This window comes from Phyllostomus discolor, chromosome 12 (genome assembly GCF_004126475.2).
Source record: "Phyllostomus discolor isolate MPI-MPIP mPhyDis1 chromosome 12, mPhyDis1.pri.v3, whole genome shotgun sequence".
NCBI lineage: Eukaryota > Metazoa > Chordata > Mammalia > Chiroptera > Phyllostomidae > Phyllostomus > Phyllostomus discolor.
Window position 1 is genome coordinate 357,764 of NC_040914.2, and position 72,089 is coordinate 429,852.

The 72,089-nt window shown below is 37.8% G+C and overlaps 1 protein-coding gene and 1 pseudogene across 2 annotated transcripts; one reads left to right on the forward strand and one right to left on the reverse strand.

Moving 5' to 3' along the window:
• Nucleotides 1-350: 350 nt before the first annotated feature.
• LOC114511092 (zinc finger protein 82 homolog) lies at nt 351-47,585 on the reverse strand. 2 transcript variants are annotated; one of them, XM_028529741.2, is made up of 5 exons: nt 47,487-47,585; nt 30,594-30,679; nt 29,121-29,247; nt 27,973-28,065; nt 351-4,874 (listed from the first exon to the last, which is right to left on the reverse strand). In XM_028529741.2, exons 2-5 carry the CDS (start codon nt 30,600-30,602, stop codon nt 3,517-3,519), a joined length of 1,587 nt encoding a protein of 528 aa, XP_028385542.1. In that variant the 5' UTR covers nt 30,603-30,679; nt 47,487-47,585; the 3' UTR covers nt 351-3,516. The 2 variants fall into 2 exon arrangements, with proteins under 2 accessions (XP_028385542.1, XP_035869266.1); XM_036013373.1 differs by lacking the exon at nt 47,487-47,585 and adding an exon at nt 33,279-33,329.
• On the forward strand, nt 18,476-20,143 carry LOC114511232 (annotated as a pseudogene).
• Nucleotides 47,586-72,089: the final 24,504 nt, after the last annotated feature.

Genomic DNA, 72,089 nt, shown 5'->3' on the forward strand with positions numbered 1-72,089 from the left:
CATCACACCAGTCAGGGCTTAAATGGGGTCTTTTGATGAAAATATATTTTTTAATTTAATATAATAAAACACCATTTTTTCCCCCTTATGGTTGGTGCTTTCAGTGTTCTGTTTAAGAAGGCATTGCTCCTTTCAGGCTAGAGAGATAGTCTGTTTTCTTCTAAAGCCTGTATCTTTTATACTTTGATCACTAATGTATCTGGAATTTGAGTGTAATGTGAGGTAAGAGCCAAGATTCATTTGTCAATATGGACATGCAACTGACTCAGCACTAATTATTGAAAAGACCACCATTTCCCAACAACACTGAAAAATTTTTGTCAAGAGTCTAATGACCACATACATATAGGTCTATTGCAGGGCTCTTTATTTCGTTTCATAAGTCTATCTTGGTTCATTCTTGCACCAATAACATACTTCCTTAATGACCAATGTACAACTTACTTCATTGGTCTATCTGTTTATTCTTGTACCAATAACATACTTCCTTAATGACCAATGTACAACTTACCACATTAACAAATTCAAGAAAAACATTATATCAATGTGCCAGATGGCATCTGACAATATTCAGCAGGTGTTTCTGATTAAAAAAAAAAAAAAAGGGACAAAGGAAACAACTGAGTCATATAAAGTCTACTTACCTCAACTTCTAGAGTAAACATTACACTGAGATTTTCATTAAATTGGGGAAAACAATTAGATGCCTGTTATTATCACTAACTCTAAATCTTGTTGTGGAAATTTATTATGATAAGATTAATAATAACTGTAAATATTCAGAAAAGAACACAATTATATCTATTTGCAGTTGACATAACTGATTGCCTAGAAAACAGTCTAGTAGAAAATGGGTTTAAAATATTATTGGGTAATAATGAACACTATGATTGTATCCATATTTTAAACTTTAATGACAATATCACCATAAATACAGATATAAGCCAGGTCTAGGATAAGGTAAGTTTATCATTTATAATACTAGGTGAAGGATTACTAATGAAAAATTATTTTTAAGAATTCCACAATTCTTATATGAATATTCTTTTTTAAAAAATGGCAAAAAACCCCCACAAGTAATAGCACATTATAGTGTTTATCAATAAAGAGATGTAAAAGATGCTCAACTCACTATTAACCAGGAACATATTAAGGCACAAGCCAGAAGTCAAGTTATAAGGAAATAATTTCATGATGTTAAAGGGGTTGTAAATTAGCACCATAGTGATATTCACCACTTCTGCAGGAGTACTTAATGAGGTTGCAAGTAAATATAACCTGTTACTGAGCAATCCCACTTTTTGATAGAGAAACTCTTGTTTATGCGTACTGACAAACACAAATATTCAGTAAGATATTTTTCAGTGAGAAATTGTATGTAACTAAAAATTGCCAATAAAGGACCTAAATACTTACAATGTACTTATCTAAATAACAGGGCTAGAGGTTTTTTATTCTATTGAAAGGCACCATTAAAAAAATTCTTTTTCAAAGAATTAGCTAATTGGATAGCATGTTGACTTGCTTTCCTCACTATAAAAATAACCATACACCTGTCATAAAGCTGACATCTCCATCCTTGAAGCCACCATTTTTGGTTAAATAGGTATTGGGAATGGGAGTGCTATACTGAAGTCTGACATACATTGTGTTAGATAAAATGAAACATTTTTGATAGTCTTTTGATAAACACTTAATGTGAATTTTCCCCCAAGAAATATAGTATACAGAGATTCCATGCTTATTTGACCACAAAATCATTTTCAAGTACCACTAAATACTATTGTTTTGTGGAACATACTTTCAGAAATTTTGAGCCACTGTACTATTTTCAGAAGACCTCTAACATAAAAATGGAACCATGGAGGAGAAACACAATGACCTATTAGTAAAAGTTAATTTTATTATAGCATTTATAATACTCTTTTTGGCATTATATTTTTGTATACACATTGTATATACTGTTTACAAATTTAAACATTTGAAATCCTGAGTGGAAAACATGTATTATTCTAGACAGTGAATGATGTATTCAATAACATCTGCCCAATCTGCCCATTCTCAGCAAAATGGACTTGTAGGTGCAAGTTTTAATGTATGTTTGACTACAGGAACATTACAGAAGTTTGGCTCAAAATGAAGTGTGTGGCAACATTCAGTTTTATTTATGTAAAGTTTTTAAAGATTGACTTTTTATATCTATTGTCCATTCCTTTTTAATGCTGATGAAGATAAGATAAACAATAAAAAGAGAATCTATATGATATCGGGGCTGGATTATGTCACTTTTCCAATATTGTTACACTGTTTGTTAGCAAACCTAAAATCTGGACATCTGATTGAATCACAACAGATAGCTTCTGGAGGCTATCTAGATACTCTGAGCCTCTGGATACTCCTGGTAGATCATTTTGTTTTATAATCATTTTAATAGACTACTGAGTTTAACTTACTAAACTCATTTGGGAATGCTTACATTTATTTTAATTGACACTGGTCCAGATATTATTTTTAGGGGTTATCCTCATTGATTCAGATACTGCATTATAGAATGATCTGGCAAAATTTTGTTAGTGATTATCCTTCTTTAAAACATTTTACTGCCTGCAAAACTATTGATTCTGGTTTTCAAACAACCAAGATCACAACTACATTTACATTTCTTCCTTTGTTTATAGACCTGTTCAGGATTTTTATAGTATCTGGAGTGAATTTTGGTCATTTAAGTTTAAAACAACCACCATTAATTACATTGTTTCTCATGATTTTGGGGGACAGGAATTTGGGCAGGGGCTCAGTTGGACAATCCTTCTGTTTTATATAGCATTAACTGAGGTCATTCAATGGCATTCTGCTTGTGGCTGATCTGGAGGATCCAAAACTATTTCACTCAACTGTCTGGTGTTTTGGTGGGCATGTCTGGAAGACTGGGTACCTCTTCCTCTCTATATATTCTCAGAACCTCTCTATGTTGTCTCTTCAGCAGAGTAGCCAGATTTTTTTTTAACATAAGAATTCAGGATCTGAACTTGAAAGAGTATCTCAAGAGAAGTAAAATGTACCAGTAAACTCTGGGTCCACAAATGGCACAGTAGTACTTCTACTGTATCCTACTGGTCAAAGTCAAAGTCTGCCCAGATTAAAGAGGAAAAAATGTAAATTCCATCGCTTCATGGGATAAATATTACTGAATTTGCAGCAATTTTACTGCCAGAGTTTTAATTTTATAAATGAATAAATTATAACACAGAGCAGTTAAGCATCTTGCTCAATATAACACAAGTAGAAAGTGATAAGATAGAGATAAGTGTCTTTCCGATATTTGTTATATTAATAAGATTAATTTTGAGAATGAATGTGACATTTATCAGGTTTGAATGATGGTAGAAGACAATAAATTGCCACATTCTTTTAATTATATAAAACTTCTTATACCAAGTCAGTTGCATGTAGGAAGCATTAATTACTATTGTACATTCATAGAGTGTTCTAGAACACAGGACTGAAAAGACTTTCTTATAGTTTCACATTATGAATTTTCAGATGATGGGTAAGGTGTGAATGTTGTCTAAAGGACTTTTTACATTCCTTGCACTCATACGGTTTCTCACCAGAATGAATTCTCAGATGTTGAATAAGGGATGAATTAAGCCTAAAGGCCTTCCTACATTCCTTACATTCAAAGGGTTTTTCACCAGTATGAATGCTCTGATGTAAAGTAAGCTTTTGGCGCAATCTAAAGGACTTCCCACATTCCTTACATGTATAGGGTTTCTCACCAATATGAATACTCTGATGTTGTGTAAGTTGTGAGAGTAGCCTAAAGGCTTTCCCACATTCCTTACAGTCATAGGGTTTAACACCAATGTGAATACTCTGATGTGAAATGAGTTGTGAATAACGACTAAACGCTTTCCAACATTCTTTACATTCATAAGGTTTCTCACCAGTATGAATTCTGTGATGAAGAATAAGATGATAACCACGACTAAAGGTCTTTCCACATTCCTTACATTCATAGGGTTTCTCACCAGTATGAATTCTCTGGTGGAGTGTTAGTTGTTGTCGCACTCTGAAGGCTTTCCCACATTCCTTACATTCATAAGGTTTCTCACCAGTATGAAGTTTGTGATGTACTCTAAGGCCAAAGCCACACAAAAAGGCCTTCCCACACTCTTTACATTCATAGAGTTTGTCAGCAACATTAAGCTTCTGATGTCGAGTAAGGTGTGCATACTGTCTAAAGGCCTTTCCACATTCTATACACAAATAGGGTTTTTCACCAGTATGAATCCTCTGATGGAGAGTAAGTTGTCCACGTACTCTGAAGGCCTTCCCACATTCCTTACACTGATAGGGCTTCTCACCAATATGAATTTTCTGATGTACTCTAAGGTCTGGGCCACATATGAAAGATTCTCCACATTCCTTACATTCATAAAGTTTTTCAACAGAATGAAGTCTCTGATGTCGAGTAAGATGGGCAGTCTGTCTAAAGGCCATCCCACATTCCTTACATTCATAGGGTTTTTCACCAGTATGAATTCTGTAATGAAAGGTAAGTTGTTGGCGTACTTTGAAAGCCTTCCCACATTCTTTACATTCATAAGGTTTCTCAGTAAAATGAATCCTCTGATGTGGAGTAAGAGATGTGTGTTTTTGGTAGGAGGACATTTTTTGAGATGCAACTTTCACTTGACCAACATATTCTACTTGTCCTTCAAATTTTCTTTTGGACTCCCAATTACTTTTTAAAATAAGGTTGTTAAGGCCATGGTTGTTCATTTTTTCCATCATCTTCCACTGGAATAAGTTTACTTCATTACTGTCATTTTCTAAGGATAATCTCTTAGTCTCACACTTCGTCCCCAGATCTGAAAGAAAACAAGAGAGCAAACATGTAGTTCCTTTTTCTAAAAGTAGTAAAATTTCCAAAGTAAAAATAAGAGATAACCAAAGTAATGCCCGGTGAATTTCTAGAATTACAAAATTTCAGGGGGAAAAAAGCGTAAGAAAAGAGCAGGAAAAATAAGTGTTGTAACAAAGTAAAACTGAAGATTAAGTATAGGCATACCTCATTTTATTGTGCTTCACAGTTTTTTTGTTCATGGGTTGGCTTTTTACAAATTGAAGGTTTGTGGCAACACTGCATTGAGCAAGCCTATCTGTGCCATTTTTCCAACAGTATTTTCTCACTTCATGTCTCTCTTTCAGATGCTGGTAGTTCTTTGAATATTTTAAACTTTTCCATTATTATTATATTTATTTTATTGATATGTGATCAGTAGTCTTTAATGTTATCCTCCACCAGCAAAAAGATTATGACACGCTAGGAACAAATTTAAAGGACACATGGACAAAAACTAGGGGGAGGGTGGTAATGGGAGGGAAGTGGGGAGGGATGGATGGATGGGCTGGAATGGGAGTAAAATGGAGAACACTGTACTTGAACAATGATTAAAATAAAAAAAAAGATTATGACATGCTAAATGCTCAGATGATGGTTTGTGTATTTTTTAACACTAAAGCAATTTTTAATTAAGGTATGCACACCTTTTTAATATATAATGTTATTGTACACTTAATAGACTACAGTATAGTGTACATATTACTTAATATACTCTGGAAACTAAAAAAAGTGTGAATTTCTTTATTATGATATTCACTTTATTGCAGTGGTCTGAAACCAAACACACAATATCTCTAAGGTATGCCTGTAAACATTTTAAATCAGTGGTTCTCAAATTAGATATGGATCTGAATCATCAGGGAACTTACTACAAATATTGAGGTTTAGACACCACATAAATCTCTTGGATCAGATTCTACAGTCCTGGGCAGTCCTATTTTAATATTCTCCACACGATTCTGATGATGAAAGAAAAATTCATACTCAACTGTTTTTCAACAATTTCTCTGTATTTTTATTATAAAATCAAACTCACAGTGGTTAAAATGCCTCTGCTTATAACACATTATCTCAACACTGTCCTCTTTACTACTCCTTGAAAAGGTCTAATTCAGATCATAGAACATGTCCCAGCTTACTTCCATCTCCTAGCACTTTATCAGATTACTCTATCTCCCACAAATCTTTGAATCAGGATTTTGCAGGGCTGGTTCATTTTCATCTTAGATCAAAAGTCACTTCTTTTAATGCTTCCTCTACTGACAGTATCCAAATTTATGTTGTTAGTATATATTGTGTTGTTATATATGTATATAACATACAATATACAAGGTCTGCCAGAAAGTATCCAGCCATGTAATATGAAAAATAGATTTATAGAAGAAGATATAAGATACAAGAAACATTGTACAGAGGACAATGACAACTCAGTCCCTTCAAAGTAGGCACCTTGGGACCTCATACAGTTCTCGCAGCATCTCTTCCACTGTTCAAAATGCTCTGCAAAATCCTTTGTTGGAATTACCATAAGCTGCCATTATATTTTCCTGAATCTCATCAACAATCTGAAATCTCTTCCCTTTCAAAGATGATTTCAGTTTTGGGAAAAGCCAGAAGTTACAAAGTGCCAAATCTGGGCTGTAGTGGGGCTAAGTCACCTGGGTGATTAGATTTTTCACCAAAAAACTCTGCACAAGACGTGATGCATGAGCAGCAAGCTGTCATGATGAAGCTGCCAGTCACCAATTGCCCATAGCTGCAGTTGTTTTCATTGTATTGCATCTCTCAACCAACAAAGAACACTTAGGTAGTACTCATTAATTGTTTGGCCTGGAGGAGCATACTTGTGATGGACACCACCTTCCCAATCACAAAACATAGTTAACGTGGTCTTGATCTTGCTGCAATGATGTTGCAGCTTCTTCAGGCATGGAAAACCAGGAGACTTCCATTGGGATGACTGGGCCTTCGTTCCAGGATCTTACCCATAGACCCACCATTTACCTCTAATTATGACCTTCTTGAGGAAATATGGTTCATTGGTAGCCATTTAAATCAAGTCATTAGCAAATGCAGCACAATGTTCCTTCTGCTCTGGTAGCAGAAACTACAGTACAAATTTTGCCATGATACGTTTCATGCCAAAATCCTGCATCAATATCTCAGACACAGATTTTGGAATCACCACACCAGCTTCTAGTTCTTGCACTATCAGTCACCGTTTTTTGTTGACTGCAGCCTGTACACGCTCAACATTCTCAGGTATTCTGCTTACTGCAGGTCTTCCAGAACATGGATCACTTTCAACAGAGTCTCAACCATCTTTGAAGTGTTTCTGTCACACTTATTGGTGCTACACTCATTACATTGTACCTGAAAGCTTTCTGAATAATCTGAATAGTATCTGCAGAGGAACGTTTAAGCGTAACACACAATTTGATGCAGATTCACAACTCACTCAGTCATTTTGAATGCAACAGCCACACAGTACACATGCTAACTCAAGAGTGTCTACTGTTCCCACTGACTAGCACAGTGAGGTCATCACTGTTCATGCATCTGTGTTCCAGTCCACTCACCTTGGCTGCCAAGTTACATCAATGTTGTGCAAACCGTTCTCATTACATTAACAATGGCTAGACTTTTTCCAAACAGACCTCGTATACTATGTTCTAACATCATTAAAATATCCATACAACAGGAAGCAATCTACAAAGGCAATGCATTTCCTTTCAAGATACCAATGGTGTATTTCAAAGAACTACAGCAAGTATTCCAAAGATTTATATGGAACCACCAAAATCCCAAATAGCCACAACAATCTTCAGAGAAAACAAAGTTGGAGGAATCACACTGTATGATAGCAAATTATACTAGAAGGGCATAATAAACAAAATAACATGGTACTGACATAAATAGAAACATACAGACAAATGTAACAAAATAGAAAGCCCAGAAAGAAACTGACACCTTTATGGTCAATTAACATTTTGTAAAAGAGGCAAAAACATACAATGAGGTAAAGACAGTCTTTAATAACTAATGCTGGAAAAATTGTACATATGTGTTGAGGACCACTCTGTGTGGTTTCTGAGACTGCAACCCCGAGAGAGCAGGCTCTGAAAGGGGCTAGTAAGTTTCCCTGGAAAACCAGGTAAAAACACAGGTAGCAAGCATGACTCGACTCTAACACCTAGGGTTCCCATGGAAATCAGGCCTGAAATGTACATTGTATCCTTGCAAGCTTGCTCTGCTTTGTTTTGTATAGCCCTGGTGATATAAACCAGATGTTTAAGTTCAAGGCATAAGGAGTAAACTCCTTGTCTCATGAAACACATCTTAAAGATCCTCTGGCATCAGCATGACGAACAGACCCTGACCTATGACAAATCTCTGTGCTCCTTCAATTGTTATTATAGATAATACCTGTTTTTGTATGACTATAGCCTTTTTAACATTGATTGATGAACTATGCATGTATTCTGTGTACACCTACAAATACCATTCCCAATAAAAGCCATTTGGGAGAACAGCTCAGGGCATTCTCCACTAGAGGGAATTGCCACCCCCTTTCCTGCCAGAACAGCAAGATTGTGTCCAGGACGCCTTACTTGCTATGCTCAGCAGACAGAAAGATTCTGTTGCCTGCATCCCCCCACACATATCCATGCTAAAAAAATGAAACAAGACAACCTTACACCATACAGTAGAATAAACACAAAAGGGATGAAACACTTATAAATATAAGACTTTAATCCATAAACATCCTATCATTAAACATAGGTAGTAAAATCTCAAACATTATTCATAGCAATATTTTTTTCTGATATATCTTCTTGTGCAATGGAAACAAAAGGAAAAATAAACAAATGGGACTACAAAAACTAAAATATTTTTGCACAAAAAATCACCAACAAAATAAACAGACAACCCACTGAATGGGAGAATATGTTCATCAATGATACATCTGATAAGGGATTAATATCCAAAGTTTTTAAAGAACTTATACAATTCAGCAAACAACAAATAATTCAATTAAAAAAATGGGCAATGGGGCTGAATAGACGCTTCTCCAAAAAGGATATACAGATGGCCAACAGACATATGAGAAAATGTTCAATGTCATTAATCATCAGAGAATTGCAAATTAAACCAGAATGAGATATCACTCACATCTGTCAGAATGGCCATCACCAATAAATCAACAAAGAACATGTGCTAGCAGACCCAAAATGGAGGAGGCATATGTGGAAGCTACACTAAATTCCTCCCAGGACCAAACTGGAATTACAACCAAGTTAAACACAAAATATCCTGACTAATCAACTGTACACTGGCTGGATAGAAGCATTATAACCAAGGATATACACAAGGAACCACTTCACTACAATAAGACTGGTAGGGAGTACAGAGGCATGGGAGGGCTGGCTGTGTTCCCACAGGAGACAGCTGAAATTCTGGAGGGATATTTCAGCAGTCAGGGTTGTTCCCTCTGAAAGTATGGGGTCAGAACCCCAAGCTGGGCTCCCCAGCATAGAGCACCAAAACTAGGAGAGGAATCAAAATAACATCCAGCTGTGAAAAGCAGCAGGGTTTAGGTCTACCAGGGAGAGACAGTTAGAGACACCAAGAGACTCTTAAAGGGCCAATGCACAAAATTTCATTTGCAGCCATTTACCCTGGGTTCTGGCAGAGGGAAGGCAGAGAGGACTAGTCTCATGTGAGGAGTGACTGGGGTTGGGGGCTTGGGATGGAGCTAAAGCATCAACAGCTAGGGTCTCTGTGTTAAATCATTCCCCATATTGCAGAAACCATCTTTCTTGGGTAGAGCACTCCCTTTCAAGTGGCATCAGCCTAAGAGTAATCAATAACCCCTCACTCTACCCAGTGGAGCCTAAATCAGGCTACTGAGTACTGCTGGAGCTTATATCAGTGATTAAGATGAACAGCAAAGGTGGATCTCTGGGAGCTCTGAGACTTTAACTGATCCTCCCCTGGACCAGGTGCTGGTAAAAGCTAGCCTTGGTGTGCAGTCTAGTTCTTTCTATACACACCCAGGCCCAGCACAGGGAGCCACAACTTGTGGATCACTGAAAGTTCCAAGCAGGTTTCCCAGAGTCAGTCACAGGCAGGGACAACACTGGCCGGCACTAGAGTCTTTGCAGATCTAACTAGTCCATTAAAACAAATACAAAGAATCAGCCAAAATGGGAAGACAAAGAAACACACCCTAAATGAAAGAACAATCAAATTCTCCAGAAGAACTAAATGAAATGAAGGCAAGCAAATGATCGGATAAGGAGTTTAGAGTAATGATTATAATGATACTCAATAGCATGAAAAAACACAGAAATCATAAAAAGGACCAGTCCAAAATAATGTACATCTGAAATAAATTCATACACTGGAAGAAACAAATAATAGGTTAGAGGAAGCAGAAGATCAAATCAGTGATTTAGTGTAGGGGACCGGTTTGTTTCAGTCTGGCAAATGTGACTCAGCTCTGCATGGAAAACCTACGGAAGTGAAGTGGGCAGGAGCCAGACCTTCAAACCAAGGGTTTCCCGTGGGAATCAGGCCTAGAAAATGCATACTGATTGTTATGGCTTGCTCTTGCTAAAACTCTATCACCCTGGTCTAAAACAACAAATGTGCATTATCTATCTTCAAGGTAATTTTCAAAGTCTGTGTGAATTCACCCAAGAACCGAGCTAATCAGCTTGCCGCCATTCCCCTTTGGATGTTATTTTCATTTCCTTGATTGTACCTAGAATGTAGACAACAATATTCTATGTAATAGATAATAAAGCTCTTTTCGATGTAAGCCCTAAGAAAACAATAAAAGCCTGTCTAAGCAAGGGTCGGCGCACTCTCTTTCCCTTGGAGAGAGTAGCCATGCCATTCCCTTTTTCTCCACAGGATTGCTGTCACCTGTGTATTTTCTCTTTCAGCCACAACAAGGTGGAACTCTGCTGGCCAGAGTCCACCACAATCTAGAAAACAAGGTAGGAAAAAAAGCCAAACAAAGCAGCAAAAAAAAAAAAAAAAGAATTTTAAAAGAATGAGGACAGCTTAAGAAAGCTTTGGGACAATATGAAGTGTAACAACATCTGCATCATGGGAATGCCAGAAGAGAAGAGAGTGAGCAAGAGATTGAAAACCTATTCAAAGAAATAATTACCAAAAACTTCCCTAATCTGGTGAAGAAAAAAGACCCAGAAGTCCAGGAAGCACAGAGTCCCAAACAATGGACCCAAAGAGGCCTACACCAAGACACATTATGATTAAAGTGGGAAAGCTTAAAGACAAGGAGACAATCCTAAACACTGCAAGAGAGAAACACTTATTTACCTACAAGGGAGCTCCCATTAGACTGTCATATGATTTCTCAAAGAAACATTTTAAGCCAGAAGCGATTGGCATGAAATATTCAAGGTGATGAAAAGCAAGGACCTACATACAATCAAGGCTACTTTATCCAGCAAGGCTATGATTTAAAATTGAGGGAGAAATAAAGAGCTTTCCAGACAAGAAAAAGCTAAAGGAGTTTGTTAACACCAAACCAGTACTGCAACAAATGTTAAAGGGATTACTTTAAGAAGAAGAAAACGAAACAGAGGGAAATAGTTAAAAATAATATGGCAATAAATACATGCCTATCAATAATCACCTTAAATGTAAATGAATTAAATGCTCTAGCCAAAAGACATTGGGTAGCTGAGTAGATAAGAAAAGTATATATATGTGTGTGTGTGTGTGTGTGTGTGTGTGTACACACACACTGTCTCTGAGAGGCCCTCCTCAGATCAAAAGGTACAACAAACTTATGTAAATATTTATGCACCCAATAAAGGAGCACCTAAATATATAAAGCAAATCTTGATGGACATAAAGGAAGAGATCAACAGAAATATAGTCACAGTAGGGGATTTCAATGTCCTGTTGACTTCAATTGATAGATCTTCTAGACAAAAGCAACAAGGAGACAGCAGCCTAGAGCAAATGGATTGAATTGATAACTTCAGAGCATTTCACCCCAAAGCAGCAGAATATACATACTTTTCAAGTGCACTTGGAATGTTTTCTAGGGTAGACCACATGTTAGGTAACAAAACAAGTCTCGATAAATAAAAGAAGACTAAAATTATTCAGGCATCTTCTCTGCCCACAATGCTATGAACCTACAAACCAATCAGAAGATGAAAACTGAAAACTACAAAAAGCCATGGAAGCTAAATAATGTTATTAAACAATGAATGGGTTAATGATGGGATCAAGGAAGAAATAAAAAAATACCTGGAAACAAATGAAATTGAAAACACAACAACCCAAAATCTGTGGCATATAGGGAAAGCAATCCTAAGAGGATAGTTCATAGCATTGCAGGACTATCTCAAACACAAACCAAAAAAGCTGAAAAATAGCTCTGGCTGGTGTGGCTCAGTACATTGAGCACCCACCTGCGAAGCAAAGGGTAGCTGGTTGGATTCCCAGTCAGGGCATATGCCTGAGTTGTTGGCCAGGTCCCCACTGGGGGACATACAAGAGGCAACTACACATTGATGTTTCTCTCCCTCTCTTTCTCCCTCCCTTCCCCTCTATCTAAAAATAAATAAAATCTCTTTAAAAAGCTTAAATAAACAATTTAACTTTATGCTTAAGGGAACTTGAAAAAGAATAACAAACAAAGCTCAGAGAGTAGAAAAAAGGAAATAATAAAGATCAAGCAGAAATAGAAGAAATGGAGTCTAAAAAAACAATACAAAAGATCAATGAATCCAAGAGTTGGTTCTTTGAAGAGATAAACAAGACTGACAAACCTTTAATCACACTTTTCAAGGAAAAGAGGGACCCAAATAAATAAAATCAGAAATTAAAGAAATAATGACTGCAGCCAAAGAAATAACAAGAAATTGCACTAAAATATTATGATAACTATATATCGACAAATTGAACAACTTGGATGAAATGCATAAATTTCTAGAAACATACAATCATCCAAAAATAAATCAATAATAGATTATACCTAGTGCAATCAAAATGCAGTAATCAAAAAACTCCCCACAAACAAAAGTCCTGGACTGGGTGGCCTCACAGGTGAATTTTACCAAACATTCCAAGAACTAACATCTTTCCTTCAAAAACTATTTCAAAAAATTCAAGAGGATGTAAAACTCCCAAGCGCATTTTAAGAGGGCAGCATTATCCTAATTCCAAAACCAGATAAAGACACTACAAAGAAAATTATAGGCCAATTATCTCTGAAGAATATAGATGCTAAAATTCTCTATAAAATATTATCAAACTGAATATAGCAATGCATCAAAAAGATCACACATCACAATTTAGTGAAATTTATTCCAGGAATGCAAGGTTGGTACAACATTCACAAGTCAATAAATGTGATTCATCACATAAACAAAATAAATGATAAAAACCACATGATCACATCGATACAAAAAAATCATTTTATAAAATCCAGCACCCATTTATGATAAAAAAAATGTCAACAAAGTGGGAATAGAGGGAACATACCTAAACATAACATAATAAAGGCTATGTTTGACAAACCCACTGCCAACATAATACTCAACAGGCATAAACTACAAGTGTTCCCCTTAAGACTGTGAAAAAGACAGGGATGTCCATTTTCATCTTTCTTATTAATCATAGTACTGGAAGTCCTAGCTATTATGATCAGATAAGAAGGAGAAATAAAATATAACCATCTTGGAAAGGAGTAAGTAAAACTGTCTTTATTGCAGATGACATGATATGGTACATAGAGAACCTCAAAGATTCCACCAATAAACTACAAGAACAGATAAATGAATTCAGCAAAGTAGCAAGATACAAAATTAATATCCAGAAATCAGTTGCATTTTATATGCCAGAATGAACTATCATAAAGTGAAATTAAGAAAACAATTCCATTCCCAATTGCTTCAAAAAGAATAAAACACCTAGGAATAAATCTAACCAAGGAAGTAAAAGACCTGTCCTCAGAAAATTGTAAGACACTGAAAAACTAATCTGAAGAAGATACAAGTCAGTGGAAGCACATACTGTGTTCATGCTTAGGAGGAATTAACATGACTAAAATGTCCATGCTACCCAAAGCAATCAACAAAATTGCTATCAAGATTCCAATGACTTATTTCACAGAACAGGAAAAATATTTCAAAAATTTATATGGAACTACAAAAGGCCCTACACAGCAACAACAATCCCCAGAAAGAAGAATAAAATTGGAGGAATCATGTAATAATATCAAACTGTACTATAAGGCCATAATAATCAAAACAGTATCGTAATGGCATAAACACAGATACCTCTATCAATGGAACAGGATAAAGAGCCCAAAAATAAACCCACATTTTATAATCAATTAATATCTAACAGAGGAAATAAATGAGCACATTAGGCTAAAGATAGTTTACTCAATAATAGTGTTGTGAGAGTTCCAGCCAAGATGGAAACATAGGTCGGTACACTTTGCCTCCTTACACAACCAAAAGATGGACAACAACAAAGTTAAAAACAAAAAAAACAACCAGAACTGACAAAAAAAAAAATCAAACTGTATGGAAGTCTGACAACCAAGGAGTAACAGAAGAAACATTCATTCAGATTGGTAGGAGGATTGGAGATAGGCAGCTGCAGCAGAGAGGCTTCATGGCAAGGCAGCAGTGGGAGGATTAGGTGGGCAAAGCGGGGGCTGGTGAAATGGGTAGTCCCACATTTGAATGTGTATAAACCAGGAGGAACACTGGGAATGAGACAGACCACCCAATGTAGGGTTCCAGCACAAGAAAATAAAGCCTCAAAACTTGGGCTGTAAAAACCTATGAGGGCTGCTGTGATGGGAGAAACTCCCAGTCTCACAGGAGAGTTCTTTGGAAGGTGGGGCTAGAGCAGAGCAAGCAAGCAACATTGGCCCCTCTCTGACCCATCCCCCACAGATAGTGCCACAGGGCAGCAAAGAAGGTTGCCCTGCCCTGGAGAATACCTAAAGCCCTGCCCCTTACAACATAACAGGTACACCGAGACAAAGAAATACAGCTCAAACAAAAGAACAGATCAAAACTTCGGAAAAAGAGCTAAGTGGCAAGGAGATAGATAGCCAACCTATCTGATGCAGAATTCAAAACATGGGTAATCAGGATGTTCACAGAACTGATTGAGCTCAGTCACAAAGTGAAGGATGAAATGAAGGCTCCCCAAAATGAAATAAAGCAAAATATACAGGGAACCAACAGTGAAGGGAAGGAAATTGGGACTCAGATCAACAGTTTGGAACAAAAGGGAGAAATAAGTATTCAACTGGAACAGAATGAAAAAACAAGAATTCAAAAAAATGAAGAGAGGTTTAGGAACTTATGGGACAACTTTAAGTGCTCTAACATCCAAGTCATAGGGGTGCCAGAAGGAGAAGAAGAGCAAGAAGTTGAAAATTTATTTGAATACATAATAAAGGGAAACTTCCACAATCTGGTGAAGGAAATAGAATTCCAGGAAGTCCAGGAAGCCCAAAAAGTCGCAAAGGAATTGGACCCAAGGAGGAACACACCAAGGCACATCATCATTAAGTGACCCAAGATTAAAGATAAAGAGAAAATCTTAGAAGCATCAAGATAAAAAGAGACAGTTATCTACCAAGGTGTGCCCCTAAGACTATCATCTGATTTCTCAAAAGAGACCTTGCAGCCAAGAAGGAGCCAGCAAGAAGTACTCAAAGTCATGAAAGGCAAGGACCTACATCCAAGATTACTCTATCCAGCAAATCTATCACTTAGATTGGAAGGGCAGATAAAGTGTTTCCCAGATAAGGTCAAGTTAAAGGAATTCATCATCATCAAGCCCTTATATGAAATGTTAAAGGGACTTATCTAAGAAATAGAAAAGGATCAAAAACTATGAACAGTAAAATGACAACAAACTCATAACTATCAATAACTGAACCTAAAAAACAAAAACTAAGCAAACAACTAGAACAGGAACAAAACCAGAGAAATGGAGATCATATAGAGAGTTTCCAGTGGGGAGGGGAAGGGGATGAATGGGGCAGGGAAAGGTACAGGGAACAAGAAGCATAATTGGTAGGCATAAAATAGGTGTGGAAAGGTCAAGAATATTACAGTAAACAAAGAATCCAAAGAACTTATATATACAACCCATGGACATGAACTAAGGAAGGGGGAATGCTGTAGGGTGGGGGTTGCATGGTGGAGGGGGAATAAATGGGAGAAAGAAAGAAAAAAGAAAATCACAATAAGATCACCTCACACCTGTCAGAATGGCTACCATCAATAAATCAACAAACAACAAATGCTGGCAAGGATGTGGAGAAAGGGGAACCCTTTTGCACTGTTGGTGTGAATACAGATTGGTGCAGCCACTGTGGAAAGAAGTATGGAGGTAACTCAAAAAATTTAAAAATGGACCTGCCTTGATCTCACTTCTGGGATTACATCCAAAAAAATCCAAACCCCTAATTCAAAAGAACATAAGCACCCTGAAGTTCATTACAGCATTAATTGGAATCACCAATACATGGAAGCAGCCCAAGTTTCATCAGCAGATGAGTGGATAAAATAACTATGGGGCATTTACACAATAAAATAGTGCTCAGCCATAAAATAGAAAATTTTACCCTTTGCAATAGCTTGGATGGATCTGGAAAACATTATGCTAAGTGAAATAAGCCCATCAGAAAAAGACAAATACCATAAGATCTCACTGAACCAACAAGCAGCATAGAGACAGACTCATCGTTGGAAGAGCAGGATATAGAGCAATGGGCAGTGGGAAAGGCAGTGGAGGATCAAACAAAGCAGTAAAAGCACTCCAGGACATGGACAACAGTGTGGTGATCACGTGAGGTGGGGGTTTAAGTGGGATAAATGGTAATGGAAAAACAATTTTTTTTAATTAAAAAGGAAAGAACAAGTGCTGGTGAGACATGAAAAAAAGGGAATCCTTGTGCATTGCTGATGAGAATGTAGATTGGTGCAGCCACTGTGGAAAAGAGCATGGAATTTCCTCAAAAAATTAAAAATGAAGCTTATTTATGACTAGCAATTCCACTTTTGGGAACATATCTGAAGAAACCCAAAATACTAATTTAAAAGAATACATGCACTCCTATGTTCATTGCAGCAGTACTTAACTACAGCCAAGATTTGGAATCAGCCCAAGTCCCCATTAGGCGATGAGTAGATAGGAAAGATGTGCTACATTTAAACGATGGAATACTACTCTGCCACGAAAAAGAAAATCTTCCATTTTGCAACAGCATGGATGGGCCTGGAGAGTATTATGCCAAGAGAAATAAACCAGTCAGGGAAAGACAAATACCATATGATTTTACCTATATATGGACTATAAAGAACAAAATAAACAAATAAAATAAGAACAGACTAACAGATACAGAAAACAAACTGACAGCTATCAGTGAGGTAGGAGGTGGGGTTGGGTAAGAAAAGTAAAAATATTAAGCAAAAACAAAACTCATAGACAGAGTCACCAGTAAGGTGATTATAGGAGGAAAAGGGATTGGGGGCAGGGAGAAGAGGGTAAAGAGGTAATAAATGGGGACAGAATGAGGCTTGACTTTGGATGGTAAACATACAATACAATATACAGATGAGGTATTATAGAACTGTACTCTTTAAAACTGTATAATTTATTAACCAATGTAATTCCAAGTAATTCAATAAAAATTGAAAAATAGGAACTAATATATGAATTTTAAAGTATAACTGTTTCAGATGGTATAATTGTGTAATTAAAAAACTTGAGGTTTAAATAATATAAATAGTAACAGAATTAAGAAACATAATAAGATATAAAATGAAGATACAAAAATTAATAACCTCTATATATACATTTAACAATAAAATATAATGGAGAGAAAATGATCCCAGAAATGATAGTAATGAAAATAGTAAACTTTAAATTCACAAATAACATTAAAAAAATACCCTGAAGCCTTTGGCAATAGATTTTCCAAATCACACACCAATTCACAAAAGAGAGATTACTCTGCATAAGGTGAGAATGGCCTACCAAGGGTGTTCATTCTGTGAAACTGAGCAAGTGTGCACAAATTGCTAACAATAGGTAAATACTGTGGTCAAAATGCCAGGGTATATTGAATCTCCAGATTGTTTTCCTAAGGCCTGATAGCAACTACTTTGTCTGCCTCCAAACTAGGCAATAGAAATGGGAGCTAGGGCATGAGACACAGGCCAGTCAGTGTCTGGTCACATCCTGGAGACATAGCCACAGACAACAGGTCCAGCTGACAAGGCACTCCTGACTTACAACAGTTAGTCCAGTTTAACTCTTTTTCCTGAAAGAATCTAATTTAATTAAATGTGTAAACTCATGCATAACTATGAGAAGAGAATGATTCTACAAAAATGACTGAACACCTGAAAAACTGGTCATAAATATACATTGCCAAAAATCAAGTGTGGGTGCCCATTTAGCTGCCCCCACAACCTTGCTTGCCATTCCTGCACTCGCCTTCTTTCTCCTCACCTCCCAATGCCAGTAGGACCCATGTGCCACTGCCTCTGGGACCCTGTGTCATCGCCTGCCCAGCACGATTCCCCACAAAAAGGGAGGTGATAGATAAAACCACCCCTAATCATTAGAAGATTTGGAATCTCCTTGAAAATTGGTATTGTTGGATTAACAAATGTTGGGAAATCTACCTTCTTCAATGTATTTACAATAGTCAGGCTCCAACAGAAAACTTCCCATTCTGCACTATTGATCCCAAAAAGAGCAGAGTACCTGTGTCACATAAAAGGTTTGATTTTTCTTTGTCAGTACCACAAACCAGCAAGCAAAATTCCTGCCTTTCTAAATGTAGTGGGTATTGCTGGTCTTGTAAAAGGAGCTCACAATGGACATGGCCTGGGAAATGCCCTTTTATCTCATGTAAGTGGCTAAAATGGAATCTTTCATTTAATATGTGCTTTTAAAAGTGATATCACACAACATGTTGAAGGAAATATAGATTCCATTTGACATATAGAAACAAGACAAGAAGAGTGTCAGCTTAAAGATGAGGAAATATTTGGACTGATTACAGATAAACTAGAAAAAGTGGCTCTGAGAGGAGGAGATGAAAAACTAAAACCTGAATATGGCATAAATGCAAAGTCATATCCTGAGCTTATATCAAAAGAAACCTGTTTGCTTCTATCATGATTGGAATGACAAAGAGACTGAAGTACTGAATAAACACTTATTTCTGGCTTCAAAACCAATGGTCTACTCTGTTAATCTTTCTGAAAAACATTACATTAGAAAGAAAAACAAATGGTTGAAAAAATTAAAGAGTGGGTGGACAAGTATGTAACCCAGGTGCCTTGGTCATTCCTTTTAGTGGGACCTTAGAACTCAAGTTGCAAGAATTGAGCATTGAGAAGAGACAGGAGTATCTGAAACCAAACATGACTAAAAGTGCTTTGCAAAGATCATTAAGGCTGGCTTACCAACACTCTAACTAGAATACTTTTTCACTGCAGGCCCAAATGAAATGTGTACATGGATTATCAGGAAAGGGACAAAAGCTCCTCAAGCTGCAGTAAAGATTGGCACAGATTTTGAAAAAGGATTCATTATGGCCGAAGTAATAAAATACAAGTATTTCAAAGAGAAAGGTTCTGAAAATGCAGTCCAGGCTGCTGGAAAGTACAGACATCAAGGCAGAAACTACTGTTGAAGATGGAGATATTATATTCTCCAAATTTAATACACCTCAGCAACCAAAAAAATAACTAAGTTTTAGTTATTACTCAGCTAAACATACAATTTCCAAAGAACATATGACTTTTTAAAAAATTAAATTTTCTGAAAACTGGAGAGATAAACAAAGTTGGGGGATGGGAATCTTCTACAAATGTGAGAATTAATTACATTTGAATTAAAATATTGTGTACCTCCAATGAAATGCAAGTTCACTAATGTGAACAGCTTTGCTTTTTACATGATTAAGACCCCACTCCAAATAACAGAAGCTTTTCAGGAACCATGCTACCCTCATAATACTTCATTAATCTCCACATGTACGCCAAGCCTGACACAACTGACAGTGAGTACAATGTGGCTTGCTCCTTTTGAAACTACAAGTAAGTATGTTTTATAGTACTCCAGACGTCTACACTCAATAAAATATTTGACAAAAAAAAATACATGTGGCAGTGACAATAGTAAAAATGGAGGAAAACAACAATCAAGTATCCTGTGCTCATAATGTTCCACTTTAAAAAAAATTAAAACTAGAAATAACTGTGGATAATGTATGTGGTACAGACAAAAAAATTAAATACAAGGCAAATTGACACACATTTTAATATTGAGAGTATAAATAATACTTTTACAGTAACTCACTTTTATTCATTAATAAGACTAAATACCAGTCCCAATTCTGTTGGATAAAAAAATTTCTGGTCTATTAAAGACTGCTGATGAGAATACAGAAAATATAAATCCTTTTTTAAAAAAATGTTTTTATTGATTGATTTTTAGAGGAAGAGAAAGAGAGAAGCAACAATCAGCTGCTCCACCCATCTATACATTCATTGGCTGATTCTTGTATGTGCTCTGACCAGGGATAGAAACTGCTACACTGGTGTATTAGGTTGATGCTCTGACCAATGGGACTACTCGGCCAAGGCTACACCCTTTCTTTAATCAGGTAAAAATACATAAATATGAAAAATCATAAGTGCAATTTCCTCCTTTACAGAGAACTGTAATTAAATAGAAAATGTCATGTAAATTACCTGAAGTTATTACTTAGTCTGATGGGCATTTTTTTAAACAGCCTTGCTTTTGTGGACTGAAAAGGAGCAATATAATAAATCTAACCAGCCTTGGCTGGTGTGGCTCAGTGGATTGAGTGCCAGCCTGCGAACCAAAGGGTGGCCAGTTTGATTCCCAGTCAGGGTACATGCCCATGTCGCAGGCCAGGTCCCCAGTAGAGGGCATGCAAAAGGCAACCACACATTGATGTTTCTCTCCCTCTCTCTCTCCCTCTCTTTCTCCCTCCCTTCCCCTCTCTCCAAAAATAAATAAATAAAATCTTAAAAAAAAAAGAAAGCTAAGAACATGCAACTAAGAATACTACACCCAGCAAAGCTATCATTTATATTTGAAGACCAAGTGAAGAGTTTCCCCCAACTCCCACCCCCCCAAAAAAGGCTAAAATAAAGAAGTTCATTACCACCAAGCCAGCACTGTAAGAAATCTTACAGAGCCTTCTTTAAGAAGAAGAAACAGAAAGAAAAATATAAGAACAATACAAAGATGGCAATAAATAAGTACCTATCTATATTAACCTTAAATTTAGGATTTAAGGTTAGATGGATTAAATGTCCCAATCAAAAGACATATGGTAGCCAAAGGGATTAAAAAAATGACCAATATATATGCTGTCTACAAGGACCCACCTCAGAACAAAAGACCTCCAAAAGCTGAGAGTAAAGGTATGGAGGAAAATATTCCACACAAGGCCACTGTAATCAAAACAGCCTAGTACTGGCATATGAAAGGCTTACACAGATCAATGGAACAGAATAGAAAGCCCAGAAATAAACCCATCCCTTTATGGCCAATTGATATTTCACAAAGGAGGTAAGAGCATACAATGGAGCAAAGACAGTCTCTTCAATAAATGGTGTTGCAAAAACTGGACTGGTACATGCAAAAATGAAACTAGACCACCAACTTACACTATACACAAGGATAAACTCAAAATAGATAAAAAACTTAAATGTAAGTTACAAAACCATAAAAATTCTAGAAGAAAACAAAGGCAGTAAAATCTCAGATATGTCACATAGCAGTATTTTTGCTGAATTATCTACTAGGGCAAGAAGAAAACAAACAAATGGGACTATATCAAATAAAAAAGCTTCTGCACAGCTAAAGAAACCATCAGCAAGATGAAAAGGGAAACCACTGTATGGGAGAACACATTCGCCAATGATACATCTCATAAGGGTTTAATATCCCAAATATACAAAGAACTAATACAGTGCAACACCAGTAAGACAAATAATTCAATTACAATAAAAAATGGGCCAAGGACCTGAATAGACACTTCTCCACAGAAGACATACAGATGACCAATGGACATATGAGAAAATGCTCAACATCACTAGTCATCAGAGAGATGCAAATTAAAACCACAATGAGATAGTGCCTCACACCTCTCAGAATGGCCACCATCAATAAGTCAACAAACAAGTGTTCATGAGGATATGGATTAAAGGGAACTCTAGAGCACTGTTGGTAGGAATGCAAACTGACAACCACTGTGAAAAGGAGTATGGAGTATCCTCAAAAAATTAAAAATGAAACTTCCTTTTGACTTAGTAGTCCCACTTCTGGGACTATATTCTAAGAATCCTAAAACGCTAACACAAAAAAATACATGCACCCCTACATTCAGAGGAGCTATTTACAATAGCCATGATCTGGAAACAGCCTAAGTACCCATCTGTAGATGAGCAGATAATAAAGCTGTGGCACATTTATACAATGGAATACTATGCAGCAGTAAACAAGAAGGAACTCTTACCTTTTGTGACATCATGGATGGACCTGGAGAATATTATGTTAAATGAAATAAGCAAGTGAAAGACAAATACCACGTGATCTCACTTATATGTGGAATCTAATGAACAAAATAAACTAATGAATAAAATAGAAAGAGAAGCATAGATAAAAGGAACATATAGGCAGGTGTTGGGGGGGGGACTACAAGAGAGATGGTGAAGAGATTAGTCAAAGAACATATATGCATGACCCATGGACATGGAAACAATATGGGGATTAACTGAGGGAGGGGAAGGCATGGGACTGAGTGGAGGTGGGCAAAGGCAGAAAAAGAGGGGAAAACTGTAACAGCATAAACAAACAAAAAAAGGTATGGGATACAGATTTGGTTTTAAGATCTGTTATATACATTTCAATTCTGGGGACAGTGTACAAAGATCTGAAAATAACAAAACCTGACATTCAAGAACTGTACTTCTGAGAACAAATTTTAATCACATCCTGTATAAGGCCACATCAAACAATTCTCACATTATAGTCATGATCATCCTTCTTATTGCACTCAGAAAATAGCAACAATAGAAGAATATGCTGTCCTCTCTCCACCACACTAACCTACCTGCATTCATAAATTTTTTTCTTTTATTCTCTTGTTTCCTAGATCCTCTCTCTGTCTTTCATCCCCACCTCAAGGACACTGCACTTACAATTATTGTCTCTCTATTGTATCAATTTTTCCCACCTATAGGGTCATTCCCATGAACACACAAACATGCTCTAAAATTTCCTATCATAAAAGACATTACTTCTGACCCATATTTCCCAGCTATTCTTCATACATAATTCCTGAAAAGAGGTGTCTTGCACTCATTCTTATCACTGCCTCACCTACCCTTCTCTCAGGAAGTCATTCCAGTCATGTTTTCACCATGACACCACTAAAATCAATCTTGATAAGGTCACCAGCATTCTCCATCTTGCCAAAACCTGGGGTCAATTCTCAGTCCTCATTCTCTATTTTTCCCATTTTGAAACATTTTCTTTTGTTTTTAATTTATATCAGTGGCTGTTCCTTGTCCATTTCCTTTGCTGCCCCCTCTTTCAAAAATCTAAATGTAGGAGTGCATCATAAATCAATACTTGGTCTGCTACTTATGGTTATCTGCTTTCTTCTACCTGTGTGCCTTCCTTAGGCACATGAATTTAAATTCCAATTGTAAAAACACCAGTTGTACATCAGCCCATAATCTCTCCCTGAGCTCCATATATACATATTCAGCTGCCTACTCAACATCTCAAACTGGAGGAATAATAGACATTTCAAACTTAAAATATCCAAAACAAGAAACTCTTATGTGTCTATCTTCTAACCTGTTCTTCCTTTTGTCCCCGCCCTGTAAACTGTGCTTTTATTCACCCAACTGTTCAAGCTAATACTATCATCTCTTCCTTTGATATCACTCTTTCCCACTTACTCCATTTATAATCCCATCCAGATATTCTTTTTTCTTACTGCTTTCACATGTATCTTGAATCTAACAGCTTCTTTTTTTAATCATCTGTATATTGTATTGTGTATTTACCATCCCAAGTCGTCTCCTTTCCTCACCACCTCTAACACCTCCTTTAAAAATTTTTTTTAATTTATTGACTTTAGAGAGTGAGAGTGACAGAAAGAGAAGCATCAATTTTTGTTATTCCACTTATTTACAAATTCGTTGGTTGATTCTTGTATGTGCCCTGACTGGGCATCGAACCCACATCCTTGGTATATCTGGACAACACTCTAACCAAACTGAGCTACCTGGCCAGGGCTTTTTTTTTTTAATTAACAGCTTCTTACTACCTCCTATTATTGCTTTCTTATCCAAACCACCATTACTTCTAGTCTGAACAGCTGAAAGTGCTTCTGAAATGGGCCTTCCTGCTTTGTCAACCAAAGGGATCATTTTATTTATTTTTTAATATATTTTATTGATTATGTTATTACAGTTGTCCCATTTTCCTCCTCTTTATTTCCCTCTGCCCGACACCACCCCTCCCACTTGCATTCCCTCCCACACAGTTCATGTCCATGGGTTGTACATATAAGTTCTTTGGCCTCTCCATTTCCCATAATATTCTTAACCTCCCCCTGTCTACTTTGTACCTATTTTTGTACTTATTCTTGGTAATTATTCCCCTATTCTGCCCTTCCCTGCTCCCTACTGATAACCCTCCATGTGGTGTCCATTTCTCTGGTTCTGTTCCTGTTCTAGGTGTTTGCTTAGTTTTTGTTTTGGGGTTTTTTTTAGGTTTGGTTGTTGATAGCTGTGAGTTTATTGTCATTTTACTGTTCATATTTTTGATCTTCTTCTTTTTCTCTGATAAGTCCCAAAGGGATCATTTTAGAACATAAAACATACTACAGCTTTCAATTTCTCTTAATGATTATATTATCTGGCCTTTGCCTAATTCTGATCTCATCTCTTGTTACCTTCCCTTCCCCTCCCCACCCCTCTTTCTAACCATAATAGTTTTCTTGTTAGCCCTCAAACATATGTAGCTAACTTCTTCCTTAACCCTTTTCTGTCCTCTTAGAATGTTCTTCCTTTAGAGAGTCACATGGCTTGAGTCTTACTTCATGTACTTCCTCATATATTACCTACTCAAAAAAGCCTTTCCTGCCTTGGCTAGTGTGGCTCAGTGGATTGAGCATTGGCCTGTGAACCAAAGGGTTGCTGCTTCAATTCCCAGTCTAGGGCACATGCCTGGGTTACAGGCCAGGTCTCTAGTAGGAGACATGCGACAGGCAACCACACACTGATGTTTCTCTCCCTTTTCCCCTCCCTTCACCTATCTTTAAAAGTAAATAAATAAAATCTTTAAAAAAAGCCTTTCCTCATTTGTATACTTTCCTGTATACATTTCATAATTCAATAAAACTTACTTAAAGGGAAAAAAAAATGGAAGAAGAAAAAAAGTGAATGTTTTTGAGATGTCTATCTTTGAGTCAACAATTATTATTTTGGCTAAAGATTTCCCAACTAAACTGATATTATCATAATCACTTGGAACCTCTGTATTTCATTCCTTTTTTAGCATTAATAGTTGTAAATGTCATTTAAATACTAAATGTGAATAAAAAAATAAGTTAGGATTGGGAAAAAATGTTTTTTTCCTTTGGTAGAAAGTAAGCCAGAAGATATATTATAAACAGTGGGGGGACTTAAAAGGCCCTATTGTTACAAAATAAGAAATGTTATCCTAAAATGAGATCCCTCAGCCAGCCAAAATGACAACATATATATGTCTCTATTTAAAAGAATTTAAGGATATTTTTTAAACAAGAGTTTCAAAGAGAGATGAAAATAGAGGTAGAAGCTACACCAAGGGATCATTCTCCCTACAGTCTACCACATTCATGTTTCTTCCTGATGTGAAAGGGTGTGTGTGCGCATGTGTATGATATATATATGTGCACATATATATGTATATATACATGCATATCACATATATACACACATACATGTATATATGTATATGCATACATATATAAGGAGGACTCAAGCAACCCAAAAAATTTATTTATAAAAAATTGTGTATTTATTCCTACATGTTTAAACTTCAGTCATCTTCCAAGTACTCTCCATTTGATGCAATACACCTATTGGGACTTTTTTCCACTGTTCAAAACAGTTTTTGAACTCATGATTTTGATGCCTTTTAGTGCTTCTGCTGTTTTTTTGTTTCACCTCTTCCACACTGGCAACATATTTCCCTTTGAGGTCTTATTTTTATTCAGGGAAACAAAAAAAACATTGCTCAGGGCTTGATTGGGTGAATAGGGAGGGCAGGGCATTGGCATCATGCTGATTTTTGGTCAAAAACTGCTGAACACTCGGCATGGTGTGAGCAGGTGCACTTGTAAATCACCCTTCATGAAATGGGCAAACACATTGAGTCTTCAAAAAATTCACTGAAGGTGAATGCAACCTCTCACAACAACCTATCTAGGATACAGATGGGTTCCTAGAACACTCACCTAGTGGGGGGGAAACCTGTACTACAAGGTGCCTGCCCTCCAGAAGATAATTCCCGTTTTTTGGGGTCTCTGCTTATACATGCACAAATAAGAAAAATACACTGTGATCCATGGATCTATCTTCTAAAGTGTTAACCTAAAAATAAAAGGCTAATGTAAGAAGCAACTACCATTTATTTAAGAAATAAAAGAACAGCTATTTTGGATGCATTGATTCAGGCAGAAACCTAAATAGTGTGAAAGAAAGGGATATTTATGAGAGGGGGAAGAGAACAAATACATCAGTAGAAGGAAGGAATTTCTATTGGTTCACATAAGCTGAAATAGTCATGCTCAATATAAAGTACATCCTTAATTTTCAGTCATAATGTCTGTTTCTTTGTTAACTTTGCAAACAGTTGTTTGGAATATAAGGCTGCTTTAGCCCCAGTCCAAAGGTGATTTTGCCCAGCATTAACATTCCAAAGGTTTGAGGAGTAAGATGTCCAAAGCAGCTCTCTGGATGGCAGCTCTGACACAATTTTGAAGTTGGCTCTGTTTATATTATTTTATGTATGAGTAAATTCATATAAAACTTTCATTGCTGATAAAACATATAGTATTGCAATGTCAAGTATATTCTTCTCTATAGTATTTTATTTTCCATTTAAAAATTTATGAGAAAAGTTAAGGAAAAAAAATGTCCCTCACCTTAACTAAAATGGCTTTCCCATCCTACACCATTCTCTATTCCCTTACTCTGCTTACTTTCCTTTTCCTTTTTTAAACTCCTTACCTCTGGGTATGCTTAGACAGGAAGGGAGAGAGAAACATCAGTTGGTTGTCTCCCCACACACACCCAACTGGGGATGAAACCCACAACCTTTTGGTGTACGGGATGATGCTCCAACCAACTGGGCCACCTGGCCAGGGTTACTCTGCTTACTTTTCTTCATAGCACTTTCTTATTACCTGACATTATATTTTCTATTTATTTACAGTTACTATGCTTCTCTTATTACAAGACAAATTCAATGGAAACAGGGGCTCAATTAGTTTTGTACTATTGTATCAATAGTGTCTAACAGAGGGCACCACTCAGAGGTTGGTCAGTCCGTCTGTCTATCTATCTATAAATGCGAGAAAAGAAAGCAACTGAATCAAATTATAGATAGAATGGTTGTAAATAGAAAACAAAGAGAGCACCTCTCTATGCCTAATCCTCTTTTATCAAAGGGGAGGAAAATTGGAGAGAACAACATCAACAAAAAAAGTGGTAAATGAGATAAAGAAATAGTTCTATTAGTAACCCCAGCTAAGATGTTAATTTGCTCCCCAGGTCTCAGACCTTTTCTCTTCAGGCCATGGACTTTTAAAAAGAGGGCTTTCTAGACAACATCAAAAGGGTATGCCTCTTCCCTAAGTAGTTGAACAGATTCCTCTGGTGATGGCTTCCTCTGCCTGATTGGTTCTTACTCACCTGAATATAATGTTCTTTCTTTCCTCACAACTTTCCAAGGCTCTTTTCCTTGTTCCAATAAGGAAATCACATCTGGCTTAGCAATGAAGCATCCTAATTAGAAAAAAAAATGTAAAGTGACATAAAAATAAAAACTAAATTCAAAATGACTTTGATTTAGTCTTGGTTAAATTTGACTATCAGTCAAACGGTAATTGATAAAGACTTTAGAACAAAAAAGGACAAGACAGTTTAAAAATATACACATTAAGGCTACATAATAAACAGAAGAAAAAGATCTTATTTTAGTTTATATTCCATACAAGTACTTCTTCTTGAGTCTATAATAGTTGAGGGCACAGAATGCCCAGGCTCAAATCCCATCTCTGCCACATTCCAGTTGGACAAGTTACCTGCTTTATTTTCCTCATCAGAAAATAGGGATAATAATAGTATCTCTTTTACATGGTTGTTTTGAAAGTTAAATTAATTTATATCTATATCTAAACATTGTCTACAATATATATACTAAATGCTATATGTATTTTATTAGCTATTATTTATTGTTATTGCTATTTTGCCAAAAGAAAAACAAGAAGCTTCCTGGCACATTTATTATTCTTAGGATATTCATACAATATTAAGTGCAAAGTTCTTGAATATTTAACTTTCAGTCATAAAAGTAGATAAAAGTGAATCTGTTAATACAAAAGCAATATATTTTCTTGATTTGTAAAAAAATGTAATTGATCCAACTTACCACTACAAAAATTATCTATTCTTTTGATAACCTGAGAAAAACCAAGAATCGAAGTGTAGCTATTTTCCTGAAAGGTATACCAACAAATAACAACATACTTATACCAATTCTAAGTTCAAACACAAAGTGAAACCTGATTTCTTTGACACTGATAAGGCTATAAATTGCCCAGATTTCAAATCCAGCTCTTTCATGATTAAAAAAGGCCTGAAGCCACTTAAGGATGGGAAAGATGAAACACTTAGTGAAGGTCCTCACTTCCAAACAAGTAAAGCTCAAACCATTCCCTTGAGAACAGTGGGCAGAAACTTGGATGATTTCTTGAAAAATACCACTGAAATTTTCAGAGAAGAAAGCTGGCAATACAGAGAACAGAGTCTATACTACTACTACAGGCAGATAACCTTACCCAATGACACCAAGTTGCTGTAGTTTTCTAACATCACGTCTCTGTACAAGTCCCTGTGTTGCAAGTCTAGGTATTCCCACTCTTCCTGAGAGAAGACTATGAACACATCATTGAATGTCACTGATTCCTGAAATAACAAACCATATAACACAATTAAAGTTAAAGAAAATTTGTTTTAAGATGAAGGAGAAAGGATGGAAGAAATATTGGAGGAAATGGACCAAGCAAGCAAAGAGGCTTGAGCTGGAAGCCTAATGAGTTAGAAAATGATTGTGCCGGAAAAAGCAGGCCTGTGTGTTTTTGAAGGATCTTGTTGCTACAGATACAACTTCCTATATACTCTGGCATATCGCAACTATTCAAACATGTCTGGGGAAAAAAAACAGTTTTTCAGTTAAATGAAATATTGTATATAAGCCTTCTGCCTACTATATGTCCCACTCACAAATTTTTAAGAATGTTTTTAAGAATTTTTAAGAATTTTTTGAGTCGTTCTACTTTTTCTCCCTAAGAACAGACTTTAAAAAAAAAGTTACTCTATAATACTTGTTAGGAAAGGATCTAAACACAATTAACTCATTTCTTCCAAGTTCATTGCTGAATCTGATCATATCATAAGCATTTTGCCACTAATGACAGATTCTTCAATAAACAAAACAAAATTGGCTGTATAGTAGTCTGTGCAATAGATATATGAGACTACATTCTTCCCTATTTAAATATTTTTGGTCTATACAAAATATTCAATGTCCTCAGTTTTGAGGGTCTACAACTATTTATGTTATCTACAGGATCTTCTTACCTCCTATCATTTTTCATCCCTCATTGTATGCATTCTTTGATCCTGAGTTAGAGGATCCTGACATAGATTCTGGATACTGGTCATCCAGAATCACAAAGACGTATTTCTAGATAAGCACATCTTGTTCAGCTACAAACTGAATCCTATTCCTGGTACACAAATCTTAGGGATTCCTAGAGAAGATTCCTAATCTCCACATGTAAAACTCAACCACATTCCTACCCAGTCATAAATGCCTCACAAAATATGAGATCTCACCATATACTGAGGCTAAGGCCAACCAACAGCAAATTTTATCTCATAAACATGGAAAACTCAAAGTACGGTAAAGTTCAATTTTCCCATGAGTAGTCAAATGTGCCCATCCTCTCAGAAACTCACTAGACATGGTCAAACATCCTGTTCAAAGGATTTCATTTCCATTCCATTGCATCTCTTAGTAAGAGAATGAGCACACACAGGTGATGGAGAATGTTTGTTCAATGAATACATGAACAATGACTGGAAAAAAGAGGACTCATACAATAGACATTGCACTAATTAGCCTCATCCCTCACTGGATTTAAAGGAACTAGAACATTCTTAGATAGGTAGGAAGTTTCTGAATAAGGAAATGTTCACAGGACCTTAACACAACAGTATAGCCAGAAGAGAAAAAAAAAGTAACTTACATGGGCCATAGTTTAGAAATTCAAGAACTGGTCAGTACTCCTTGGAGTTTACTTGCCTGGAGAACCAGAGTTCACAGAAGTCAGAGCTAGGGAGAGGAATAGGAGGCCATGAGATCAGCCTCAGAATTCTCTAAATGACTTGTTAATATGTCTTTTCCCCTTTAACTTGCCCACCATAAACACACATACACAAGGATTTGAGGGAGTTTGAACAAATCTAATCCCTACATGTAATTCCAAGGGTGTAAGGGATCACATCCTCTAAAGCAGAATCTCTTTCAAAGCCTTTCATGCCTGCTTTCCTTCATTTAATACAAAATGAAATTCTAAGATAGAAGTATGTTTACTACTTGTTGCTGAGTGAAGAATGTAACAACAGCTGTGGGTAGTGTGATCTTGTATGGTAGGGCATATGTATGTATCTGCATAATAATCCCTAAAAGCTAACTTTAGAAAATATTCAAGATATGCAGAGTTTTTAGAAAAAAATGGACACCATGACTACATTTGTAAAGTACACATATATTAGCATAAAGAGGCACTAATAGGCATCAACAGATGAGACAAATCTGCAAAAAAATTGCCTATTTCCACATTGTAATCTTTTTATTAATTAATTTTAGAGAAAAAAAGGAAGGGGGGGGACAGAGAAAGGAAAAGAAACATCAATTTGTCACTCTATCTATATATTCATTGGTTGATTCTTGTATGTGCCCTGACAGGGGATTGAACCTTCCGCCTTTGTGCTTCAGGACGATGCTCTAATGAACTGAGCTACCTGGCCAGGGCTGCCACACTATAATCTTAATTTATTTTTTGCTTACATTATTTTTTATATGGCCGTATATACTCTTAAAATGTATTTTTACAATTTTGCAGCAAATAGGAAACTTTTCTTCAAATAGGTGAAAAAGACTCACATTTTAAAAGTCCCTTGAATTTGGAGGAAAAAAAACCTATGTTTTTATTTCAGCTCCCAATATGTGAACCAACTAATAATTTTTAGGTTTATTCATTTATGTTGGAGTTTTGCCTAGAAAAGAATATTTGAACATCCCCAGCTAATGTCTTATTGTCACTGCTCTTGTCTCAAAACTTTCTGATCTTGCTTCTGAACCATCAGTTTTAGCCATTATACCTTCCAAAGAGCTACTGAATCTTCTTGTTCTGTTGGTCTCACTTTGTATCAAAAATTCTCTAAAATTTTCTTCTCACATTATGAGAAGAAAAACTGTGAGGCATAAAGCTTATCATATAAAATCCATTAACTTCCAAAGAAATCCCATAGATTTATTTTTTGAGCTTTTGGGGGTTTTTTTGGTAGAGATATTATTACTTTTTAAAAAAATTTTCAGTTAGAGTTGACATTCAGTATTATTTTATATTAGTTTCAGGTATACAGCATACTGGTTAGATATTATGTATTTTAATAAGTTGTCCCCCAATAAGTCTAGTACCCACCTGGCACCACACATAGTTATTACATAATTGACTACATTCCCTATGCTGTACTTAACATCCTATGATTATTCTGTGACTGCCAATTGTACTTCTTAATCCCTTCATCTTTTTCACCCAGACCCCAACATGGGTTTTGTATTATCTGGTCAAAATCTGACAGTATATACCAAAATCAGATGATATCTCCTTTTTAGGGACTCCCATGCCATGCCATCTGAGATTTTTTAATTTGTTTTGGTTTGGATTTTTTTTTCCCCAAGAAGCCAGTACACTGACTGATGCTTGTTCAAGTCCTCAAGTCCTACAAGCTTCTTGGTCTTACTTCCTTTGGGGAAAGGAAGCCCAGACAAGGCAATGCAGGCTATAGATAGTGCCCCCCAGACATAGCACCCTGTCAGTATAGTCAGCTCAGGATGCTGGTGGTTCCCCTCACCCTTCAAATGTACCAAGAGGTCACTGTACTCCTGCTAGAGTTTCTGTTTATCAGCCACTGGATTCTCCAAGCAGTCCCAGCCAACTGAGCGGAAGGAGCAAATCAGAGTCTGGGAAATCCTCAGGTCCTGAGCTAAAGTCACTTCCCCTTTCCCCTGACTTCTTCAATGACCTTTATCTTAGTGGTTTATCTACCTTGATAAATATTTAGTAAGCAACTTAAGGATAGTAATCATGTCATTTTAGTCACTGTATTTACCCCAAGTACTAGCACAGGATCTGGTATATTGTATGTTATACATGTCTAATAATTCAACCTAGAAATTCCATTTCTAGGAATTTACCCTTAGGAAATGTTTGTAAAAGTACACAGAGATATGTAAGGAAGTTCATCAAAGAATAATTTATAACCAGAAGTCAGAATACCAAATATAGGCAACAAATCTAAATAATGTTCCTCTATATGATGGCATATTACACAATGTTAATAATGATGACACTGGTTCATATTAATGAAAGAAATACATCAAAAATAAACTGCCAAGTACAACAACAGGCAGACTAAAACTATGCACAATGCTGGGAGGAACACAGGCTTAAAGAACACAGGCTTTGTTGTCAGGATCCAGGACATGAATCTAAGCTCCGACAATTACCAACTAGGATTTTGGACATTTTACTTAATTTTCAATGCCTCTGTTTCCACCTACATAAACTATGGGAAGAATAATGGTATCTATCTTATAGGGATGTTGTGGATATTAAGTAATATAATACACATAAAATACATATAGCCCTGGCCAGGTACATCAGATGGTTAGAGTATCATCCTGATATGCCAAGGTTGTGAGCTGGATCCCTGGTCAAGGCACGTACAAGAATCAACCACTGAAAGAGAAACAAAAACAAACAAAGAAAAAAGAATCAACCACTGAATACATAAATAAGTAGAACAAATCAGTGTTTCTTTCTCTCTCTCTCCCTTCCTCTCTAAAATCAATAAATAAAATTTTTTAAAATAAACTACATGTAATGCTTAAAATGGTTTATTAGTAGTACTTAGTAATATAAAAAACATTACATGGCCTTTATTTATTAAAGATAATAATTTTTAATTTATAGGTTTACAAATTTTTTGTTATCTTTAATAACTTTGTATAGTAATCTTAATACTAGGATACCCATCTCTTTTTTCTTATACTAAACTTGTTGAGATTTTCAAGACTGCTCTTTTTTAACACAATAACTTTTAGAACAGGGCTTGGAATGTCATTTTTCTTAATAATATTAGCAAAAAAACACACAAAAATCAAGAAACAAAGCAAGGCCTCCCTTGTTCTCCATCCCTCGAAGCTCCAAGAGACACCATTTGGCATCATTAAACTTAAGAAACTTGATTTGATAAGGTGTCATGCTGAACACAAAAACATTTGACCAAGTTCTTCTGTATAACATGTCTGAATATTTATCACTACTACCACTTTTTTCCTGTAATAAATATGTACTTAGAAGTAACCCTGAACCAATAAAAAAAATCTCTAATTCTGAAGGGATATCTTACTTGCAAATCTGTTGCCCTAAGGTATAAATTCTTGAAAGACGTTTCAAATAAGAGGGGAACGGTTGCACTCCTTTTTACTCTCTACAGGCATAGAAATATAAATTTTATGACTTCATTGGATTCTTTTCTCTAAGTGTTGGACGGTCTTTATCTCCTTAAATAATCATTTTTGTGATTCTATTTTGCAAAGTTAACATGTACAGAGGTGCACAGAAAAATATTTATAAAAACAAACATCAAAATATTAATATTCATTAACTCTGGATGGTGGGGCTATGGGTAATTTAATTGTTCTTCTTTATTAGTTCTTAGGTCTTTGCGATTTCCTTTATAAAATAAACCTGCACTAATTTTACCATCAGAAACAAACATTAGGAGTCTTAAGATGGTGGCGAGGTAGGTGGGAGTGGAGTCTACTTCTCCCTGCACATGGGTAAAACACCTAGCCCATCTACTGAGGAAGAAAGTGAACAGCCAACAGTACCCCAGCATTTATGAAGATAGGAGACAAAAAATTGCAGAGGACACTGAAAAAACAGATGGTAAGGATGTAACAAGGTGCAGCAAAGAGGGGGTCCCCAAATAGGGATTTGTAATGGGGTCCAGAATTCAAGGTGTCCAGGAAATATTAGAAAAATATATACAGGATGTTCTCACCCCCACAGGTCTGAGTTGGGGGAATGTGACACATGGAACAGGGCCATTAAGAGCTATTTTTGTATAGCAACAGCTTTGCAGCTAACCTCTGGCATAGTCACATTTAACATATCTCTAACCTTTAACTGGTTTCATGGATATGTTAAATAGCTGTGGCTATGCTTTGAGCCAGGGGACAGAAATGACTTAAACCCAAGAAGTAACTGGGAGGCAGCTCCCCATGGTTACAATGCCTGCATGACAGCTTGGAGAAGACTGGCTCCATGCCATGGGGCCACACCTGCCCAGGCTTACAATGGTAGCCCAGTAAAGCTGGAAGAATACGGGAATGCTGGCAGGAGTAACTGATTATAGGGGGAGTCGGAAATGGGGCTGCAGAGAAAGACTGGCACAGGGATTTAAACCCAGGCGTGGCAGTCATGCCGGAGAACCATGCGGGTTTGGCAGAATGGAGATCCCAAGGTTTTGGGGTGCTCCCTTTTGCCATGTGGCTTAGGAAGCAGGAGCGACTTTACCTAGAAGAAAAGGGGTGGAAGGACTCTTGCTGGTGGGCCATGAGAAGGTGCCACATGGCTTTGGATTAATTGGAGATCGTGGAAGCGACACAGCTAATGGTGCCAGGAGCCTGAATCACAGACTTCTTCTTTTCCTGAGATTCCGTATCCCAAATTAGGGCACAGGGAGAAGGAAGGACTGCATGCGTCTGTGGGTATTCTAAAGGGACTTTAGTATTTTAATGAAGACATTAAGTCACTACTCTAAGTCTGTATAGCTTTTAAATAAATAATTCCTTTCCTTTTCACAAATCTCTGGCATTGAAAGATGTCTTTCTTCTGATGGTGGGCATGGTGAACCTAGTGGGAGGTCCTTTTGGTAATAGTGTATCATACACCCCCCTTGGGTCTGTTCTGTAACAAGGAGAGTACTTCTGGACAATAAGGTCCCTGGGAACAGGGGGAACAGGGCAGCTGCAACCCCAGGACCAGCGCCCACAGGGTCTGCCACAGGGTTCTTGGGAGAGAGCCGGGTCAACAGCTCCCTCCCCTGCCAAACAAGGTTTGAGCAGCACCAGGAGAGACCTGGTTGCTTGAAGTCACAGAGAGGGGAATAAGAACTAAGTAGCAAACACACAGGGGCTATGAGCACCCACAGAGTCTGCCAGCTGGGGAGAGTTGAGAGTTGGGCTGTGATGGGTTGACCAGGATAGTCCCTGGTCTGGCTGGAGAACTGGGCTGTGTGAGAGGCCAGGCCTCTGTATGGAGTGGCAGGCTTAAGAAGGAAGTATTTCTCAAAAATGAAAAAGTGAAAAAAGAGGCACTCCACAGCTGTTTGGGGAAGTCTGCAGTAGCTGCTCCCACCTTCTCCCCACCTAGCAGCACAACACTCCCCAGGTAGTGTGGAAGACCCTGCGCATACTCCCGTAGCCCTGGGAAGAGTTCTGGCCAGAACCTGAGGGACCAGAAGGGGCCCGGCTGAGCGGCACACCCGCAGCTCTGGGGAGAGAGAGCACTGCAGAAGGCCCCCAAGCCCACAAAGAAGGATCCAAGCTCACATCCAAAGCCCAGGTGAGAGTGTACACACGAACTTGAGTGACCAGAGGCTGCAGGGGAACTGGGATGGAGGCTGACATTGTGCTGATCAGGAAGGGAGAAAAGCAAAACCAATCCCCCCTCAGCCTGCTGCAGCCGGGAAGACCAACAAAACTGGCTTGGTCAGTTTGAAGAGACTAGGAGGCTTTCCTTTTTTTTTTTTTTTTTTTGCTGAGGTTGACAAACTCTTTTGTTTTTTATTGATTTCTTCTAAATATATTTTATTGATTATACTGTTACAGTTGTCCCATTTTCCACCCTTCACTCCCCTCCACCCTGCACACACCCTCCCACCCACATTCACCCCCCCTTTAGTTCATGTCCATGGGTCATACACATAAGTTCTACATTTCCTATACTATTCTTACCCTCCCCCTGTCTATTTTCTACCTACCATCTATGCTACTTATTTTCTGTACCTTTTCCCCCTCTGTTCCTCCCCCTACCCTGTTAATAATCCTCCATGTGATCTCCATTTCTGTGGTTCTGTTCCAGTTCTAGTTGTTTGCTTAGATTGCTTTTGTTTTTGTTTTAGGTATGGTTGTTAATAACTATGAATGTGCTGTCATTTTACTGTTCATATTTTTATCTTCTTGTCTTAGATAAATCCTTTTAACATTTCATATAATAAGGGCTTGGTGATGATGAATTCCTTGAACTTGACCTTATCTGAGAAGCACTTTATCTGCTCTTCCCTTCTAAATGAAAGCTTTGTTGGATAGTCATCTTTAATGTAGTTTCTTGCCTTTCATGACTTGGAATACTTCTTTCCAGCCCCTTCTTGCTGCAAGGTCTCTTTTGAGAAATCAGCTGACAGTCTGATGGGAACTCCTTTGTAAGTGACTGTCTCCTTTTCTCTTCCTGCTTCTAGGATTCTCTCCTTGTCTTTTTTCTTGGGTAATGTAATTCTGACATGCCCTGGTGTGTTCCTCCTTGGGTCCACCTTCTTTGGGACTCTCTGAGCTCCCTGGACTTCCTGGAAGTCTATTTCCTTTGCCAGATTGGAGAAGTTCTCCTGCATTATTCATTCAAATAAGTTTTCAAGTTGTTGCTCTTCCTCTTCTTCTTCTGGTACCCCTGTGATTCAGATGTTGTTTAAAGATGTTCTGGAGGTGCCTAAGCCTCTCCTCATTTTTTTGACTTTGTGTTTCTTCTTTCTTTTCTAGTTGTATGTTTTCTTTCTTCTGGTCCACACTGTTGATGTGAATCCCAGTTTCCTTCCCATCACTATTGGTTCCCTGTACATTCTCCTTTACTTCACTTAGCATAGCCTTCATTTTTTCATCTAATTTGCTACCAAATTCAACCAATTCTGGGACCATCCTGACCACCAGTGCTTTGAACTGTGCATCTGATAGGTTGGCTATCTCTTCATCGCTTAGTTGTATTTTTTCTGAGGCTTTGATCTGTTCTTTCATTTGGGCCATTTTTTTTTTTTGTCTTGACCCGCCTGTCATGTACTAAGGAGCAGAACCTTAGGTATTCACTGGGACAGGGTAACACATCACTGTGTTGTGACTCTATGTGGGGAAGGGGTCCGAGAGGGAAAAATGGCACTTGCTCCACTCTCTGCCAGATTTCATTCACTTCCCCCACTACCCCAAATCAAATTGGGCCCTTCTGGTGCTGATTCCCATGTGGGTGAGCTTGTGTATGTTCTAGGACTCTGTTGGTCTCTCCAATGAACTCTTCTGTGAGACTGGGAGTTTCTCCCACTGCCACCTCAACCCCCACAGGTGTTTTCAATCAGAGGTCTGAGGCTTTATTTCCCTGCACTGGGACCCTGGGTTGTGTGGTCTGTGGCGCTCCCCAATTGTGTTCTCTCAGTTTATCTGCACACGAATGTGGGAACACCAAATCCACCAGCCACAGCTTTGCTGGGTCTGCCAGCTACTGCCTTGCCCGCCTCGCTCCACAATCTGCTGCCTCACTGGGTCTGCCAGCCACCACCGCCCCGCCCACCCCAGTCCTCAGCTGCCACCTTCCTGCTAGTCCTCCCAACCCGGCTGCCTGTCTCTGCCCCTATAACCTGTCTGGATGAATGTTTCTTTAAATCCTTGGTTGTCGGACCTCCATACAGTTTGATTTTCTGTTAGTTATGGTTGTTTTTTCTTTTTAAATTGTTGTTGTCCTTCCTTTTCTTGTGTGAGGAGGCACAGTGCATCTACCTACGCTTCCATCTTAGCCAGAAGTCTCCCCATCCCACTTTTTTTAAGTAATTCTGTACTTTTTTTATTTCTTCTTTTATTTTTTAACTCCTTCTTCTTCTCTTTCCTACTTTCTTGTTTTATTCCTTCTTCCTTTATTTCCCTTTTTATCTCTTCTTCCTTCCTTCTTTTTTTTTTAATTCCCACAAGTTAGACAAGAAAACCTGGAATTGTGAAAAGACCAGGGTTAGACCCAAAGAGGGGGTATCCCAACAGCTGAGACAGGGAGACAAATTTCACTTTGATACTGCAGAGAACTTGCATGTTATTGCATATTTGTATTATTATTTTTTTCATTCTTATATCTTTTATTTTATTACTATCTTTCTATTTCTCTTCTTTCTGTTTAGTCTTCTTCACTTGGTTGGTTAAATTGCATTGTTTGACTGGTTTCCCTTGATATCTCTTTCATAGTGTATTGTTAATTTATTATCTTTCACTTCACCTGTGTTTCATTAGGACATTACTCTAGGTATTCCCATTCTGGTTATCCAGATCACATAGATTCTATCATATGATTGTTGTTCCATTACTATTGTAAATAATAGCTGTTTCATACTATTGTAAATACTACACAACACCCCTCCCAGACCTTAGCCCACTTCACGGTTTCCTGAACTTTATTACAGTGGTGGGTACTCTATTCTCTCACACACTACACGTATTTTCTATCCTTTACTTTCACTTTACCTCATAATCTGACCTCCCACAAGCTCACTGCTTTCTAGATCCAACTCACAATCCTTCCCCCCAACAAGAGTCTTATCTTCTTTCCACCATTTCTAAAAAATGGCTAGTTGGGTAAAATATCATGGTTAACACTATACATATCCAAAGGGTCTCCTATCTCTTCTCTATGGGTTTGTACTGTAAATATCATAGAATACACTCTTGCTGTCTTAAACCATTTTACCTTCCCCCTCCAACTGATCACAAAAAAGAGTAGGTGGAAGCTATGAACACCAGGATACCTGCTGGAAGAGGAAACCCACCAACAGAGGAACCACCAACAGATGACAACAGGAGAAAGTGAAGGAGGGAGCGGAAGCCACACTAACCTCAATCCAGGACCTATCTGGAAATACAACTAAGTGGTGGAGAAATTACCCAGAACAAACAACTGAACAATAGCAAGATAGAATTCTCAAAACGTTATACACAAGGAAGAACCAGCTTCAGTACAACCTGCCCACACCTGCACAACAGAATACAAGAGGTGGTGGACAGAATGACCCTCAGTTAACCAGCTGGTGGGGAACACCCACCAAAGAAAGACCAAACAACAATCAAAACCAAAAGATATACACAGAGCCAAAGTAAACAACAAACACCAGTGAGCTCGGGAGATCAAGGAGACAGCACCACTGAATCTCACAGGTATTCTACCACAAAAGTTCACACCAGAAACCCAGAGATCAGAACAGATAAATTTAAGAAACAGAGGCTAACAAGAAAAGTCTCACAAAAATGGAAAGACAAAGAAACAACCCACAAATGAAAGGAAAGGAGGAAGCCTCAGAAAGAATGCTAAATGAAATAGAGGCAAGTCAACTATCAGATATTGAGTACAAAGCAATGGTTATCAGGAAACTCGATGAGCTCACAGAGGATTGCCAAAAACTACAGGGAAACTATAATGAAATCAATGTAAACTATATCAACATGAAAAAGGAAATAGAAACTATCAATGAGGGCCAACAGGAAATGAAGAATGCAATTTCTAAACTAAAAAACATAGTAGAAGGAATCAAAACCAGGCTCGATGAGGCAGAAGATCAGATCAATGAGCTGGAGGACATGGTACAAAAAACACCCAGAATGAGCAAGACAAGAAAAAGAGGCTCAGAAAGAATGAAGAGAAATTAAGGGACAATGCAGGACAATATGAACTGTAATAATATCTGTATAATAGGTATACAAGAAGAAGAAGAGCAAGGGATAGAAAGTTAAGGGATTTGAAAAAGTACTGATGGAAAACTTCCCTAACTGGATGAGAGAAAAAGTCACACAAATCCAGGAAACACACAGAGTCCCAATCAAGAGGAACCCAAAGAGGCCCACACCAAGACAAATCATAATTAAAATGGCAAAATTCCAAGACAAAGAGAGAATCTTAAAGGAAGCAAGGGAGAAAAAGGAATAACATACAAGGGAGCCTTGATAAGACTAACAGCTGAATTCTCAATGGAAACACTCACAGCCAGAAGGGAATGACAAGAAATATTCCAAGTAATGAAAACCAGAGGCCTGCAACCAAGATGACTTTATCCAGCAAGGCTCTAAATTAAAATGGAAGGCAAAATAAGGAGTTTCCTGGACAAACGAAGCTCAAATAATATACCTCCTCCAAACCAGCTCTGCAAGAGATGCTAAAGGGTCTGCTTTAAGAACAGGAAGAAAAACAGTGAAAGAGAGAGAAACACAAGTACAAAAAATGGCAATGAATAAGTACCTATCAATAATAACTTTAAATGTAAATGGATTTAATGCCCCAATCAAAAGACATAGAATAGCTCAAGGGATAAGAAATCATGGCCCATACATATGCTGCCTACAGGAGACCCACACAGACTTAAAGTGAAGGGCTGGAAACAAATATTCCAAGCAAAAGGACAGGGAAAAAAAGCCAGGGTACCAATAGTCATATCAGGCAAAATAGACTCCAAAAAAGAACCATAAAAAGAGGCCCAGAAGGTCACTTCATAATATTCAAGGGAAGAATCCACCAAGAAAACATAAACATACTAAATATATATATGCATCCAACATAGGAGCACCCAAACATGTAAAGAAAATCGTGAAGGACTTCAAAAAAGATATTGACAGCAACACAATTATAGTAGGAGATTTAACACCCCAGTGTCAAAAATGGACAGATCTTTCAAACAAAATATCGACAAAGATATTGTGACACTGAACAAGCCCTAGAGGAAATGGACTTAACTGATTATATAGAGAGAGCCCTTCACCCCAAAGAATCAAAATACACATACTTTTCTAATGTTCATGGAACATTTTCAAAGATAGACCACATGAGAGGACACAAAACAAGCCTCAATAAATTCAAGAAAATTGAAATTATATCAAGCATTTTCACTGACCACATAGGACTGAAACTAGAAACCAGCCTCAAGGAAACAACTCCAAAACACTCAAAATCATGGAGATTGAATACCATTCTATTAAACAATGAGTGGGTTAAGAAGGAGATTAGGGAAGGAATCAAAAGAAGGAAACAAAGGAAAATAAACTCACAACAATTGAAAACTTATGGGACACAGCAAAGACAGTCCTGAGAGGGAAGTCTGTAGTGATACAGGGCTACCTAAAAAAGAAGATAGAAACATTTCAAATAAACAACCAAACCCTATGCCTACAAGAACTCAAGAAACAACAACAAAGACAACTTAGAGCAAGTAGAAGGAAGAAAATAACCAAGATCAGAGCAGAATTAAGTGACATAGAGACTAAAAGCACAATTCTAAGGATCAATGAATCCAGGAGCTGGTTTTTTTAAAAGATAAAATCAACAAGCCTTTAAGCAGACTCATCGAGAGAGAGAGAGAGAGAGAGAGAGAGGGAGAGAGGGCCCAAATAAACACAAGCAGAAATGAAACAGGAGAGCTGACTACTTGACTACTGATACCACAGAAATACAAAGGATTGTAAGAAATTACTACAAAGAACTATATGCCAAGAAATTTGAAAACCTAGATGAAATGGACAAATTTCTAGAAAAATATAATCTTCCAAAATTCAGTGAAGAAGCAGCAGAAAGCCTGAACAGACCTATAACACCTGATGAAATTGAACAGTAATTAAAAAGCTTCTGACACATAAAATCCCTGGACTGGATGTTTTCACAGGAGATTTTACAAAGCATAAGAGATAGCTAGCCCCCATCCTCCACAGATTATTTCAAAAAATTCAAGAAGATGAAAGACTCACAAACTCTTTTTATGAAGCCAACATCATCCTAATGCCAACACCAGATAAAGACGTAACAAAGAGAGAAAACTTCAGGCCAATATCGCTGATGAACATAGACACTAAAATCCTCAACAAAATACTGGTAAACCGCATCCAGCAATACATTAAAAAGATCATACACCATGACCAAATGGGATTCATTCCAGGGATACAAGGATGGTACAATATTCACAAATAAATAAATATAATACACCACACAAACAAAATGAAAAACAAAAATCACATGATCATATATATAGATGTGGAAAAAGCATTTCATAAGGTACACTACCCATTTATGATAAAAATACTAAGCAAAGTGGGAATAGAGGGAGCATTCCTCAACATAATAAAGGCCATATATGAGGGGCCTACGGCCAAAATCATACTCAATGGACAATAACTAAAACCTTTCCCACTAAGGTCAGCAACAAGACAAGGATGCCCACTTTCATCACTTCTATTCAACATAGTACTGGAAGTCCTAGCCACAATAATCAGACAAGAAAAAGAAATAAAAGGCATCTAAATTGGAAAGGAAGAAACAAAACTGTCACTGTTTGCAGATGACATGATAGTGTACACAGAAAATCCTATAGATTCCACCAAAAAACAACTCGACCAAATAAGCAAATTTGGCAAAATAGCAGGATACAATGTCACTACTCTGAAATCAAAGGCATTTTTGTACATCAACAATGAAATGTCAGAAACAGAAAACAGGAAAAAAATCCCATTTTATATAACAATAAGAAAAATAAAGTACCTAGGAATAAACCTAACAAAGGAGGTAAAAACCTGTACTCAGAAAACTATACAACACTGAAGAAAGAAATTAAGGAAGACACAAACAAATGAAAGCATGTACCATGCTCATGGATTGGAAGAATTAACATTATCAAAATGGCCATACTACCCAAAGTGATGTATAGATTCAATGCAATCTCTATTAAAGTACCCATGACATATATCACAGATATAGAACAAAGACTTCAACAATTTATATCAAACCATAAACAACCCAGAATAACTGCAGCAATTTTGAGAAAAATGAACAAAGCAGGAGAGATCACAATACTTGATATCAACCTGTATTACAAGGCCACTGTAATCAAAACAGCCTGGTACTAGCATAAGAACAGACACAGAGACCAATGGAACAGAATAGAGAGCTCAGAAATAAATCGAAGTCTCTACAGTCAATTAATATTTGACAAAGGGGGAAGAAGCATAAAATGGAGCAAAAATACCCTCTTCAACAAATGGTGTGGGAGATCTGGACAGCTATATGCAAAAAAATAAAACTCGATCACCAACTTACACCATACACAAAAATAAATTCAAGGTGAATAAAAGACTTAAATAGAAGTCGTAACACCATAAAAGTCCTAGAGGAAAACATTGGCAGGAACATCTCAGACATTCCATGCAGCAACTTCTTCACTGATATGTCCCCTAAAGCAAGGGACATAAAAGAAAGAATAAACAAATGGCACCTCATCAAATTAAAAAGCTTCTACATGGTTAAAGAAAATAGCATTAAAATGAAAAGAGAGCCAACTGTATGGGAAAACGTATTTGCCAATGACACCTTGGACAAGGGCTTGATCTCCCAAATATATAAAGAACTCCCATGACTCTTCCAGGAAGACAAACAACCCAATTTAAAAAATGGGCAAAAGACTTGAACAGACACTTCTCCAAGGAGGACATACAGAGGGCCCAGTGACACATGAAAAGATGCTCAGCATCACTAGCCATCAGAGAGATGCAAATTAAAACCACAATGGGATACCACCTCACACCAGTCAGAATGGTCCTCATAAACAAATCAACAAATGAGTGTTGGAGAGGATGTGGAGAAAAGGGAACCCTATTGCACTGTTGGTGGGAATGCAGACTGGTGCAGCCACTGCGGAAAACAGTATGGAATTTCCTCAGAAAACTAAAAATGGAAATGCCTTTTGACCCAGCAATTCCACTGCTGGGATTACACTGTAAGAGCCCTGAAACACCAGTCCAAAAGAACCTATGCACCCCAATGTTCATAGCAGCACAATTTATAGTAGCCAAGTGCTGGAAGCAACCGAAGTGGCCATCAGCAAATGAGTGTATCAAAAACTATGGTATATTTACACAATGGAATCCTACGCAGTAGAGAGAAAGAAGGAGCTCCTACCCTTTGCGACAACATGGATGGAACTGGAGAGCATTATGCTATGTGAAATAAGCCAGGTGGTAAGGGACAAATACCATACGATCTCACCTTTAACTGGAACATAATCAACAAAAGAAATAAGCAAACAAAATATAACTAGAGTCATTGAAATGAGGAACAATATAACAATAGCCAGAGGAGGGGTGGCGAGGGGACTGTGGGCAGAAGGTTTTTCAGGAACTAGTATAAAGGACACAGAGAGAAAACCAAGAGGGAGGGTGGAAGCAAGGGAGGGAGGTCGGTTTGGAGGGGGTAGGGGTATGGAGAAAATACAGATAACTGTAATTGAAAAACAATAAAATAATTTATTCATTTGGAATGGAAGGGCAGATAAAGTGCTTCCCAGATAAGGTCAAGTTAAAGTTCATCGTCCTCAAGCCCTTATTACATGAAATGCTAAAGGAATTTTTTTTTAAACAAGGATTTATACATAGGTGGTTATTGTTTTCTTTTTTCTTTTTTTAAGATTTTATTTATTTATTTTTAGAGAGGAAAGGGAGGGAGAAAGAGAGAGAGAGAGAAACATCAGTGTGTGATTGCTAGGGGCTGTGATCTGCAACCCAGGCATGTGCCCTGACTGGGAATCAAACCTTTGATGCTTTGGTTCACAGCCCGCACTCAATCCACTGAGCTACACCAGCCAGGGCTTAAAGAAATTTATTTAAGAAAAAGATAAACATATGAACAGTAAAATGATAGCAAACTCACAATTATTAACAACCACACCTAAAACAAAAATGAAAACAAAAACAAACTAAGCAAACAACTAGAACAGGCACAGAACAACTAGAACAACCACAGAAATGGAGATCACACGGAGGGGTATCAACAAGGGAGGGAGAGCGGGGGAGAGCAGGAAAAAGTACAGAGAATAAGTAGCATAGATGGTAGGTAGAAAACAGACTGGGGGAGGGTAAGAACAGTATGGGAAATACAGAAGCCAAAGAACTTATAAGTATGACACATGCACATGAACTAAAGGGGGGAAATATGGGAGGGAGGAGGTGTGTAGGGTGGAGGGGGTTGCAGGGGGTATATGGGACAACTGTAATAGCATAATCAATAAAATATATTTAAAAAATAAAATAATTTAAATTAAAAAAAGAAATTAAAATTCTATTTCCTTACATTTACCATTTTATAAGATTACCTTGGATTATCATTTTTCTTGCTTATAGTATAAAGAAAAATGAATAAAGATATTCTAGTTTGTGAAAAAAAAAAGAAACATTAAACTATTACCATACAAATAAAATAAAAAACAGAAGGAGTTTCTTCCAGTTATTTAAAGAAATGTGAGTCTATAGGCCTATGACATGAATGGAGTGTTACCTATTTAATAATTTCTTACTGTTAAACACTAATTTATATAATATCATTTCAAAGAATATTCTCAGATATTACTAGTCTTTGATTCTAGGCCAGTGCATCTGAATCTTTCTGGGTCAAGTTTTATGACCTCATTACATTACAGACTTCTTCCCAGAAAAATGGCACATTAAAAAATATATACAACAATTTAACATACAATTTCAAGGAGTTTCTGGCTCCCTGAAAGGCCCAAACAAATTTAAACTACCTATCGTTAAGAATTCCTGGTCTAGACCATTTGAGCATCTTATTTTTTTAAACTAGGAAATACCCAACACAATTAGCTTGATATTTTATTTTTTCTGATCCACTGGAGCAGATGGGGAACTGCCCAAAATCATCATATAACAACAAATAGCTTATGTTTATTAAGTACTTAGGAACAAGTATCAGTCACTGTTCTAAGAGCTTTACACAGAATTATAAAAAGAAAATAATGGAATTATCCATCAAATGAATATGTGCAGATAGGCACTAGGGCGGGGCTCTAGATATTAACTCAAAAGCCATTTGAGCAAATGTTGCTTTGCCCTAAACCATAAAAATACATTTCACAGAACACGAGGAAATACCCGCTAGCCTTGATCTTGACTTTTAAATGGGCAATAGAAATTCATTCTGCCTCGTTCTCCTCAGAGGCCTTTTCTTAGAATTTGATAGGACTGAGGAAGTAGGGAATCTTAAGACAACAGGCTTTTCTCACAACCCAGCCCAGCCTGGCTAAATCAGGGCACATCACAACCACACCACCCACCATCCACACAATACAGAGTGAAATAAGAGGGAGAGTACTGATGACCTTTAGAGAAAGGCCAAGTCACGGATGTGCGGGACTGGAAACTTCATAACAATTGTATGCAGGGAACTCTGTGGTACTGAGACCAGCAGCTGGACCCCTCGGAGCTGAAGGTGTGTGAGTACGTGTGGGTCCACGGACACCAGAGGATGAAGTGCAGTGGAATTCTGCCCAGAGCCAGCCTGAGGGGCACGTTCAATTCCAACATTCTTATCCCAAGATGGGGTCTTTTTGCGGGAAATCTTTTCACTGGTGCCCAGGTATCTGACTGGGGGCAATTTCTCTGCGGCTGGGCTCGTGAGGCTAGAAGGCAGAGATTCAGCTGTGACGCTGAAGGCCGTAGTCACACAAGCCACTGCCACCTTCCGTCACACAAGACGCTCTGAACCCAATTCCGTGACACAAACACCTGCTCCCACTAAACATGGCTTCACAACCCCGCATAGTGCTGATGCCACACCTGCCTCCCCCGACCCCCAATTACACCACCGCGGTTCTCACACACACTCGGACCTGAAATGAAGAACTCCAACACTCTGCAGAGGTGCCTCGCCTTTCCCCTCCACATCCTCTGGCCGCAATGCTTTTCCTACAGAAGGCCGGAACCAACGTTCTGTGCCAGGACTGCTCACCTTGGCATCCGAACCCGTTACACACCCACACCCAGTAGAAGCGAGGGTGCTCAAGCCCCAGGGGCCTAAGGGGTAACACGCAGGGTTTGCTGGGAGCTTCGGTTACACGCTCTACGTGCGCAGGCGTGGCCAGCCTCGGGGTGGAGCCTCAGTTCCGCCAAAGGCTAGAGTGAGCCGAATAATGCTGTAGCGTTTCAGAGAAGGCACGGATCCAACCTCTTAGTCCTAAGTATGGGCCCTACTGAGATATTTGTTTTTATTTGCATGCCGTGAATCCCTTAGTGTGTGTCTGAGAAACAGTCCCCCTGATTGTATGACGAGTATGTGGACTTCTGATATGTTCTTGTGGAACTGTAACAGGTGGCTATCTGGATGACTGATGTGATCCAAAACTCACTCCCCGCAATGCTGAAACAGAAAAGAATGTTGCATCCAGAAGTACAAATGTTACTGAAGGATTTGATGGAAAAACTGATTTTTCAGGATAATTATGTATTTGTTTTACATTTAATGTCAGGTTTATCGTGGAGAAAAATGTGAAAAAGCATAACTTTAAAAATATGTTTTTCGCCCTAGCTGGCGTAGCTCAGTGGACTGAGCACAGGCTTGCGAACCAAAGTGTCGCAGGTTTGATTCCCAGCCAGGGTGCATTCCTGGGTTGCAGGCCATAACCCCCAGCAACCGCACATTGATGTTTCTCTCTCTCTGTCTCCCTCCCTTCCCTCTCCAAACATAAATAAATAAAATCTTTAAAAAATATATGTTTTCAAAGGATATTTCTGCTGTGGAGTAAGGTAGTTGATTTTCTTCTGCCCCAGATTCCCATGGCTTTCCTTCCTTCTTAGTATTGAGGGGATTTTGTTGGGAAGATTTAAGAAGTCCTAGACTAAGGGAAAAAATTTTTTGACATAAAAAGAAGCAGTATGGCTATGAAACCTGCAAAGTTGGTGTTGGTGATGCCTGTCACTACCAGAGCCAATAAACAGAGACAGGGATTGCATCTTTAGAGACACTTTATTCAGATGGTGCCCATTGATCTGAGAAGATGGTGGGTTATGTACAGTAACAGACCACCTTACATTTTCTTTCAAGCCAGCCTAAGGAAAAAGTGTAGGTATGGGATTTGGAATTCAAGGGAAAAAAAAGTGTAGGGGTTAGGGATTTGAAATTCAGGATAGAGGTTAGTCAGATAAAAGCTGCAGTCTGGCAATTTCCCTAACATCCTATTATCTGCTGACCAGTGATTTTCTATTTGGGTTCTGTCCCGTTTCCTGAGTGATTTTCTTTATCTGTGTCCTGGAGGGTGGACTGTCTCTCCCTGGAACACAATGGCTCAGATACCATCTTGATGCTTATGGTCTCTTCTGGAGCACAAAAGTTGACTGGCTTGTGGTCTCTTGGAGTCAGGATGGCCATACCTTCAGTTCCTGAAACAATAGCTTTTTGCATGCATTAACTACTGGGCTTATTAACTATTACCTGAAACTAAAATTTCCCAAGTCTTGAGTTCCCCCATCAGCTCGAGCAGACACCCCAGGATTAAGGGAGTCAAATATCTTGGTTCTAAGTCAGGCACTCTTTTTTGTTAAAGGAGAGCAAGAAAACTTGTTTAAGACTCAAAGCATGAGTTCATGCTAACATTACTAGGTTTTATTCTTACTTTTTCTTTTATATTTCTGTCCCTTTAACAATTGTTTCTTTATAAATCCTGATTCTTAGTAATATTGACATTTATTTATTTGCAGTAGCCTAGATTTACCATAAAATAGTTTAAAGTTGCATTGCCAATATTATTACTAACAATAATGCTAGTAAATAACAATTTAGATTGTAGTTCTAAACTGGGGTTGGCAAAGTACAGCCTATAGGCCAGATTTGGCCCACCACCTATTGTATAGCTAATGAATAGCTAATGAAATAACGGTGGTTAAAAATGGTTTTTTCTAAACCATTTTCTAATGGTTAAAAAAATCAAAAGAAGGGTATTTTATTAGGGTTTTTCTAAACCATTTTTCTAAATGGTTAAAAAAATCAAAAGAAGGGTATTTTATTAGGCATGAAAATCATGCATTTCAAATTTCAGTGTCTATAAGTAAAGTTTTATTGGAACATAGCCATGTTCATTTATGTATTGTCTATGGCTGCATTTTAGTTACAAGGGCAGAATTGAGTAGTTAGTAGATTGAAATGCCTGTAGAGCCTAAAATACAATTGATTCTCATTATTCACAGTAGTTGTATTTTATAAAGTTGTTGCAGACACTGAGTTAGGGAAGCATTGCTCCTATGGAAAATACTTGGTTAGTTTCATGCAAGCATCTAGTTATAACATTTTCAGCAATCAGTACATAACCTTGATTTATGTGTTTCTATTCATAGATACTTTTTATAGATTGTTGATTTCTTTAACATTGAACTCACGACCAAGAACACTATAGCTCATACCTGCATGAGGTTTATCTAACACGTATTTTCTCTGTAAGGCACATCACAGCCTTCTTGTATTTAGGAACACTAGACATCACTTTAGCCCTATACTTGGGAACATTTTAAAGAGCAAAACCACCAATAAAAGGCACAAAAATTAGAAAACATGGTACTAAATAGGCTGTGCAAAAAGGTACTTGGTTACAGTATAAAAACCTAAACAAGGCAGAGGGTTGTCTTGTCTGTGTTCAGCTGAGGACATGTGCATCAAGGGACTCATTTTTCAACACCCTTCACATGTCCATGAATGACCACAAAAGTTCTGTGAGTGCTGACTTTTACATTACAAATAAATTTTAGGAAGTGGATAAGTTTGAGAATATGCGAATCCACAAATGATAAGAGTCGATTCTATTTACTATCTGGTACTTTACAGAAAAAGTTTACCAGCCCCTGTTTTAGAGTAGATTCTTTTAATTATACAGTTAGACTGTTAAAAATTACTTAAAATAATTCTTTTCCCTGTGCCATCAATAATATCTGAAATTGATTATGACCCATTAAATAAATAAAAATGCATAAACAAGAGAAAAGGGAGTAAAAAAGAAAAGCTCTCCTTTATGGAATGCCAGCTAATAAGTTTGATTTTACATGGCTTGTGAACTCTCCTTCAAATACACTTATTATATTTGGTTTTGATGAGGATCTTGTACATAGTGTTTTCCTTTAAGTTCAAGTTTATTTTGATTGTCTCCTTTCATGGCAGCTATCACCTGTAGTTCAGTAAGAGTGACATTGTTAGAATGAATATATATTCATGGCATGAAGGGTAGCCATTGGTGCAATAGCATAACATAATATGTCAGACAATACTGAGTTTTCTTTGAAGTCTCAGTCTAATTTCGTCCATGCTTCATGTTTGGCTTGCCTGCTTGTGACCAGCTCTTCAGCTTCTTTCCATATTCTTGACACAGTGCCACTCTCATTGGTGGAAACCATGTGCCCAGGGGATAACTTTTCCAAATCTGGGCAATCACTGGGCAAATGAGTTCTAATTATGGAAGCAGTGTTGGTAGCTTGTGTGCATCCTCAAGTACATTACTACTGGGGTGCTGGCTTATGTCTATGTGGTTTTCTTGGTCCCTGTTCAGGGAAAACAGTGTTACTGCATTGGGTCTTTCCTTAAATGTAGATTCCTTAAAACAAAATTCATATTTGCTTACTAAAGGGTCTGTCCCCAATTTTCATATGTATTTGTTGGGGGGTGGTTCCCCACACCAACAAGCAATTCTTGAACACTGGCTGAGTATCCTAAAATTCAACTCAATTCTAATACTATCTATCTCTGGAGATAGTGTCAAATCCCATATGCACACTTCACATGCCAGTTGCTGTGCTTCTAACCAACCAGGTATAGATTAAAAGTTCCAACAACCCCCAACTTGGGTTTGATTAATTTGCTAGAGCAGCTCACAGAACTCAGGAACATTTGGTAAAAAGAAGTCACTTGTCCCAAATAAAGTCACCAGTGCTTAGCTCACATCACCAAAGGTTTAATACCCAACCTAATTGCAGTGACAAGAAAAAAAATTCTGAAGTGTTCTAAATTAAAATTACAGTGGCCGGACAGTGAGAGAAGGAAAATAGTTAGCCTATTAATAGCTTCAGCCCAGCTCTGACAAAAGATTGCTCATACTGCTTAATGTGTGTTGGAATTTTAAAATTAACTTCTAGTGGCTACTTCTGAGATGACCTAAAAAGAGAGAATAGCCAAGCATCATGGAACCCAAGAAGCCCCTACTTGTTGTTTATACATATGCTTTGTGGACTGTGTTGGACCTATTCTAGAACTAGCCCTTCTTAACCTTCTCCCATCACCAGAATGGTTTACATCTTTCTCCCTCTACTTGATGTATAAAAACACTTGCAAAACTCTAGGATGATGGACATATTTGTCTTTTCTAGCTAGCCAGTCTGCTGGTGGTTTATACTTCATGTCCTAAACTGGTATTATTTATATATTTATTTATTTTTGCTAATAATGGCCTATTAAACCCTTCCTTTCAAAAAGATTTTCAGCACTTCCAGCCAAGATGGAGGCCTAGGTAGACACACAGTGCTTCCTTGCACAACCAAAATAAGGACAACAGCAGTTTAAAAACAAAAGAAACAACTAGTACTGATAGAAAATTGAACTGTATGGAAGTCCGACAATGAAAGAGTTAAAGTAGACATATTCATCCAGACTGGTAGGAAGGGTGGAGTGAGGGAGCTGGGGCAGAGAGGGCTCATGGCAGGGCAGCTGGTGGACCCTGGGCATGCAAGGCAGCAGCAGGCAGACCCAGCAAGCTGGTAGATTGTATAGGGGCACGAAGCGTCAGGTCCCACATTCACACCCAGATAAACCAGGCTAAACTGGGGAGCAAGACAGACCACACAACCCAGGGTCCCAGCACAGGGATATAAAGTCTCAAAATACCAATCAAAAACACCTGTAGGGGTTGAGGTGCCACGAGAAGCTCCCAGCCGCACAAGAAAGTTCATTGGAAAGAGACCCACAGGATCCCAGGATGTATACAAACCCACTCACATGGGAATCAGCACCAGAAGGGCCCAATTTGCTTGTGGGAAGCAGGGGAAGTGACTGAAATCCAGCAGAGAGCAGAGCAAGCACCATTGTACCCTCTCTGACCCCTACCCCACATACAGTGTCACAACCCAGCAACTGGGTTGCCCAGCTCTGGTGAACACCTAAGGCTCTGCCCCTCACTATGTAACAGGTGTGAGAAGACAAAAGAAAAAAAAGGTCCAAATGAAAGAACAGATCAAAGCCCCAGAAAAAATACAACTAAACAATGAAGAGATAGCCAACCTATCAGATGCATAGTTCCAAGCACTGGTAATCAGGATGCTCACAGAAATTATTGAATTTGGTTGCAAATTAGATGAAGAAATGAAGGCTATGCTAAGTAAAATAAAGGAAAATGTACAGGGAACCAATACTGATGGGAAGGAAACTGGGACTCAAATCAACTGTGTGGACCAGAAGGAAGAAAGAAACATCCAATCAGAAAAGAATGAAGAAATAATTCAAAAAAATGAGGAGAGGCTTAGGAACCTCCAAGACATCTTTAAACAGTCCAACATCTGAATTATTGGGGTGCCAGAAGGAGAAGAGGAAGACCAAGAAATTGAAAATGTACTTGAACAAATAATGAAGAACTTCCCCAATATGGGAAAGGAAATAGACTTCCAAGAAGTCCGGAAACTCAGAGAGTCTTAAAGGAGTTGGACCCAAGGAGGAAAGATGGAGCTTGCTGGAGACTAAGCTACTGTTTTTGTTTCCTTTCTTTTGTTCTAAAGGGCCAACCCACAGGTTTCACATTCCCAGCCACTCACCTTTGGCTTGGGCAAAGGCAGAGCAGCATGGTCTGCAGTTGTGGGAAGCTGTGGGGAGAGACCTAGGGGATCAGCTGCTGTGTTCCAAGTGCTGGGATATAACTCCACACTGCAGTAACCACTTTTTTTTTATTGAGAAAAGCAAGCCCATCCCAAGAGAAAAATAATGACCCCATCCTGTGGGAAAACCACTTGCCCCAGCCTCTGAAAGCCACCTAACCCTATCCTCTGGAATCCTGCTTGCCACAGCCTTTGGCTTTAGGACATAACAATTTCATATACTTTCCCTGGAACCAGACCAGCACTTCCATCTCACCTGAGAGTCTAGGAATGCTATCAGACCCAAACTCTGGACTCTGGAAGCTTCACCTGATTTCCCACTAGGGTCTTTACCCTGTTGAGTTCATGGAAATAATCTAGGACAGACTCAGATATGTGAACACACCCACCACCTTCCCCAAAGTCTGAATAGTACCTCCCATAGAAAATACAGTGGTACCATTCTCCTGATTCTACCAGAAGCATGCTCAGAAACAGATCAGCAGTTACACTAAGATTAATGGCAGGACCCCAGGCAGGGAAGGGTGGAGGTGGTACATGTGGTGCTTTTGGTCATTCATTGACCCATCCATGAGCCAGTAGTGCAGAGCAGCAAGGACGACCCCAGATGCATCAAGCCTAAAGGAGACAGCCACAAACTGTGGACCACTTGTAGCTTTGAGCAGACAGCCTAGAGCTAGATAGGGAAAGCATCTGACATTGGCTTATGCTAGCTTTAGAACATCAGAGTTGTGTCTAGAAGGAGAAGCCAGCAGACAAGCCCTAAACTCTGCTGAGATAAATTCCACCCTGTCCTTTTTATTATTTGTTATTTATTTTTATCTCTCTCACATAGTTTTTAAAACTTTTTTCTTGAATTTTGTTCCTATTTTTCAGTATTTTTACTTCAAATCACATATTTTACTCTTAGCTTTTCTTACTCCATTTTGCCTTCTTCCTTTCCTTTCTTATTTTCCTTTTAAATTTTATTTTTTTCTCTCTCTTCACCCTCTTTCTATTCCTTATGCTTATTATTTCTCCTCTATCCTCTAAAAATCACTTTTCTTTCCTTTAGTCATCTCATATTCTCTTTTCTTTTATATTAATCTCATCCTCTTTCTACCTTTATTAATTTTGATCATTTGTTGTTGATATTGCTGTTTATGTTGGTGGGTATTTTTCCTGGTGTGGGTTTCTTCTCAGTGTTGTTTGGTTTTTTTCTGTCAGCACTGTACAACAGCATACAAGATGTGGAGGGGATGGAGACTCTCAGTCAGGCAGACAGAGGAGAGAAACCACCAACAGATGAGACAACAATCAAAACCCAAATACAACAGGGGTGCTCACATAAACTGCATAAAGGACATCCCAAGAACAACCAGCTAAGGAGATCAAGGAGGTTGCACCACTGAATCCCACAGGACTCCTACCACAGAAGGCCACCCCATGAAAACAGGGAGTCAAAGCAGATCAACCTAATACCTAGAAATGAACAAAAGTCACCTAAAATGGGGAGACAAAGAAAAAAACCCCAAGTGAAAGGAAAGGAAAAATCCCTAGAATAAGAGCCAAAACAAACTAAGGCAAGCAATATCAGACATAGAATTCAAAATAATGATTATAAAGATTCTCAAGGAACTTAGTGAAATAGACAGAAAATGTCCCTAACCTGGTAAAGAAGAATGTCATGCAAGTTCAGGAAGCACAGAGAGTCCCAATAAAGATGAACCTAAGACACCTCACAATTAAAATGCCAAGTTTAAAGACAAAGAGAGAATCTTAAAGGCAGCAAGAAAGAATCAGCTAGTAACATGCAAGGGAGCTCTGATAAGGCTAAGCTGATTTCTCAAGAGAATCACTACAAGGTGGAAGAGACTGGCACAAAATACTACAAGCAATGAAAGGCAAGGACCTACAGCAAAGACTACTGTGTCCAGGAAAGCTCTCATTTAAAATGGAAGGTGAGATAAAGAACATCCAGACAAAAAAAAGGTGTGGGAGGGGGAGGCTAAATGAGTATATCACCAGCAAACCAGGTTTGTAAGAGATGCTAAAGGAATGTGTTTAAGAAGAAAAAGTAATAGAGAAAGAGAGGAAGAAAATTACAAAGAGAAAAATGGCAATAAAAAAGTATTTATTAAGAGTAAACTTTATAGCCCTGGCTGGTATAGCTCAATGCATTGAACATGGGCCTGAAAAGCAAAGGGTTACTGGTTCGATTTCCAGTCAGGGTACATGCCTGGGTTGTAGGCCAGCTCCCCAATAGGGGACACATGAGAGGCAACCACACATTGATGTTTCTCTCCCTCTTTCTTCCTCCCTTCCCTCCTCTCTAAAAATAAATAAATAAAACCTTATCAAAAATAATTAGTTTTAAATGTACATAGATTAAATGCTCCAATCAAAAGATGAAGGGAAGCTGAATGGATAAGAAAACATGACCTGTACATATGCTGTCTACAAGAGACCCACCTCAGAAAAAAAGATTCACACAGGCTGAAAGTTAAGAGATGGAAAATAATATTCCATCCATGTGGACATAAAAAAAGCTGGTGTAGCAATATTTATATCAGGCAAAATAGACTTCTAACCAAAGACCATAACAAGAGACAAAGAATGTCACTACATAACACTTAAGGGAGTATCCCAACAAGAGGATATAACCATTGTAAACATATGTGCACCCAATATATGAGCACCTAAATATACAAAGAAAATCCTGAAGAAAGAAACTGACAGCACTACAATCATTGTAGAGGATCTTAACACCCCACTGTCAACAATGGATAGACCTTCCAAGCAAAATATCCACAAGGATATTGTGGCATTAAATTACACTATAAATCAAATGGACATAATTGATATTTACAGAACATTTCACCCCAAAAGAAGCAAAATATACATTCTTTCCTAAAGCACATGAATCATGTTCAAAGACAGACCACATGGTAGGACACAAAGCAAGCCTTAACAAATTTGAGAATACTGAAATCATCTTCTTGGATCACAGTGGCTTAAAACTAGAAACTGACATCAGGGAAAAACCTCAGTTGAAATGCATGGAGGCTGAATAACATTGTTAAATAATGAATGGGTTAACGATGAGATCTAGGGAAAAATCAAAAAGTACCTGGAAACAAATGAAAATGAACACACAACCCCAAAGCTATGGGACACAGTGAAAGTAGTCCTGAAAGGGAAGTTCATGGCAATGCAGGCCTACCTAATGAAGATATGGAAATCTTAAATAAACAACCTAAACCTACATCTAAAGAATTAGAGGAACAACAAAGAAAGCCCAGGGTAGGTAAAAGGAAGGAAATAATATCAGAACAGAGTTAAATGACACAGAGAGTAGTAAAAAGACAATTCAAAAGATCAATGAATACCGAAGCTGCTTCATTAAAAAGATAAACAAAATTGACAAAACTATAATGATACTCATCAAGAAAAACGAGGACCCCAAAAAGTAAAATCAGAAATGAAAGAGAAGTAACAACAGATACCAAAGAAATACAAAGATTGTAAGAAGTTACTATGACCAATAATAAGAGAAGAAATTGGACAACCTGGGTGAAATGAGGAAATTCCTAGAAACATTCAATCTTCCAAAACAGAATCAGAAAGAAGTGGAAAATATGAATAGACTGATAACAACTAGCTAAACTGAAGGAGTAATAAAAAAATTCCCAACACAGAAAAGCCCTGTACCAGATGGCTTCACAGGTAAATTTTACCAAATATTCACAGAAGAACTAACTCCTATTCTTTGCAAACACTTCCCAAAATATTTAAGAACAGGAAACACTCTGTTTACAAGGCAAGCATTATCCCAATTTCAAAACCAGATAAAGACACAATAAAGAAAGAAAATTACAGGCCAATATCTCTGAAGAACATAGATGCTAAAGTCCTCAACAAAATATTGGGAAGTTGGATGCAGCAATACATTACAAAGGTCATATACCATGATCAACTGAGATTTTTTTCAGGGATGCAAGTATGGAACAATATTCTAAATCAGTAAATGTAATACATCACATAAACAAAATTGAGGACAAGAATCACATGATCATATTAATAGATGCTAAAAAGTCATTTGATAAAATCCAGCATCCATTAAATGTCAAAACACTCAGTGAAGTGAGGATAGAGGGAATATATCTCCACCTAATAAAGGCCATATACAAAAAACCTACTGCCAACATCATATTCAATGAGTAAAAACCAAAGGCATTGTGAACAAAAGACAAGGGTGTCTGCTTTCACCACTCTTATTCAACATAAAAATAAAACTTCTAGCCACAGTGACCAGACAAGAAAAAGAAATAAAAGGCATCCAAATTGGAGAAGAGGAAGTAAAAGTATCATTATTTGCAATAACATCATAGTGCATATGGAAAACCCTGAAGGCTCCACCAAAAAACTACTCAACCTAATAAGTGAATTTGGTGAAGCAGCAGGATACAAAGTCAATATTCAGAAATTGGTATTCAGAAATTTTTTACACCAAAAAAATGGTGTACATTTGGTGTACATTTTTGTACACCAAAAAAAGAAATATCTGAAACAGAAACTAAGAAAAAAGAATACCATTTACTATATCAACAACAAACACAACAACAAAAGTACAGTACCTAGAAATAAATCTAACCAAGGACATAAAATACCTGTTCTCCAAAAACTATAGAACACTAAAGAAAGAAATTGAGGAAGATATGAATAAATGGAAAAATATACCATGTCCACAGATTGGAAGAATTAACATCATTAAAATGTCCATACTACCCAAAACAGTCTACAGATTCAATGCAATTCCTATAAAAATACCAATGGAATGTTCACAGATCTAGAACAAATATTCTAAAAATTTATATGAAACCAAAAAAGACGCTGAACAGACTTGTAAATCTTGATAAGTACAAAGTTGGAGGGATCAAAATACCTTATAGCAAACTGTACTACAAGGCCACTGTAATCAAAACAGTCTTGTACTGGCATAGGAACAGGCACATAGATCAATGGAACAGAATAGAGCCCAGAAATAAATCAATGACTGTATGGTCAATTAATAATTGACAAAGAGGGCATGAGCATACAATGGAGTAAAAATAGTCTCTTCAATGAGTGATGTTGGGAGAAATGGAATGGTACACGCAAGAAAATGAAACTGGAATACCAGCCTACACCATACACCAGAAAAAATTCAAAAGAGATAAAAGATTTAAACATAAGTTGTGATAGTATAAAAATCCTAGCAGAAAACTTAGGCAGTAAAATTTCAGATATCTCACATAGTAATATTTTTGCTGATAATATCTCCTAGCATAGTCCTGGCTGGTGTGGCTCAGTGAATGGAGCCCCATATTGGGAAGCAAAGGATCACTGATTTGATTTCCAGTCCAGGAAATGGCCCCAGTGTGGGGGCGGGGGGTCCACATGCCTTGGTTGTGGACCATGGCCCCAGTGCGGGGGGGCGCATGAGAGGCAATCACACATTGTTGTTTATCTCTCTCTCCTTTCCCCTCCTTTCTCCTCTCTAAAAAATAAAATCTTTAAAAATAATTTAAAAAAAAAATCTCAGTATAAGAGAAATAAAGAAAAAAATAAACAAATGGACTACATCAAATTAAAATGTTTCTACACAGCTAAAGAAACCATCTTCTAAATGAAAAGGGAACTACATTAAATTAAAAAGCTTCCACATGGCTAAAAAAAATCAGCAAAATGAAAGGGGAACCAACCGTATGGGAAAATATATTTGCCAATGCCACCTTGGACAAGGGTTCGATCTCCAAAATATACAAAAAACTCACCTGACTCCAAACCAGGAAGACAAAGAATCCAATTAAAAAATGTGCAGCCCTGGCTGGTATAGCTCATTGGATTGAGTGCAGTCTGAGAACCAAAGGGCCACAGTTCGATTCCCAGTCAGGGCACATGCTTGGGTTTCAGGCCAGGTCCCCAGTGTGGGGTGTGTGAGAGGCAACCACACACTGTAGTTCTTTCTCTCTTTTTCCTTCCCTTACCCTCTCTCTAAAAAAAAATAAATAAACTCTTTAAAAAAAAAATAAAAGCTCTGCTTTAAAAAAAGTGGGCAAAGGACTTGAACAGACACTTCTCTAAGGAGGACATACAGAGGATTTAGAGACATATAAAAAGCTATGGTGGATGGAGTGACCCTCAGTAAACCAGCTGGAGGGAAAGACCCACCAAAGAAAGACCCAACAAAAATCAAAACCCAAAGACATACACAGAGCCAAAATAAATGACAGCCCAAGACCAGCGAGCTCAGGAGATCAAGGAGACTGCACCACTGAATCTCACAGGTCTTCTACCATAGAAGTTCACACCAATAACCCAGGGAATCAGAATAGATCAATTTAAGAAGCAGAGGCTAACAAGAAGAGTCTCACAAACAATAGAAAGACAAAGAAACAATCCCCAAACGAAAGTAAAGGAGGAAACCTCAGAAAGAATTCTAAGTGAAATACAGGTAAGTCAACTATCAGATATTGAGTTCAAAGCAATGGTTATCATGAAGCTCAATGAGCTCACAGAGAATTACCAAAAAATTACATGAACTCACTGCAAATTATATCAAAATGTAAAAGAAAATAGAAACTATCAACAAGGGCCAAGAGGAAATGAAGAATTCAATTTCTGAATTAAAGAACACAGTAGAAAACTCAAAAGTCGGCTAGAAGAAGCAGAGGACTGGATCAGCGACTGGAGGACAAGGTAGAGAAAAACACCCAGAAAGAGGAAGAAAAGGCAAACAGGCTCAGAAAGAATGAAGACAGATTAAGGGAAATGTGAGACAATATGAAATATAATAATATCTGTATAATAAGGATACCAGAAGGAGAAGAAGAAGAGCAAGGGATAGAACACCTTTGAAACCTTTCTTTGAAAAAATAATGATGGAAAACGTCCCTTACTGGATGAGAGAAAAAGTCACACAAATCCAGGAAACACACAGAGTCCCATTCAAGAGGAACCCAAAGAGGCCCACATCAAGACAAATAATAATTAAAATGGCAAAATTTCAAGACAAAGAGAGAATCTTAAAGGAAGCAAGGGAGAAACAGGAAGTAACATACAAGGGAACCCCAATAAGGCTAGCCGCTGAATTCTCAATGGAAACACTCCCAGCCAGAAGGGAATGGCAAGAAATATCCCAAGTAATGAAAACCAAGGGCCTGTAACCGAGGCTAATCTATCCATCAAGGCTCTAAATTAAAATGGAAGGTCAAATAAGGAGCTTCCCAGACAAAAGAAGCCTCAAAGAATATACCTTCTCCAAACCAGCTCTGCAAGAGATGCCAAAGGGTATGCTTTAAGAACAAGAAGAAAGAGAGAGAGAGAAAGAGAGAGAGAGAGAGGGAGAGAGAGGAACATAGGTACAAAAAATGGCAATGAATAAATACCTATCAATAATAACCTTAAATGTAAATGGATTAAATGCCCTAATCAAAAGACACAGAATAGCTCAGGGGATAAGAAATCATGGTCCATACATATGCTGCCTACAGGAGACCCACCTCAGAACACAAGACCTACACAGACTGAAAGTGAAGGGCTGGAAACAAATATTCCAAGCAGAAGGACAGGGAAAAAAAAGCCGGGGGGTGGTGGTGGTGGCAATACTCATATCAGACAAAAAGACTTAAAAAAAGGGGGGCCATAAAAAGAGACCCAGAAGGCCACCTCATAATACTCAAGGGAAGAATCCACAAAGAAGGCATAAACATCGTAAATAAATATGCACCCAACATAGGAGCATCCAAATACATAAAGAAAATCTTGGAGGACTTCAAGGAAGATATTGACAGCAACACAATTATAGCAGGGGATTTTAACATCCCATTGCCAGCAATGGATAGATCTTCAAAACAAAATATCAGCAAAGATATTGTGACATTGAATGATGCACTGGATCAAATGGACTTCACTGATATATACAGAGAGCCTTTCATCCCCCAAAAACAAAATACACATTCTTTTCAAATGCACATGGAATATTTTAAAAAATAGACCACATGAGAGGACACAAAACAAGCCTCAACAAATTCAAGAAGATTGAAACCATATCAAGCATTTTCTCTGACCACACAGACTGAAACTAGAAACCAAACCCAACGGAAAAAAACCAAAAAAACAAAATGCTCAAACACATGGAACTTGAATAGCATGCTATTAAGCAATGAATAGGTTGAGAATGACATTAAGGAAGAAATAAAAAAGTTTCTGGAAGCAAATGATAATGAACTCACAACAATTCAAACCTTACAGGACACAGCAAAGAAAGTCTTGATAAGGAAGTTCATAGCTATATAGGGATACCTAAAAAAGATAGAAACATTTAAAATAAACAACCACCTGCCACCCCAACCCATCTTGGAGCTGGACCCGCTGGCGACTTCTTGGCAGAAGAGATGATACTGCTGGCTTAAAAAATTACAACGGGAATAGAGGTGAAGTACATAAAAATCTGCTTTGATGAAGAAAACAAGTCAACTTCCGGCCAAGATGAAGGCATAGGTGGACGCACTGTACCTGCATGCACAACCAAGATTGGAACAACAATTTAGAGGCAGAATAACACCCAGAACTGACAGAAAATTTATCTGAACGGAAGTCAGACAGCCAAGAAGTTGAAATAAACCTGATCATCCAAACTGGTAGGAGGGGCGGAGATGAGCAGCTGGGCGTGGGTCGTGGCACAGAGAACAGGGAGAATTGGGTGCATAAAGCAACCAGGAGCGCGTAACGCATCTGGGGCAGGCAAGACCTCAGCGAGTGGACCCTGAGTACGCAAGCAGCAGCTGGCAGAACCAGTGAGGCGGCGATTGTGGAACAGGGCAGAGTGCACAACCCAGGATCCCAGGGAAGGGACTGAGGTTCCCCAGAGAAAAGAGCTACCACCATTGTGCCCTCTCGACCCCACCCTCACATACAATGCCACAATCTAGTGACTGGGGTGCCCAGCCCTGGTGAACACCTAAGGCTCCGCCCCTCACCATAACAGGAGCGACCAGACCAAAAAAGAAGAGAGAGAGAGAGAGAGAGAGAGAGAGAGAGAGAGATGGCTCAAACAGAAGAACAAATCAGTGCCCCAGAACTCATCCTTTTGAGCGACTAAGAGATAGCTAAACTATTAGATGCACAGTTCAAAACACTGGTGATCAGGAAGCTCACAGAATTCGTTGATTTTAGTCACAAATTAGATGAACAAATGCAGGTAGCCAGAAAAGAAATGAAGGAAAATGCACAGGGAACCAATAGTGATGGGAAGGAAACTGGGACTCAAAACAATAGAGTGGACCAGAAGGAAGAAAGAAACAACCAAATAGGAAAGAATGGAGGAATAAGAATTCAAAAAAATGAGGAGAAGCTTAGGAACCTCCAGGACATCTTTAAACATTCCAACATTTGAATTATAGGGGTACCAGAAGGAGAAGAGGTAGAACAACAGATTATAAACGTATTTGAACAAATAATAAAGGAGAACTTCCCCATTCTGGCAAAGGAAATAGACTTCCAGGAAGTCCAGGAAGTTCAGAGAGTCCTAAAGAACTTGGACCCAAGAAGAAACACACCAAGGCACATCATAATTACATTAGCCAAGGTAAAAATGAAGGAGAGAATCCAAGAAGCAGCAAGAGATAAGGAGACAGTAACCTACAAAGGAGTTCTCATCAGACTGTCAGCTGATTTCTCAAAAGAGACCTTACAGGCAAGAAGGGGCTGGAAAGAAGTATCCCAAGTCATGAAAGGCAAAGACCTATAGGCAAACAAAGCCATCATTTAGAATGGAAGGGCAGATAAAGTGCTCCCCTGATAAGATCAAGTTAAAATAGCTCATCATCGCTAAGCCCTTATTATATGAAATGTTAAAGGGACATACCTAAGAAATAGAAGATCAAAAACTATGAACAGTAACATGACAACAAACTCACAATTATCAACAACTACACCTAAAAAGATAAAAATGAAAATTAAATAAACAACTAGAACAGGAACAGAATCAGAGAAATTTACATCACATGGAGGGTTTTCAGTGGAGAGGGGGAGAAGAATAATGAGGGGGAGAAGTACAAAGAATAAGAAGTATAATTGGTAGGCATAAAAAGAAGCATAATTGGTAGGGAGAAATTAAGAATGGTATAGAAAACAGGGAAGCCAATGAATTTATACATGTAGCTCATGGACATGAACTAAGGGGAGGGAATGCTGGAGGGTTGGAGGGTGCAGGGCTGAGGGGTGATAAAGGGCGGGAAATTGCAAAAACTAATAGCATCATCAATAAAATATACTTTAAAAGAGTCTTATTTCTTTTCCACATTTTATAAACAGAGGCTAGTTGGGTGAAAAACCATTATTATTGCTGTATGTCTCCAAAGAAACTCCTGTTTGTTCCCTACTTATTCGTACTTTAAATCCCATAAAATACTCTCTCATTGTGTTACTCCATTTCACCTTTGTCCTGCCCCTGATAAGTTGAGTGAAGAATTTTATTTCATCGTTTTCTCTCTTTTTTCTCCTTTCTCACCATGAGCTTTAGTTTTTACTCTTATTAGTTTATTCCCCCCCCCCCATCCTCTCAAAAGCATTTCTTTTAACTATAGACATCTCAGATTCATTTTTCGCTTTTCTACAATATTCTTGTTCAGGTTCCATCTTTGTTAAACTGTATTCAGCTGTCATTGCCACTGACCCTGCTGTGTTTTTTTCTGAAAATTTTCTCATGTTGATACTGTACCCTTTTCAATTTTACTTCAAACCTCATAGTATACTCTTACTTCTACTTGCCACATTGTTCCAATCACACTTTCATGTTCTTACATTGTAAATTTTTCTCTCCCTTTCTTTGCCTCAGCTCTAATCCCAATTCTTATCAATTCTGCTTCCTCTTACCACACAACAACATTGTCCCTTCTTTTATTCATTTCATATTCCCTTTGCCATATTTTATAATACCTACAATCACTCTTAAACTTTATTAACCTTAGGTCATTTGCAGTTGAGACTGCTGATGTGCTAGATGGGTTCTTGTTGTGGGCGAGGTTTGGTTGTCTGGTAGTATTGCTTTTTAATACCCGTACAATAGCATACAAGGCAAGGTGGAAGTTGGGACTATGAATAAACCCACTGGAGAGGAGAACCCGGCAAGAAAGGAGACACTGACAGGTAAAGGCCAAGAGCACCAAAAGAGCCCACACAAACAGAAGAAAGGGCAACCCTAGAGCATCCAGACAAAGAGATCAAAGATTCTGCACCACTGAGTCCCACCGTACTCCTACCACAGAAGTTGACCCTACAAAGACAGCTGGCAAAGCAGAGCATCAGGAATTGCAGAAACAAACAAAAAGAGTCACCTAAAATAGGGGGACAAAGAAAGAACCTGCAATTAAAAGGAATGAAAGATTCCACAATAAAAGAGCTCAATGAAATGGAGGCAAGCAAACAGTCAGATATAGAATTCAAAAGAGTATTTATAGGATGCTCAAGGAACTCACTGACAACTACAAGTAACTGAGTGAGAACTACAACAGTATGAAAAAAGAAATAGAAACTATAAACAAGAACCAGGAAGAAATGAAGAATATAATATCTGAAATAAAAATACACTAGAAGGAATTACAAGGTGGCTGGATAAAGAGAGGATCAAATTCATGAGCTAGAAGACAAGGTAGAAGGAAACACTCAGGTAGATCAACTGTACAAAAAAAAGACTCTAAAAATGAAAATAGCTAAGGGAACTCCAGGACAACATGAAACAGAACAACATTAGAATCGAAGAATACCAGAAGGAGAAAAAAAGGAACAAGGGATAGAAAACCTGTTTGAAAAAAAAATTACAGAAAAATTCCCTAACTTGGAGAGGGGAAGAGCCATATAAGTTCAGGAAGTATAGAGGGTCCCAAACAAGATGAACCCAAAGAGGCCTACTCCAAGACACATCATAATTAAAATGGCAAAATTCAAAGACAAAGAGACAATCTTAAAAGCAGCAAGGGAGAAACAGGAAGTAACATACAAGGAAGGCCTGATAAGGCTAGCAGCTGATTTCTCAACAGAAATGCTACAAGCCAGATGAAAATGGCAAGAAATATTCCAAGTAATGAAAATCAAAGGCCTGCAACCAAGATTACTCTACCCAGCAAGGCTCTCACTGAAAATGGAAGGCCAAATAAGGAGTTTCCCAGACAAAAGAAGGATGAAAGCATACAACTCCACCAAACCATCATTGCAAAATATACTAAAGGGACTGCTTTAAGAAGAGGAAGAAAAGAGGCAGAAACTGAGAAATTCAAGTACAAAGTGGAAAAATGAAAAAGCATCTATGAATAATAACCTTAAATTTAAATGGATTAAATACTCCAAACAGGAGATGTAGTGTAGCTGAATGGATGAGAAAACATGACCCATGCATATGCTGACTATAAGAGACTCACCTCAGAACAAAAGACCTAAACAGACTGAAAGTGAAGGTTTGGAAAAATATACTTCAAACAAACAGATAGGAAAAAAAAGGCATGGTAGCAATATTTATATCTGACAAAATAGATGTCAAAGGGGAAGAGTTTACAGGAATAAGGAAAAGGACACATGGACAAAAACTAGGGTGGGTGGAAATGGGAGGGAGGTGGGGAGGGCTGGGTGGGTGGGCTGGGGTGGAAGTAAAAGATAGAAAATTGTACTTGAACAACAATTAAAATAATATTTTAAAAAAGAGAGACACAGAAGGATACTTCATAATACTCAGGGGAAGAATCTAGGGAAGAACCTATCAAGAAGACATAAACATTATAAACATATATGCACCCAGTATAGGATCACCCAAATATGTAAGGAAATTCTTGGAGGACTTCAAGAAAGATATAGATGGCAACACAACTATAGTAGGGGATTTTAACACACTACTGCCAACAAAGGATAGATCTTCTAAACAAAATATCAACAAAGATATTTCTGCATTGAACAATGCCCTAGAAGAAATGGATTTCACTGATATATACAGATTTTTTCATCCCAAAGAAGCAAAACACATTATTTTCAAATGTACATGGAACATTTTCAAAGATGAACCAAATGATAGGACACAAAAGAAGCCTCAAAAAATCCAAGAGTATTGAAATTATATCAAGCATTTTCTCAGACCACAAGGGCTGGAAAGTAGAAACCAAGCCTAAGGAAAAAACTCAAAAACATTCAAATTCATGGAGATCAAATACCATGCTATTAAACAATGAATGGGTCAAGAATGATTCAGGGAAGAAATCAAAAAGTTTCTTGAAACATGAAAATGAACACACAACCATTCAAAATCTATGGGACAAGGCAAAGGCAGTCCTGAGAGGGAAGTTCATAGCGATACAGGCTTACCTATAAAAGATAGAAACATTTCAAAAAAACAACCTAACCCTACATCTGGAAGAACTGGAGGATCAAAACAAGTGAAGCCCAGAGCAAACAGAAGGAAGAAATAATCAGGATCAGAGGGAAATTAATGACACAAAGACTAAAATAACAATCCAAAGAATCAATAAATCCTGCACATGGTTCTTTAAAAAGATAAACAAAATCAACAGACCTTTAAGCCGACTCATCAAGAAAAAAAGAGAGGACCCAAATAATATCAGAAATGAAACAGGAGAGATTACAATTAATACCACAGAAATACAAAGGATTGTAAAAATTACTATAAAAAATTACATGCCATAAATTGTAAAACCTGGTTAAAATGAACAAATTTCTAGAAATACAGTCTTTCAAAACTGAATCAAGAAGAAGCAGAAAGCCTGAACAGACTGATAACAACTGGTGAAATTGAGGCAGTAATCAAAAACTCCTAGCATACACCTGGTTGGTGTAGCTCAGTGGATTGAGCGCGGGCTGCGAACCAAAGCATCACAGGTTCAATTCCCAGTCAGGGCACATGCGTGGGTTGCAGGCCACGGCCCCCAGCAACCGCACATTTTTGTGTGTGTGTGTCTCTCTCTTTCTCCATCCCTTCCCTCTCTTCTCTCTCTAAAAATAAATAAATAAAATCTTTGAGAAAAAAAAAGACTCCTGGCATACAAAAGCCCTGGACTGGAGAGCTTCACAGGAGAATTTTACAAGCATTTAATTAAGAACTAACCCATACCTTCCTCAAACTATTCCAAAAAATCCAAGAGGTAAGACTCCCAAACTCTTTCTATGAGGCTAGCACCATCCTAATCACAAACCAAATAAACACACAGCAAAGAGTAAACTACAGGCCAATATCGCTGATGAACACAGATGTTAAAATCCTCAAAAAGATATTGGCAAACAGCATTCAGCAATACATTAAAAAAAAAAATCTACCATGATCAAGTGGGATTCATCCCAGGGATGCAAGGATGGTACAATCTTCTCAAATCAATACATTTTTTTATTGTTGTTCAAGTATAGTTGTTTCCATTTTCCTCCAACTACTCCACCCTACCCCAGCCATTCTCATTTCCACCCTTGATTCTACCTCCCTTTGGTTTTGTCCATGTGTCCTTTTTTTTTTTTAATTTTTTTTAATTTCAATCATTGTTCAAGTACAGTTTTCTCCCCCCTACTCCCGTTCCAGCCCCTCCACCCAACTCTCCCCCCTTCCCCCCATTACCCCCCACCCCTAGTTTTTGTCCATGTGTCCTCCAAATTTGTTCCTGTAATCCCTACCCATTCCCCCCTGAAATTCCCTCTTCTCTCACCTCTGGCCACTGTCAGACTATCCCCTATTTCAGTGCCTTTGGTTATATTTTGCTAGTTTTTTGTTTTGTTTTGTTTTGTTGTTTAGATTCCTGTTAAAGGTGATATCATGTGGTATTTGTCTTTCACTGCCTGGCTTGTTTCACTTAGCATAATGCTTTCCAGCTCCATCCATGCTGTTGCGAAGGGTATGAGCTCCTTCTTTCTTTCTGCTGCATAGAATTCCATTGTGTAAATGTACCATAGTTTTTTGATCCATTCATTTACTGATGGGCATCTAGGTTGCTTCCAACACCTAGCTATTGTAAATTGTGCTGCTATGAACATCGGGGTGCAAAGGTTCTTTTGTATTGGTGTTTTAGTGTTCTTAGGATAGAGTCCCAGCAATGGAATTGCAGGGTCAAAAGGCAGATCCATTTTTAGTTTTCTGAGGAAGTTCCAAACTGCTTTCCATAATGGTTGTACCAGTCTGCAGTCCCACCAACAGTGCACTAGGGACCCCCCTTTCTCCACATCCTCTCCAACACTTGTTGTTTGTTGCTTTGTTTATGATGGCCATTCTGACTGGTGTGAAGTGGTATCTCATTGTGGTTTTAATCTGCATCTCTCTGATGGCTAGCGATATTGAGCATCGCTTCCTGTGTCTTTGGATTTTCTGTATGTCCTCCTTGGAGAAGTGTCTGTTCAAGTCCTTTGCCCATTTTTTAATTGGGTTACTGGTCTTCTTAGAGTGGAGTCGTGTAAGTTCTTTATATATTTTGGAGATTAAACCCTTGTATGAGGTATCATTAGCAAATATGTTTTCCCATACAGTTGGTTCTCTTTTTATTTTGATACTGTTTTCCTTAGCTGTGCAAAAGCTTTTAATTTTGATGAGGTCCCATTTGGTTATTCTTTCCTTTATGTCCCTTGCTCTAGGAGACAAGTCAGTAAAAAAGTTTCTGCGTGAGATATCTGAGATTTTCCTACCTACGTTCTCTTCTAGGACTTTAATGGTGTCACGCTTTATATTTAAGTCTTTTATCCACCTTGAATCTATTTTTGTATAAGGTGTAAGTTGGTGCTCGAGTTTCATTTTTTTGCACGTAGCTGTCCAGTTCTCCCAGCACCATTTGTTGAAGAGGCTATTTTTATTCCATTTTATGTTGCTGCTTCCTTTGTCAAATATTAATTGACCATAGAGGCCTGGATTTATTTCTGGGCTCTCTGTTCTGTTCCATTGGTCTATGTGCCTGTTTTTATGCCAGTACCAGGCTGTTTTGATTACAGTGGCCTTGTAGTATAGTTTAGTGTCAGGTATTGTGATTCCTCCTACTTTACTCTTCTTTCTCAAAATTGCAGCAGCTATTCGGGGTTGTTTATGGTTCCATATAAATTGTTGAAGTGTTTGTTCTATGTCTGTGAAATATGCCATTGGTACTTTAATAGGTATTGCATTGAATGTGTAAATTGCTTTTGGTAGTATGGACATTTTGATGATATTAATTCTTCCAATCCATGAACACGGTATATGTTTCCATTTGTTTGTGTCTTCCTTGATTTCTCTCCTCAGTGTTATGTAGTTTTCTGAATACAGGTCTTTTACCTCTTTGGTTAGGTTTATTCCTAGGTATTTTATTTTCCTTTTTGCTATTTCAAATGGGATTTTTTTCTTGATTTCTGCTTCTGCTGTTTCATTGTTGGTGTACAGAAATGCCTTTGATTTCTGGATATTGACTTTGTATCCCGCTGTTTTACCAAATTCATTTATTAGGTCAAGCAGTTTTTTGGTGGAGTCTATAGGATTTTCTATGAACACTATCATGTCATCTGCAAACAGTGACAGTTTTGTTTCCTCCTTTCCGATTTGGATTCCTTTTATTTCTTTTTCTTCTCTGATTGCTGTGGCTAGAACTGCCAGTACTATATTGAATAGAAGTGGTGAAAGTGGACATCCTTGTCTTGTTCCTGTTCTTAGTGGAAAAGATTTTAATTTTTGCCCATTGAGTATAATGTTGGCTGTAGGTTTCTCATATATGGCCTTTATTATGTTGAGGAATGCTCCCTCTATTCCCACTTTACTGAGTGTTTTTATCATAAATGGGTGCTGTACCTTATCAAATGCTTTTTCTGCATCTATTGATATGATCATGTGGTTTTTGTCTTTGCTTTTGTTTATGTGATGTATTACATTTCCTGATTTGCGTATATTGTACCATCCTTGCATACCTGGAATGAATCCCACTTGGTCATGGTGTATGATGTTCTTAATGTACTGTTGGATGTGGTTTGCCAGTATCTTGTTGAGGATTTTAGCGTCAATGTTCATCAGCGATATTGGCCTGTAGTTTTCTTTCTTTGTTGTGTCTTTATCTGGTTTGGAATTAAGATGATGTTGGCCTCATAAAAAGAGTTTGGGAGTCTTCCATCTTTTTGGATTTTTTGAAATAGTCTGTGAAGGATAGGTGTTAGTTTTTCCTTAAATGCTTTGTAGAATTCTCCTGTGAAACCATCTGGTCCAGGGCTTTTGTGTGTTGGGAGTTTTTGGATTACTGCTTCATTTCTTTTGCTGTTATTGGTTGTTCAGGCTTTCTGCTTCCATTTATTGAGTTTTGGAAGGTTATATTTTCTAGAAAATTTGTCCATTTCATCTAGGTTTTCAAATTTCTTGGCATACAGCTCTTTGTAGTAATTTGTTACAATCCTTTGTATTTCTGTGGTATCTGTTGTAATCTCTCCTCTTTCATTTCTGATTGTGTTTATTGGGTTTCTCTCCTTTTTTCTTGATGAGTCTGCTTAAAGGCTTGTCGATTTTGTTTATCTTTTCAAAGAACCAACTCTTGGATTCATTGATCTTTCGAATTGTGCTTTTAGTCTCTATGTCATTTAATTCTGCTCTGATCTTGGTTATTTCCTTCCTTCTGCTTGCTCTGGGCTGTCTTTGTTGTTGTTCCTTGAGTTCTTGTAGACGTAGGGTTAGGTTGTTTGTTTGAAATGTTTCTAACTTTTTTAGGTGGGCCTGTATCACTATGATCTTCCCTCTCAGGACTGCCTTGGCTGTGTCCCATAAGTTTTGGGTTGTTGTGAGTTCGTTTTCATTTGTTTCCAAAAACCGTTTGATTTCTTCCCTAATATCATTCTTGACCCATTCATTGTTTAATAGCATGCTGTTTCATCTCCATGAATTTGAGTGTTTTGGGTTTTTTTCCTTGGGGTTGGTTTCTAGTTTCAGTCCCTTGTGATCCGAGAAATTGCTTGGTATGATTTCAATTTTTTTGAAATTGTTGAGGCTTTTGTGTCCTATCATGTGGTCAATCTTTGAAAATGTTCCATGTACATTTGAAAAAAATGTGTATTTAGCTTCTTTGGGATGGAGGGTTCTGTAAATATCAGTAAAGCCCAGTTCGTCTAGGGTATTGTTCAATGCCACAATATCTTTGTTGATGTTTTGTTTGGAAGATCTGTCCATTTTTGATAGAGGGGTGTTAAAATCCCCCACAATTATTGTGTTGCTGTCCATATCTTTCTTGAAGTCCTCTAAGATTTTCTTTATGTATTTAGGTGCTCCTATGTTGGGTGCATATATATTTACAATATTTATGTCTTCTTGGTGAATTCTTCCCTTGAGTATTATGAAATGACCTTCTGGGTCTCTCTTTATGGATCTTCTTTGGAAGTCTATTTTGTCAGATATGAGTATTGCTACCCCGGCTTTTTTCTCCTGTCCATTTGCTTGGAAAATTTGTTTCCAGCCCTTCACTTTCAACCTGTGCAGATCTTTTATCCTGAGGTGGGTCTCTTGTAGACAGCGTATGTGTAGGTCATGTTTTCTTATCCAATCAGCTATTCTATGTCTTTTGATTGGAGCGTTTAGTCCATTTACGTTTAAGGTTATTATTGATAGGTACTTATTCATTGCCTTTAAGTACGTGTGATCCTCTCTCACTCTCTCTTTTCCTTTCTTTCCTTAAAGCAGTCCCTTCAGCATCTCTTGCAGAGCTGGTTTAGTGGAGGTGTATTCTTTTAG

Excerpts from the sequence above, each read along its gene's own strand:
- LOC114511092 (XM_028529741.2), bottom strand. Across the intron at positions 28,066-29,120 it reads CAGCAACTTGGTGTCATTGG|GATGCTTCATTGCTAAGCCA; the intron begins GTAAGGTTATCT and ends TTTTCTAATTAG. Across the intron at positions 4,875-27,972 it reads AGAAAGAACATTATATTCAG|ATCTGGGGACGAAGTGTGAG; the intron begins GTGAGTAAGAAC and ends GTTTTCTTTCAG.